We start from the raw sequence: 72,089 nt of genomic DNA, 5'->3' as shown, positions 1-72,089 counted from the left end.
AACCCAAAAACGAGGAAAACTAGGGTTCGGAAAAATCCCCCATCCGGAAGTCCGGTTGCCCAACCGGAATTCCGGTTCTGGGAAAATCTGAACCCCCATCCGGAATTCCGGATGCTCAACCGGAATTCCGGTTCCTCGCAGGCAGCAACCAAAAATCCCCATATCTTGACCAATTCGAACCCAAATGGTCCCAAACTTTCCAGACCTCCTACATAGGTCCCAAATGACCATTTCAAGGCCTCAAACCTACCCAGAAACCTCACAAGCAAATTTCACCATTGAAGACCAAGCTTTGAGTTCAAGAACTCAAACTTGGTTAAACTCACTAGCATGCACCCTAGCCTAGTTAATTCTACTTAACTAAGCATATAATCACCTCAGAAAATATACAGAAACACCCAGCAACTTCACAGCAACAAAACATGGCATTTTCTCACAAAATCACATATTTTCACATATAAACCTCTAGCATGTTCAACCTAGTAATCAAGCATCAAAAACAACCCTAAACTAACATGCTTAAACACAAAATGATCATCAGATTACAGCAGCAACAACAACATAAAAATCCAACATGCAATTCACATTTTCATACATTTTCTTCAAGAATTTAAAGAGGGAAAGGGACATGAACCAACCTAGCTTGCAATAGACCTTAAAGGATGAAGAATAACCAGCCAAAATCAAAGGAAAAACACCCTCTCCAAGCTGCTCAAGGCTGGCCGAAAATGGAAGAGAAAGAAAGAGAGAGTTTGAAACTTTTTTGGAATTTTTCTAAGTGTTATAAAATGAAAGAAAAGTCATTTAATACCATCTTAATAAAACCATTTCAGCCAAAAGATTAATTAGAAATAAACATTTAATTCCATTTAAAAATCACATAAGACAAAATATCATTGGGGCAAAAAGACCATTTTGCCCCTCCATACTAAAACCACATAATAACCACTAAAGGGGTATTTTTGGGACATTCTAAATTCCCGGCCATTCCCGACATTCCAAATGTCTAAACCCGTCCCCAAAATACTAACATACTAAGTTGTGATTTCTACTGAGCCAAACGCCGCGTTCCAAAATACCGGACACCGGAAATGCGAAATATAAAAACTGCTGATAACATACACATGCATATCTGAATTCCATAATAAATTATTTAAATAGCTATAAATAATTTCCTGATTAACATAAATAACTGCTAATTTCCAAATTAACTAAGCGGGCTTTACAACTATCCCCCCCTTAAAAGGATTTCGTCCCCGAAATCTAACCTGAATAACTCTGGATATTGAGCTCGCATATCTGATTCTAGCTCCCAGGTGGCTTCTTCCACCTTACTGTTTCTCCAGAGAACCTTGACCAACGCTATGGTCTTATTCCGAAGGACTTTATCCTTTCTATCCAGGATCTGCACTGGCTGTTCCTCGTAAGACATATCTGACGGCCGAAGGCTCTCATAACTGAGTATATGAGAGGGGTCTGAAACGTATTTTCTCAACATTGAGACATGAAATACGTTGTGCACTGCTGATAAAGCTGGAGGCAATGCTAACCGATATGCCACTTGACCTATCTTCTCGAGAATCTCGAATGGTCCTGTAAATCTAGGGCATAACTTGCCTCTTTTCCCGAAACGTTTAATCCCCTTCATCGGAGATACTCGCAAAAACACATGGTCCCCTACTCGGAACTCAACATCTCTACGTTTCGGATCTGCGTAACTCTTCTGTCTGTTCTGGGAGGCAAGCATTCTAGCTTTAATCTTTTCTATTGCCTCATTGGTCCGCTGAACTGACTCCGGACCTAAGTATTTCCTCTCCCCTGTCTCATCCCAGTGGATAGGGGATCTGCACTTCCTACCGTACAACAGTTCATAGGGTGCCATTCCTATTGTACTCTGATAACTGTTGTTGTACGAAAACTCTATTAACGGTAGGTATTTATTCCATGAACCCTCAAAGTCCATAACACAGGCTCTCAGCATATCCTCCAATATCTGAATTGTCCTTTCGGACTGACCATCTGTCTGAGGATGAAATGCTGTACTGAATTTTAGCTTCGTTCCCATTGCCCGTTGCAAACTTTGCCAAAATTTGGAGGTGAATTTCGGATCCCTGTCCGAAACTATAGACTTCGGTACCCCGTGAAGTCTCACTATCTCCCTGACGTATAACTCTGCCAACTGATCCACTGTAAACGTCGTTCTGACCGGCAGAAAATGAGCAGATTTCGTAAATCGGTCCACCACTACCCAGATGGAATCATACATACCCGTGGTCCTAGGTAACCCGACCACAAAATCCATAGTAATATCCTCCCATTTCCATTCTGGTAGGGTTAGAGGCCGCAACAACCCGCCGGTCTCTGATGTTCAGCCTTGATCTGCTGACATGTGAGGCATCTCGATACGAATTCTACCAAATTCTTCTTCATACCGTTCCACCAGAAGTACGGTTTCAAGTCTTGGTACATCTTGGTGGTGCCGGGATGTAGAGAATATGGAGTAGAATGAGCCTCCTCAAAGATCTCGTTCCTCAAGTCCACACTGTTCGGGACACAAACCCTGGCTTTATACAAAAGCATCCCACCGTCCGTCATCCGAAAAGTCTTTGGCTTGACCACCAATACCTCATCTCGGGTCTTCACTAACTCCGGATCCGTCGTCCGAGCAACTTTTATTCTTTCTAACGTATCGGATTGCGGCGTTAAGTTGTGTAGCCGACCTACCACGAACTCAATGCGTCGGACTCGACCATATCCTCTGCTAGCCGAGGGGAGATCTGAACCATGCTAGCTACCTGCCCGGGCCCCTTTCTACTCAGGGCATCGGCCACTACATTGGCTTTCCCGGGATGATAGAGGATCTCGCAATCATAATCCTTCACTAATTCCAACCAACGCCTCTGTCTCATGTTCAAATCTTTCTGAGTAAAGAAATACTTGAGACTTTTATGGTCGGTATAGATCTCGCACTTCTCACCATACAAGTAATGCCGCCAAATCTTCAGTGCAAAAACCACCGCGGCCAATTCTAAATCATGAGCTCGGGTATCGCCGTTCATAATCCTTTAACCGACGGGAGGCATAAGCGATAACCCGACGGCTTGCATCAATACGCACCCCAAACCCTGTTTGGATGCGTCACAATAGACCACGAACTTCTCCTTGTCCGAAGGCAAAGCTAGTACCGGAGCAGTAATCAACCTCTGTTTCAGCTCCTGAAAACTAGCTTCGCATTTATCTGTCCAAATAAATCGCTGATTCTTCTTTGTAAGCTCGGTTAGGGGCATAGAAATTTTGGAGAACCCCTCCACGAACCTACGGTAATACCCAGCTAATCCCAAAAAGCTTCTGATCTCTGTCACTGTCTTCGGTCTCGGCCAATCCCTGACGGATTCGATCTTCCCGGGATCCACCTTGATCCCATCTTTACTCACTATGTGCCCTAGGAAGGACACCCGAGACAACCGTAACTCACATTTCTTGAACTTGGCGTAGAGTCTATGTTCTCGAAGTCGTTGCGCACCATCCGAAGATGTAACTCATGCTCCTCTTCTGACTGAGAGTACACGAGGATGTCGTCGATAAACACAATCACACAGATATCGAGGAAATCCTTGAATACTCTATTCATCAGGTCCATGAATGCTGCAGGAGCATTGGTTAGTCCGAATGACATAACCAGAAACTCGTAGTGTCCATACCTAGTGCGGAAAGCCGTCTTTGGAATGTCCTCCTCTCGGATCCTCAACTGATGATAACCCGAACGGAGATCAATCTTAGAAAAGACCGTCTTCCCCTGAAGCTGATCGAACAAGTCATCGATCCTAGGTAATGGATATCTATTCTTCACCGTCAGCTTGTTCAACTCTCTGTAGTCGATGCACATCCTCATAGAGCCATCCTTCTTCTTCACGAACAAAACCGGGGCTCCCCAAGGTGACACACTGGGCCGAATGAACCCTATGTCAAGCAACCCCTGGAGCTGAATCTTTAACTCCTTAAGTTCAGCTGGAGCCATCCTATACGGGGCTTTAGAAACCGGATCCACCCCTGGTGCCAAGTCAATCACGAAGTCAATCTCCCGCTGAGGTGGTAACCCTGGAAGTTCTTCGGGAAAAACGTCCAGAAATTCCCGAACCACACTGATGTCCTCTGGCCGAATGGTGTCTGGCCGAGTGGTGTCCACCACCACGGCCAGAAACCCTAAGCACCCACCGTGCAATAATTCTCTCGCTGACATAGCCGAGATCACCGGGATCCGAGATCCCTGAACCGAACCCACAAACACGAACGGTTCTTCACTTTCCGGTTGGAAGACCACCATCTTCCTCTTACAATCAATGCTCGCCGAATATTTAGATAGGAAATCCATTCCTAAAATAATATCAAATTCGACTAAGCTCATCTCTATCAGATCAGCGCTCAACTCTCTACCATCTATCCTGATCGGCATAGACCTAATCCACCTATTGGAGATAACCAATTCTCCGCCAGGTAACAGGGTTCCAAACCCTGACTCATATCTATCAAAGGGTCTACCCAACTTACTAAAGACTCTGGCCGCCACATAAGAACGTGTAGCCCCAGAATCAAACAACACTGAATAAAGCGAGTCGTTAATAAGAATCTGACCTGTAACAACTGATGGGCTGGCATCTGCATCAGCCTGCGTGATCGCGAATACCCTGGCTGGAGTGGGCATCGCTGGAGCTCTCGGTGCCTCTGGCCGGAGCTGGGGACATTCCCTCTTGAAGTGCCCGGGCATGCCACAATGAAAGCATCCCTGCCCCTTGCACTCTCCCCGATGATGCCTCTTACAGATAGGGCACTCGGGATAGGAGAAGCGAGTCTCATTACCACCGGGACGACTTCCTCTGTTCTGGTTCCCCCGGAACCTCTTGTTCTGACTCGAGCCGCCGGAAGCAGTGGGTGCCCTCTTCCTCTGATCAATGGCCGAACCACTACTCCCCCTGCTATAGCCTGATGCAGGAGGGGTAGGAGCTCCGCCACCAACCGGAGTACTGGCTGAATCTGACATACATCCCACTGCGCCCTCGCCCGCAAGGCCTTCTCCACCATCCGAGCGTAGGTGGTGCCGTCGTCGATGGTAATCATCAGGTCATGCCTGATCTTGGGATTCAACCCGTCCAGATACTTCTCCTTTCTGCTGAAGTCGGTCGGCACAATTCCCGAGGCTAACCTCGCCAACCGGTCAAACTGAGTAGTATACTCAGTGACACTCATGTTCTCCCGCTGGGTCAGGTGAACGAATTCCTTTCTCTTGGCGCTTCTAACCGCCTCATTGTAGTACTTCGCGTTGAAGAGTTCCTGGAACCTCTCCCAAGTCATGGTGGTGACATCGTGAATCTGAGACACCATGTCCCACCATACCAGGGCATCCTCCTGGAACTGAAATGTGGCGCACACCACTCTGTCGTTGCCGGTGACACCCATAAAGTTCGGAATTCCGGTGATCACCGTAAGCCACTGCTCGGCTTTCGACACATCCGGACCTCCCAAGAATACCGGAGGTGCTTGCTTCCGGAACCGCTCATATAAAGGTTCCAATCTGTGGGCCGCCACTACCATCTCGGCCTGGGCAGCAGGGGCAGGTGCCGCTGGAACTACTGGCACTGGAACTGCAGGAGCACCCTGCTGTCTCAACCTCTGAATCTCGAGGTCTTGCTCTTCGATCCGGGCTTGCATCTCCGCAAACCGTAACTCCCACCCGGGCTCCCCGATCGGCCGGGGGAGCTCGGCGCCCCGTGGCGGGTTCTCATCACCCCGACCACGAGCCCCGCCTCGGGACCTCTACCCCGCCCCTAGCAGGTGGGGGAAACCGAGCTCCCTCTCCCTGATTCGACCCCACTGAGTTGCCTCGACTCCTGGTAGTCCGCCTGGCGTCCATCTAGTTAGAACCGCCTGCGAAACCAAGAGTTGGCACATCAGGTCGTATTCAAGGCGAGCTTACTAATGCCGCTTAATTTGGAAATTAGAAATGAAACATGCGCCTATTCTACTATCAGGCTACTAACATGCTTCCTAACAGGCTTTTCTTTTTCATAACTGAATAAAATAAACTACTAAAGCAATAAAGGCTTACTGAACCGTGAACCGAGCTAACTGCTGATGATGATTGTACATGTCGTGACGATCTTCGGAAGACAACCTGGCGGCTCTGATACCAAATTGTAACACCCTAACTAACTTAGGCGTATTACGTGATTTTTAAACGTACTGTGCAGCTCGTTGCTAATCAACGAGGTTTATGGAAAAACGTGATTAATTAAAATTTTGCTTTTTCATTAATCTTATAAACCATTTTGCAAAAAGTCTCGGGATCCCGATTTATAAAAATATTTACAAACGTTTTCACTGTTCAACTTTTACATCAAAATAAAGTCGTCTAACGACAATTACAAAATCTCAGCCGTGCTGTCCCGAGGATCGTACGCTCCAGGCCTAACCGCCCCGACATGTACAATCCCATAAGCTCGCTCACGGTCCATCAAGAATCGCCTTGCCTTTACCTACACATGCAACGTAAACCGTGAGTCGACGTACTCGCAAGAAAAGCATAATAATATCATACATAAAACTGACTGCCGTGTCCAACACGATACTGAGTCCCGCTACTGCCATGTCCAACATGGTACTGAGCACTACTGCCATGTCCAACATGGTACTGAGTTTTGAACGTTCAGGGGACGGTACTATTGACACGTAACAACCTGATCGGTCGAACCGGTCATACTCCGGCTGCTGGTCATACTCCAGCCTGTACCGACGTGTTACTATATCCTCCTGATCGGGCGAACCGGTCATACTCCGGCTGCTGGTCATACTCCAGCCTGTACCGACGGGATACGTCAATAGCACGGAACCACCAACCAAGTGTCAGCCTGATCGGTCAAACCGGTCATACTCCGGCTGCTGGTCATACTCCAGCCTGTACCGACGTGACAGGGTTGGATGGTTCGAAGCCTAATACATATCTAATGTAATCTAACAGGCTTCCTACATGCACGCTAAACATGTAATCTACATATGCATACTGTTATACTAATCTTACCTGGATTCCGATTTCAGGTGTGCCGGTCAACCTGACTAGAACTGAAGCTGAACGGCGGATTACTGGCTCCTAAACCATAAAAATCACAACGCTATAAGTGACACGCTAAATCACTTCCCGGGGACTAAAACTCGAAACTAAAAGTTTCCCTATCGATAAAAAGCATGGCAATACCCCTAAAAACCCAAAAACGAGGAAAACTAGGGTTCGGAAAAATCCCCCATCCGGAAGTCCAGGTTGCCCAACCGAATTCCGGTTCCGGGAAAATACGAACCCCCATCCGAATTCCGGATGCTCAACCGGAATTCCGGTTCCTCGCAGGCAGCAACCAAAAATCCCCATATCTTGACCAATTCGAACCCAAATGGTCCCAAACTTTCCAGACCTCCTACATAGGTCCCAAATGACCATTTCAAGGCCTCAAACCTACCCAGAAACCTCACAAGCAAATTTCACCATTGAAGACCAAGCTTTGAGTTCAAGAACTCAAACTTGGTTAAACTCACTAGCATGCACCCTAGCCTAGTTAATTCTACTTAACTAAGCATATAATCACCTCAGAAAATATACAGAAACACCCAGCAACTTCACAGCAACAAAACATGGCATTTTCTCACAAAATCACATATTTTCACATATAAACCTCTAGCATGTTCAACCTAGTAATCAAGCATCAAAAACAACCCTAAACTAACATGCTTAAACACAAAATGATCATCAGATTACAGCAGCAACAACAACATAAAAATCCAACATGCAATTCACATTTTCATACATTTTCTTCAAGAATTTAAAGAGGGAAAGGGACATGAACCAACCTAGCTTGCAATAGACCTTAAAGGATGAAGAATAACCAGCCAAAATCAAAGGAAAAACACCCTCTCCAAGCTGCTCAAGGCTGGCCGAAAATGGAAGAGAAAGAAAGAGAGAGTTTGAAACTTTTTTGGAATTTTTCTAAGTGTTATAAAATGAAAGAAAAGTCATTTAATACCATCTTAATAAAACCATTTCAGCCAAAAGATTAATTAGAAATAAACATTTAATTCCATTTAAAAATCACATAAGACAAAATATCATTGGGGCAAAAAGACCATTTTGCCCCTCCATACTAAAACCACATAATAACCACTAAAGGGGTATTTTTGGGACATTCTAAATTCCCGGCCATTCCCGACATTCCAAATGTCTAAACCCGTCCCCAAAATACTAACATACTAAGTTGTGATTTCTACTGAGCCAAACGCCGCGTTCCAAAATACCGGACACCGGAAATGCGAAATATAAAAACTGCTGATAACATACACATGCATATCTGAATTCCATAATAAATTATTTAAATAGCTATAAATAATTTCCTGATTAACATAAATAACTGCTAATTTCCAAATTAACTAAGCGGGCTTTACAGTTAGGCCTGGAGAGTACGATCCTCGGGACAGCGAGGCTGATTTTGTAACTGGTCGCTAGGCGAAATTATTTTGTATAAACAGTTAAATCTTTTTGTAAATGATTTTGTAATCGGGATCCCGAGTCTTTTGTAATATTATTTTATAAGTTTAATTAAAAAGCAAAAATTTTAATTAATCACGTTTTCCATAAACCTCGTTGATTAGCAACGAGCTGCACAGCATGTTTAAAAATCACGTAATACGCCTATGTTAGTTAGGGTGTTACATTAGAGATCTGAGTGGAAGGAGCCATTAATATTCTGTTGCACCCACTGTAAGGTTTCTGAAACTTTATATGTGTTTATTTACATTGTTTTAGAAATTCATTTTCAGGATGTTAAAGCAACATACATAGTAGTAAATCTAGATCCTGGTAAAACATATTCCAACAACTAGCCTCAGAGCCATGGTAATGATTTACTTTCATGAAATATGAATGAAAACGATGTTTGTGTTGATTTGGATGGTTTCATGATGGTTTATGTAATTATTTGATGATTGTATGAAAATCGCAATGTATGTTGTAAAAATATTTTTATTTCATTCTGGAAATATTTTTACTTGAAAGTAGACAAAAAATTAATGAATTTAATCTTTTATAGAGCCTAATTTGGATTTTTTATGAATTAGTTATGATATTTTAAATTTGGATGAAAATATCTGAAATTGTTGCACGCTCACGCTCGCGCACGTAAGGGACAGCCGACATTTCCCACACGTCTTCGGACAGCCTCACCAAGGAAACTCAGACACGGGCTGTCTGAAGCCGTGTCACGCGCGCGCAGGGGTATGCAATGCATACCCATGTGCACCAAAATTGTTTTCTTCATATTTTTTGATTCAAAAATCGTTTTTCATTGAAACAAAATTCAAATTTTGTAAAATTTTGTGCGGAATCTAAATTTTGAATTAAAAATCCAAGTATCAGAATAAAATTAATTTTATTAATTTTATTAATTAATTAAAATTAGTTTTAGATATTAGTAGGCTTTGAAATTTGAAATTTGATTTTTCACAAAAATAGCCTTATGGTTAATTTTGAAATTTTAGATTATTTATTTATTTTAACTATAAGGTCAGATAGTACAATTTTTTTTTATTAAATTTGAATGATCTTATTTTGATATTAAAATATTATTTTATAAAATAATCTTATTTAAATTTCAAAATTTGCTAACCATATTTTTTTTTAATTTTTTTTATTTTTGAATTATATTTTATTAGTTAAAATTATAAGATTTGATAAATGTTAGTTTTAACATTTTACTTATTAGATATTTTTTACTTAAATTAATTTTGGCAAAAAATAACATGAAATTTGAAAATTGGTTAGTTTAGGTTTGAATAGAAATTTTAAGGTTTCTAACCATAAAATTTTTCAAACTTATTTTATTTTATTTTTATAATAAAATTAGTAATATCCTAACCATGAAATGTCTTATTTTTAAAATTGTTTATTTTATAATATTTAATTTATTAAATTATAAGATTAAGAATATAATATTAGGAATATCTAAATTTTAAAATTCAAGATATTATATTATATTATCTTATTAGAAATTTAAATAAACTTGAAATTTAAAAAATTGGTTAGATATTTGAATTTAAGTTAGAATTTAGGATATTTAGGAGATTTGTTAGGTTTTTGATTTTTTTCAAATATTCTCTAACAACATAAATTTTAAATTCTAGTTAAGATTTTTTTTAAAAAAAATTTTAAATTTTAAAATAGAGATATCTTAGCCTACTTTCCAGATTATCTGTTACTTGTTCTAGTTTGTATTGTTTGATTATTTAATTATTTATTCATTTTTTTACAAACCTATTATTTATTTGATCTAAATTGCTATGATTAACTTGTTGACAGATCCAACGATCTGATCTTAATCATAGTTTAGCTGTCAATAGATCTTACAAATAATTTGTAACAGGTAAATTTTGCAATTTCTTTCATCTGTGTAAACCTAGTAACATGATAGGACCCATCCAAATCATTTGACCTCTGAGCCTATATGTTTGCTTTTGGACTTAGATGCATATAGGAAGCCCATTTAAGTTTTTTTAATTAAATAGACTAGGTTGCTAAAATAAAATTTCACTTAGGTAATTTTATTTAGGCCCAATTAGAATTGGGCTTATTCAATTAATAACAATTATTTATCTCAAGGTTAAATTCCTCTGCTTTGGGCTTTGTGTGAGAGTTAGGGGGCCTTTGTAGTGGGTACGACATACTGAACCCAGTCCTCCCTCACATGAACCACCCCAATTGTGAAGGCCCATTTACCTTATTTAAATAACTGTATTAGGTTAATTATATTAGTCTAACCTAATTAAAATTGAATTTTCAACATAATTAACTTTAAAATTTATGAAATTTATTTTTCATTGAATATTTTAAAGTTAATTTTAGAAAAACACTTAGTTAATGAGATATATTCTAGATAGTTATTTCTAGTAACTAATTAAATTTTCTAATATTTAATTAGGAAAATATTTTAAGTTGAAAATTAATTAATTTTAGACAAACTTAATTTAGAATATTGTTTTCCTAGTATTAAATTAGAATTAATAATTAAGTTTATTTTATACTTGATTATTTAATTCTTATATTTAATACATTTAATTAAATTGAAAATTAAATATTTAAGTTGATTTCATTCTTGATACTTAATTATTATTATTTTCAGAATATTTAATTAAATAGAAAATTATTTTTAAGTTGGAAATTTTAATTTCAGAACAACTTAAATTTGAATAATTTTCAAAATATATTTTATTTTATTTTATTAATCATTTTATACATAAATTCGAAATTGCATTTTTATAATGCAGAAAATTTTGATTTTTTTTTTGAAAAATAGATTAAAGTTGAAAATTAATTTTTTAATTAATTTTAGACCAACTTAAATCAATAAATTATATATTTAATGATTAATTAAAATAAATGGACTAAAATATATTATAATTTGAAAATAAAGTAATTAGTTAGTGAAAGTCCAGATAGTTATTGTCTGTTTGCTTGAAGTATTTTTGTTGTTATATTTAATTAAATAAAAAATTAATATTTAAGTTGATTTTAGTCATGATACTTAAATATTTGATAATTTTCTTAATATTTAATTAAATAAGAAAATTATATTTGTGTTGAAAATTAATTTTTTAATTAATTTTGGACCAACATAAATTAGAAAATTTTTCAGAATTTATTTTATTTTATTTTATAGCATTTTCGAAAATTGTATTTATTTTAAATACATTAATTTTCGAATTATGCAATATATTTATAGAAAATTAAATTTGTGTTGATTTTTTTTTTTAATTAATTTTGGATCAACTTAAATTGAATACTTTTTCGAAATATTTATTGGAAATTATTACTAAGATGGAAAATAATTTAATTTATTTTTAGATCAATCTATGTATAATTTTATAAATATTAAATTAAAATTTATATTTAGAATTTTATTCTAAATTGGAAATTTTAATTAATTAAATATTTAAAAATAAATAGATTAAAATAAATATATTAGAAGAAAATACACTTTAAATAATGAGCTTTATTACTACGATATTCGATCTCCATTGTTGGTTCTACATAGTTCTTATTTTAGTGAGTAATCCTCCCTAATGGAGGAACGTTCATTTGCAATTTAACGCCGAAGAATCTCGAAAGATAAGTATTATTTGTAAGTGTTTTATTTTTAGTATGGATCACCCTAATGGTGGCGACTATTAGTAAGACTTACAAAAGTATGAAATAATGGTAGAAGCTCATAAGATAGAATGACCTTGACTCTCGCCTAAACGGGACAACACTGGATTCTCATCGTGATCGAATAAAAAGTTACTAGAATGTTTATCATTTTAGATGTGTTGACAACTCTATTCAATGGATGGTATCTTTGACTCTCGCTTAAACGGGACACTGATATCAGTTTGTTGAAAACTTGGAAATTATTTAGGATTGTATGTTTTAGTATTTTCGCTTGTCATTCCTACTTGCTAAGTGCTAATAATTTTTGAATTTGATTTTGTGTTGAATCTTACTTGATTTCCATTTATTGTTATTTGCAGTATCCAACATGACAATGACCAACCCCATGGTGTCACTGTTGACTGATAATAAGTTGAATGGATCTAACTTTATCAAATGGAGAGAGAACATTCACATTCCTCTCATTGATGAAAAGGCCCTGTTTGTGTTGATTGAAGTGGCTCCTGAGCAACCTGGTTAGAATGCAACCGAGGCAGTAAAGGAGAAGTTCGAGCGTCGACAGAATGCCAACAACAAAGCTCGATACTTCATGCTGTCTAGCATGGTTGACACCTTGAAGACAAGGTTTGCTAACACTCTCACGGCTGCAGAAATCATGAACCAGTTAATTGAACTATTCGAGATGGCATCAATTCAAGCTCGCTTTGAGGCCACTAAGAATTTCATCAACGCACGAATGAAACCTCATCAGAGCGTGCGTGATCACCTTCTCCAGATGACTAGTTACTTCCAGGAAGCTGAGAATCATGGGGCTGTTATAGATCAGACAACTCAAGTGAGTTTGATCTTAAATAGTCTGACTCTAGCTTTTCTGCCCTTCACTTCAAACTATGTCATGAACAAGTTGGAGCTTGACTTTCACGAGTTAATCAACATCCTTTAGACATTTGAATATTTGATTGGAGGACCACAGAAAGGAGGATCTAAAGCTCCTGGTTCTAACAATGTTAATGGGGCGGCTAAGGTTGAGGCAAACATTACCTCTACTTCCAAACCCAACAACAAGAAGAAGTGGAAGAATAGCAAGAAGCTTGTTCAAGGTGTGAAAACTGTTGGAAATATTTTACCAGGATCTTAGATTTACTAACAAGTATGTTGTTTAACATCCTAAATATGAGCTTCTAAAACGATAAGAAATAAACACATATGAAGTATAAGAAACCTTACAGTGGTTGCAGCGGAATATAATGTCTCCTTCCACTCAGATCTCTGACCCTTGTATCCTTTCTGTTGCAGAGTATAACCAAGATCTGAGCCCGAATGTCATTCTCTTGATTCTGGATTCTTCACAATCTTTTACACTATGATTGAGATACCACTTGATGTGTGTGGGCACTCACTCACTCACTATAGGGTTCGGTTTTCAGAAGAGAGGAAGAGAGAGAAGGTGGCGGCTAGGTATAGGAAGAAGGCTTTGAATTTTTCTCTGAAGGAATGAGTGTTGGAATTTATTTTACCAGGATCTTAGATCTACTCACAAGTATGTTGTTTAACACCCTAAATATGAACTTTCTAAAACGATAATTAAACACATATAAAGTAAAGAAAACCTTACATTGGTTGCAGCGGAATAATGTCTCCTTCCACTCAGATCTCTAACCCTTGTATCCTTTCTGTCGCAGAGTATTATCAAGATCTGAGCCCAAATGTCCTTCTCTTTGTGTGTGATCCTTCACAGTCTTCCAATCTATGATTGAGGTACCACTTGCTGTGTGTGGGCACTACTCTATCACTTAGGTTTCGAAATTGTGAAGAGGAAAAGAGAGAGATATAGGGTCGGCTATAGAGAGAGAAGTGGAAGGCTCAATTTTTCTGAAAAAGGCAATTTTCTGACAGAAGGCTTGAAAAACTTCTTAAACTTGTTATTTGACTGAGCCATCACTTTCTATTAATTGGAAAAAGCTCACCAAGTGGCCGGCCACAGGTGTTACTGGGCCTCACTTGGATTTTGCAGTTTTCACAATTTTTATTTCTATTTTCTCAAAAATGCCAATTTTCCAATTCTAACCATTTGAATGCCAAAACTAATTATTTAATAACTAAAATAGATTATTAAATAATATTGTCATTTAATTTAATTATTAATTAGACATATAGAGTCTCTTAATTAATAAATAAACCTAGAATCTCTTTTCTTTACAATTTCACCCCTGCTTAGTGAAAATTCATAAATTAGACATAGTCTAACTTTAGAATTATAATTGATTAATTACAAATCAATTATTGAGTCTTACAAGAAGTATAGACTCAACTAGAATGGGGACCATGGATCTATATGCTGAGCTTCCAATAAGTGAACCGAATTTACTAAGTAAATCCCTACTTATTAATTCCTCGTTGAATCCACTCTTAGAACTTAGAATTGCACTCACAGACTTATATAGATCATATTATATGTTTCACGATATAGATATGTTATCTCATTTAACCATTGTTATAATCTTATTGTGATCAAAGATCCTCTATATAGATGATTTCACTACAAGAAAATAAGTTTTCAGCGACTAGATTTTTTGTGACCAAATCAACTTAGTCACTAATAGTTAGAATTTGCGACTAATTTTTAGTCGCAAATATTTTTAGTCATGAGACAATGTTTAATTAGAACTAAAAAAATCAGTGACCAATTTTTTAGTCACTGTTTGTTATATTTAGTGACTAAAATAGTATTTAGTCACTAAAACTGTGGCACCAAATTATAATAGAGGGGAGACTAATAATTTAGTCACTAAAAATTTGAAATTTGTGACGAAATAGTTACTCAGTAAAAGTTAATGATCTTTTACAACTAAAATATAAAACTTAAAATAATTTATTTTTACAATTATTGATAATTTATATGTACCAAGTAATCATTTAGTTACCTTAAAACATAAGATTAATTATTACTATATTGAATATATATTAACTACTAATTTAATCTTTAAAAAAATGTGATTAACATAAATTATATATTTTTTTAAAAAAATATATATATTAGTATATTTATTTATTTGGTTGTACTTTTTGTTAACTTTTATTAATAATTTTTAATAATAAGGTTTTTTAAGTAGCAAATCAAAACTAATACTAAAATTTAGTTGAAATGAGTTGACAGCGTAGTATTGAATTATGTTTTACCTATTACATTTGCTCATATATGTATGGACAATATATAAAAATTAATTTTTTTTTCTCGGATATATTAATATTAGTTTGATATATTATTTTTAATATAATGAAAATATTTTCATTAAAATATTAAACAATATACAAAGATAATAAATAATATAACTATTTTTTTTTTTAGAAAAATATAATTATTCATTACTTAAAAACAAACCTGGTACACCATATTTATTTTTTAAACATTTTATTTTTAACGGTAAATCCCAAATTTTTCCCTTTGTATTTTCAATTTCCCTCTCTACCAAATCCTCACCCCTAAATTTCACAGAGAAATCACCTTTCCCCGAATTCTATCGCATAATGTGCCTTCTATCTCATAATTAGCACTCTCTCTCTCGTCTTCTTCCCCAAATCAACCTCTCTCTTAGCTTTCTCTCACAACCTCAGCTCACCGACTCTCCCTATCCTCAACCAGACTCAACCCAACCCTAACCTCTGCTTCACACCCAACGACGACGGTGGCCCAACCCCTTCTCTTGGTGAGACCCAGAGCCCCCTCTCACCCTCTCTCCTCAGTTTTTTCTCCAATCTCTCTGTTTGATCAATGCAGCCACCTAATCGGTCGTCGAAGGCCAAGCCTGCCCCTCTCATTCAGGTATACATTAATTTTTATCGCTATTGTATTGTCTATGGCTGTTATAATCGTTGTGGCAGGGCCGAATTATTTATTTCTGTATATATCTTTAAGGTTTGTAAGTATCTATTTGGTCTTAGCTTATAATTTATTTTATTGTTATTTTTATTTAAAATGAAAATTGTTAATAAATCTTGTGGTAACATCAGAGAATGAAATCAAATTTATCAATTTAGAAAAAATAAAATTAGTTTACTATTGTTTTGGCATATATCTTTTCGGGTGGTATTATCTGAAGAGTAATTTACTCTTTTAACTGAATAATTAAAGAAAATTTTACTTTGTCAGTTTGACAGTCATTTTCTTTAAATATGTGCATTGACATTTCAAACATTCCATTCAAGTGTTTCTATTTTCTTTGAAGATGGGTGATAAGATTTTGTTTTCAGTAATGAAAGGAAATTTAGATTTGGTTTTTGTGTGTATGTACTTAGTAGTTGCGGTCACGTTAAGCGAATCTATGATTATTTGATAGTTCTTATTCAATTACAGTTGCTTTGATTGTGAATAAATTTGTATCTTTGCCTCCTATTCCAACAACTTGTACTCCCTAGAATTCAGATTATTATGCTTTTACGTTATGTAAAACGTTTGATATTTTGATTCATTTCTTTGAAAAAAAGTAAAAGATTTGTTCCTTTTGGCCACAGTTGTTTTATTTGAAAAAGGAAAAGACATTATATATTGTGGCGTTAAAATTTCCTAAGTTTGTTCATGAGAAGATGATGTTTTGGCCATCACTTTCCTGTTACCTATTATCGTTTTAGGTTTGTAGTTCTGTTGTGTTATAAATTAAAAATTCAAAATTGTGACATTGTCTTTACTCGCTACTCTTTACTAAATTGTGAGTGTTTTATATTTGCATGTTTTATGCTAATGGTTTTTGTTGTAATTTCATTGACATTGGAACTACTGAACATTTACATACCTTGCTTTGAAGTCTTACTAAACCTAGATTATCTGTTTCAAAATTTCTAATTGCTGAGGTAATTTGCTCTCAACCTATGATTACCCTTTTCTCCATTTTCTAATTTAATATAGTGGACTTGAACAATATGGTGCATATGTTAGATTTTGAAATTTGGTATAAGGATCTCGTTTCTTATCCTCTTTGCCCAGTGGTATTGCTTTTATTGTGATATTCAACATATGCTGCTGCAACCTCAGCTCTCGCCACTCTCTTCCAGGTATAAACGTATCAAGATGCTTCAAAGCTTTTATTCTTTATTGGCTTACTGTATTTATAATTTCATGGGCACAATTTCCCTGTTTGGTCTTGATTTGTTGCTATTTTCCTTTACAGGTGTATTCTGCACAACTTTGCAGGAAATATTGAGATGTATGGGATTTTAGATGCAATAGCTTCTAGATCTATTGATGCTCGCACAAGTGAAAACTCAACCATGGCAAGTCTTTTTATAATTGATCGGCTTTTCTTTCATACCACAAGGTTGCGATCCACATCATTGTCATTACCCATTATACCTTTCCGAGAGATATAATTAATCTGAATTTTCTAAAATAGATGTGGTATTAAAATCTCTATGAACATTACTTGAGTAGATGCTTGCTACCATATTTAAATAATTTTTGTTCTCGAATCTTTTCTTTTGAATTATGTGATATGAATCATGTATTTGGTTCATACTCTCTTTTAGGTTGGTGTTGGAATGTCAATGGAAGGCATAGAGCAGAATCCTATTGTTTACGATCTCATGTCTGAAATGGCTTTCCTACACAAGATAGTTGATGTCAAGGTAATCTCAAGTTCTATTATTTATTTTTATTAATATTTTGATAGTTAGAATGAAAACACAAATAGAGTTTTTAGACCAGAAACATATTAATTCATCCAAGAAAGCTGTTCTAGCTGAATCTACATTGTTCATTAATTCTACATGGATCAGACCATTGTTTTTGACAGTTTTCCATAATATACATACGGAGTCATACCCGTAAATAAATTTACTTTTTATTTATTTAGTGTACAATGTTCTTAGCTTAGAACATTGCAAAATTATATTGCTTTTAAGCTTGGATTTTTGCATTTTCTCATAGTTACAACTCACACCTTTGCTAGGAAATTATGACATAGTACAACAGCCAAAGAATGTTAGTGACTTGGCAAGGAAAAATGTTCATTTCTACATGTTTATTGATGAAGAGACAGAAACTTATTTGAAAATTTTCAGTGTCTTAGAAAGTGGTAATCGGATTGGATTGTGGAGAATATTGTAGTTCATAATATTCCATACAATGATTCAAGACGTAATGGAAAGGTTAGTCATTGTTGGAGTTTCCTTTTGAATATTTGAAGAGTACTAATCAAAGTTCAATATCGATCCCTTCCGATGTATACTCCATACATCCGATACTGGTAAACTTTGCCAATGTCCTGGAAATGACATAACACTTTTCCAAGGTGTAAGAATACCTATCACTGATTATACCATGTCAGTCTAAATCCAGTGTTCTGACAAATCAGGGAATAAACTTTTGAACATATAATTAAGATTATATTCCACTGTGCCGACAACACTATAATCTTTAACAAATTCATATGTTCTGGACTTAAAAAGAATTCATACATTATATACATATAATTATGAAATAAATCATGTGAACCATGCAACATAAAATGTTATTTCTGATCTTTATTAATAAGTAAATCTGATTATATTGAAATGAGTTTTATTTAGGGCACAAAACCCAACACTATGTACGGTCAATTTGGGTCATTGTTGCAGCAACAACCTGTGTATGGTTAAATGGGAGGATCTCCACAACAACCTATATATGGTCAGTTTTTCAGTGCGGAGAGTCAGCAACAACAGCAACAACCTATTTTGGTTCGCCCGCAGGCTCGACAATTTGTGGAGATCTTACCTACACCGCAGACTGGACAACTTTATTACCCTACCTCGCCGGCTGAATCCCCTGATAATCTTGATGGTTCAAGGCTTAGCTCGAATGCAGATGAATTTTTAGAGTATACTGATTTGAACAATGATAGTTAAGCTTTATAATTATGTCAATTTTTATGTTTTAAAGTTTATTTAAAGATAATTTCCTAATTTTATTTAAGATAATATACTTTATATTCACTACAAGAAAATACATTTTCAGCGATTAGATTTTTTGTGACCAAATCAACTTAGTCACTAATAGTTAGATTTTGTGACTAATTTTTAGTCGTAAATAATTTTAGTCACGAGACAATGTTTATTTGGAACCAAAAAAATCAATGACCAATTTTTTAGTCACTGTTTGTTATATTTAGTGACTAAAATAGTATTTAGTCACTAAAACTGTTGCGCCAAATTATAATAGTGGCGAGACTAATAATTTTTGGTGACTAAAATTATTTAGTCATTAAAAATTTAAAATTTGTGACGAAATAGTTAGTCAGTAAAAGTTAATGATATTTTACAACTAAAATATTAGTCTTAAAATATTTTATTTTTACAATTATTAATAATTTATATGTACCAAGTAATTATTTAGTTTCCTTAAAATATAAGATTAATTATTACTATATTAAATATACATTAACTACTAATTTAATCCTTAAAAAAATATGATTAACATAAATTATATTTTTTTAAAAAAAAATATATATAGTTATTGAATTAGTAGCAAATATATAGTTAAAAAAATTATTTTTACTAACAAAATATCATAACAAATAGTGAATTTTACTACTAAAATTTTGTTGCAAAATAAATTAATTTGATTTATGATTTTTAAGTTGAATTTATTTTTAATATTTAATTTTAGTTACTACAACAACAATCCTGGCCCCTCATCAAACTTAACATCCTGTAAATCACAACACTATTATTAATATTATTATTACAATTCTCTTAGCATCCAGATCACTTGAAAAGAACAGAACCTTTTTCTGTTTCAGTCAAGTTAGGTTACAATAATAATACTTTGTTAATGTTACAATTTATTAATGATAACACTTTGATCCATATCAGCCTTGTTTCCTACCAAGATCTTTTTGACATTATCTGAAGCATGTTGTTCGATGTTGCGAATCCAATTCGTAGATATATTTAAACTTACCGTAATATCTATTCAATTCAATATCACCTGTTGATCCTAGATCAAATGACCTTAATCCTGATATGGTTAGGTTCGATCTCAAGAGTATTATACATGTTCTTTAATTTGTTAGTTAAGCCTACTTTTTGGTCAGGGTGATACGTACATTTTGGGAACATGATGGTATAATTGAGTGGGAGCACTACCATAAATATGGAATCTATAACTTCTATAGGAATTTAGAAGTGAAACGATGATATCCTTCAAGCTTGGCTAAACAGAGATAAATGGTGGAGATCTCATTTCACTTTTCTGAAATATCATTTATACGGAGCCAAGTGTTTTAAGGATAAAATACATTGAAGGTGTAACGGTAACTTAGTGCCTTTTCAATGTAGATCATCTATTAGAGGGTCATTGATCACATTAGGGTTATAACAATGGATAACTAATGACGTGTCTATATCATGGAACATATAGAGCGTTCTATATGACTGAGAGTGCAATTCTATGTTCTAAGTGTGGATTCAACAAGGAATTAATAAGTTAGAGAATTTACTTGGTAAATTCAGTTCGACTTATTGGAAGCTCGGTTATATAGAACCATGGTCCCCATACTAGTTGAGACCATACTGCTTGTAAGACTCAGTTAATTGATTTTAATTAATCAATTATAATTCTAAAGTTAGACTATGTCTACTTTATGAATTTTCACTAAGCCAGGGTAAAACAGTAAATAGAGAGTTTAAAGGGTATATTTATTAATTGAGAAACTTTGATTAGTTTTTATTAATAAATAAAATAAATGATAATATATTATTTAATAATTAATTATAGTTATTAAATAATTAGATTTGACATTTATGTGGTTGAATGAGAAAATTGGCAATTTTGGAGAATGGGAAACTAGGAATGATAAAATAGGAAAGTTACAAAAGTGAGAGGCTTGTTTCCTTATTCCATGGCCGGCCACTATGCTTCCTATTTTCTCATTTTATTTTTCATTTTTAAATGCCAAGTAATTCAACCTTAACCCTATGTGGTATTCTATAAATAGAAGGTAAAGGCTTCAGGTTTTACACACAATTGCATCTCATTCTTTTCAGAGTGAATTCCTGAGCCACCACTTTCCTCTCTCTTTTCTTCTCTTTAATATTTCAAAATCCTTGAGTGAATGAGTAGTGCCCACACACATCAAGTGGTACCTCAATTATAGTATGTAAGACTATGGAAAATCAACCATCAAAGAAGGAGAGAAAGAGATCCAGATTCAGATCTTGATTATGCTCTGCTACAGAAAGGAATCAAGGGCTAGAGATCTGAATGGAAGGAGTCATTATATTCCGCTGCACCCAATGTAAGGTTTTCTTAAACTCTTATGTGTTTATTTTCATTGTTTTAGAATTCATATTAGGATGTTAATAAAACATACTTGGTAGTAAATCTAGATCCTGGTAAAAAATTTCCAACACATAGGGTATTGTTGTTGGGATGAGCCTCCAATATTGCCAACCATAGGTTGTGTCTGAGATCCTCCAGCGGCATCCGAAAAAAATATAGGAGGAGATTGTGAGGGAAGCCCGAACATGTAATGCAACTGAGGCTATTGTGAAGAGCCAGCAGACATGTTGGGAGAATTTTGTTGTTGTTGTTGTTGAAAAAGCTAAGGCAGCTGAGGCGATCATGGTTGTTGTTGTTGTTGTTGTTGTTGTTGTTGTTGTTGTGGCATTGACGTTGGCGGGTCGGCTGAACTGGACGCGCTACCTTGCGGTTGTGATGGTAGAAATTTTTGTAAAAAATTGTCAAACCGCGGGTCATGCAGAGACGCGTCATTGGAGGTGCAGACTGATCAATCTTATCACGCATTTTTAACATAAACTCGGCGAAGACTCCCATATCTTCCAGAGTAATGGATGAAGTCGGTACTTGTGATTGAGCTCGATTTTGAGTACTAAAACTTGTTTCCGAGCTGCCTTTCTATTTATAACCTAGTCCTCTTAGATAGTCTGATCGGCTCCCAAGAACTTTATTCATAGCTTTTAATTGCTTTTATTTGCTAGCAGACCCATCGCTGGAATCATCTTCTGTATCCGTCATGCTAGCAACATCTTCAAGCATTTTCTCCTGATCAAATAAAATATTAGAAATACAATACCAACATCATGCATTAGTTGTAAAAAAAATATTAAAAAACATATTGAAACTTACATGTAGTTCTTTGCATGTCTTGCTAATCCAAGTGTCTCCTGTTCCTTTTCTGAGGTGGCCTCTCTTCCAAGTATGAATTGCGTAGTCTTCAGGGACATCCTGTTTAAAAATAGAGTTAGTTTGTGTTTAATAAAAGAAATTGCTAATAGAAAGTTGATAATTTTACTTACATATTCATTACGAGATGTTGCCATCGACCTCGAGCCTTGCGTTGACAAATACTGCATTTCCCCTCTATTTTTCTTGTTTTGATTTGAATGCGCAATGAATTTTGGGCTCAAAAATAAGTCAATGATTTGCTTCCGACTCTCTGTAGTGCAGTGATCAGGTACAACTTCGATAACACTTGCCAAATCATTTGGATCCCCAGAATAATGTTCCTGAAACCACGTGTGCCTGATATTCTTTCTCTCAGAATATCTTCTCTTCATCTCATGATAAAGAGTTCTCATCACTCTTTCAGGCTCAGGATGGCCATCAATATCGTACAAATACTACAAACAAATAGTATTTGTTAAAAAATTATGTATTAATTGAAATTAAATATTTGAAACATTAAACTTGTTAATGTGTTTTACCTTCATTTTTTCTACAATTTGGTCTTTAAAGTGTTGAGGGATTTTATTAAAATTCAAGTAGTGTCCTGGCAACGTAATTGTGACCTCAACACCCATTTGACGTACAAAAGCTTGATTTTCCTTACCAACCACTTTGCCTGTCACGGCATCAAGTTTTAGTGGTAATGGTTTTTCTGCATCCCGCCTTCTTTGCTCAACATCCAAGTTGGTAGCAAGGCCACGTCCCCTTCTTCTTGGCGGTGGAGCCGTCTGACAAGTCGGCGGTACCCTACTAGGGTCCGGTGGATTGGTACCACCCCCGTCTCCACCATGATAAGTGGATACATCAGCTGACATTACTTTTTTTTGAAAAAAAAATATTTCATTTATAAGTAATAGTAACAATAATTTAAAATTAATAAAGTTAACTTGAAATAAGAAATATTAACTTGAAATTAATAATTGTATGTATTACAAAATAAAGTGATTGAAAATTAATCATCCATATCACTATCATTATTAACTAAATGATCATTCACATCATCTTCACACAAGTCAACTAAAATTTCTTCGTCAGATTCTTCAGTAGCATCTTCGTCGTCCATGTTGCGGTCATCTTCGTTGACATGCAAACTTGGTTCAGTGCCAATGTCCATCGGAGGTTGATTAGGTAGCAAAATTAACTCCCCAAGATCAATTGTTAACACAAAATTGGATGAGTTCGTGTCGTGTACCAAATCAGTTTCGACATTAGCATCATCATCCACGATGTCCCAAATTTGTCAGTGATTTACATTCTCAACTATTTTCCAATTTTTCCCTCTCAATAAATCATCGAGATGAAACACTTGCTTTACTTGACTAGCAAGTATGTATGGGTCATCTTTATACCATACACCACTGACATTAATACTAGTGATAAGGTTCTCGACGATTTTTTTCTTCCGTCTTGGATTTGTATTGTACCACTTGCACTTAAATAATGTGAGAGAGTAAACACTAGTGAAGGTTAACTTTAGCACTTCAGTGAGTGTGCCGTAATAATTAAAACCTTCTGTTCCTGCCACAAACACTCCATTATTTTGTGTGCTCCTCTTCTCATCTCGTTTGGTAGCCATAAATCGAACTCCATTCACAATACAACCTTCATTGTAAGTACCTAAGTGATCAGACCCGGATGCTAAAGCTAGTAACTCTTTGCCATTCTCTAATGATCCAGACTTCTACAAGTCATATATCTATAAAAATAAGTACCTCATTAGAAATGGCAAACACCACTTAAGATAATAAACGTTTACTACACATATATATTCACCTTCTTGTGAAACTACAGACGAAAATGTTTTTTGTGTGGAACATTATGATCTCCATTCAGGTAATTTTGTCGGATCACTTCCAAGTGTTTACTGTAAAATAATATAGATTTGAATTGATTGATTGAAATTTAAGGTGAAAAAAAAAAGAAAAATTAATAAAGAAAAAAACTTACTCTAAGTAAGCTTGAATTTCAGGTGAATTGTTGAATGTATACCACTCTACTTGTTCACGAGATGCGCGATCAAGTGGCCGGAGATTGCCTTTTGTAATGGGTCGACATTGAGATTGAAACACAGAAAGCTTTCGTGGGACAACCTCATCTTCATTACGATCAAGATGGTTAAACCTTGTTTCAACCCCCTTAAAATACATTGAACAAAATGTCAAAGCCTCATCAATAACTTAACTTTCTGCTATCGACCCTTCAGGACGTGCTTTATTTCCTACGTAGTTCTTCAATTTTTTCATGTACCTTTCGAATGGATACATCCACTTCATAAAAACAGGTCCACCCAAAATTGCTTCTTCAGGCAAATGAAGGACCAAATGAATCATTATGTCAAAAAATGCAGGAGGAAATATGGACTCCATTTTACACAAGATTAAAATAAGATCTTGTTGAGCAACCTCCATGTCTTTAACATGTATAGTCCTTCGACAAATTTGCCTGAAAAAGTTGCACAATTCAGAGATGGTGGTCGATATAGCGTTCGGGAGAAACTTGCGAACACCAACAGACAGTAATCGTTGCATTATTACATAGGAGTCGTGTGATTTCAATCCGATGACATTTGTTAAATTTTCATTTACTTTTTTTTCAAATTCGAACAAAAGCCATCGGGAAATTTCACATCCTTAATAAATTTACAAAATTGGATCCTGTCATCAGGTTTAAGCACGTAAGGTGCATGAGGTTTCAATAGCTTCCCCCTCTCATCTTCATAAATCCACAACGATTCTCTGACTCCTAACTTCTTTAAATCGTGTCTTGCATTGGTAGTGTCCTTGGATTTCTCGTTGTCCAAGATTGTGCCCAATAAACTATCACAAACATTCTTCTGAACATGCATGACATCAATATTGTGTTTAAGAATATTTGAACACCAATAGTCAAGCTCATAGAAGATGCTTTTTTTCCGCCAATTATGATTTTCTGCAACTCGCCTACGCTTCCCTCTCTACCAAATCCTCACCCCTAAATTTCACAGAGAAATCACCTTTCCCCGAATTCTATCGCATAATGTGCCTTCTATCTCATAATTAGCACTCTCTCTCTCGTCTTCTTCCCCAAATCAACCTCTCTCTTAGCTTTCTCTCACAACCTCAGCTCACCGACTCTCCCTATCCTCAACCAGACTCAACCCAACCCTAACCTCTGCTTCACACCCAACGACGACGGTGGCCCAACCCCTTCTCTTGGTGAGACCCAGAGCCCCCTCTCACCCTCTCTCCTCAGTTTTTTCTCCAATCTCTCTGTTTGATCAATGCAGCCACCTAATCGGTCGTCGAAGGCCAAGCCTGCCCCTCTCATTCAGGTATACATTAATTTTTATCGCTATTGTATTGTCTATGGCTGTTATAATCGTTGTGGTGGCCGAATTATTTATTTCTGTATATATCTTTAAGGTTTGTAAGTATCTATTTGGTCTTAGCTTATAATTTATTTTATTGTTATTTTTATTTAAAATGAAAATTGTTAATAAATCTTGTGGTAACATCAGAGAATGAAATCAAATTTATCAATTCAGAAAAAATAAAATTAGTTTACTATTGTTTTGGCATATATCTTTTCGGGTGGTATTATTTGAAGAGTAATTTACTCTTTTAACTGAATAATTAAAGAAAAATTTACTTTGTCAGTTTGACAGTCATTTTCTTTAAATATGTGCATTGACATTTCAAACATTCCATTCAAGTGTTTCTATTTTCTTTGAAGATGGGTGATAAGATTTTGTTTTCAGTAATGAAAGGAAATTTAGATTTGGTTTTTGTGTGTATGTACTTAGTAGTTGCGGTCACGTTAAGCGAATCTATGATTATTTGATAGTTTTTATTCAATTACAGTTGCTTTGATTGTGAATAAATTTGTATCTTTGCCTCCTATTCCAACAACTTGTACTCCCTAGAATTCAGATTATTATGCTTTTACGTTATGTAAAACGTTTGATATTTTGATTCATTTCTTTGAAACAAAAGTAAAAGATTTGTTCCTTTTGGCCACAGTTGTTTTATTTGAAAAAGGAAAAGACATTATATATTGTGGCGTTAAAATTTCCTAAGTTTGTTCATGAGAAGATGATGTTTTGGCCATCACTTTCCTGTTACCTATTATCGTTTTAGGTTTGTAGTTCTGTTGTGTTATAAATTCAAAATTCAAAATTGTGACATTGTCTTTACTCGCTACTCTTTACTAAATTGTGAGTGTTTTATATTTGCATATTTTATGCTAGTGGTTTTTGTTGTAATTTCATTGACATTGGAACTACTGAACATTTACATACCTTGCTTTGAAGTCTTACTAAACCTAGATTATCTGTTTCAAAATTTCTAATTGCTGAGGTAATTTGCTCTCAACCTATGATTACCCTTTTCTCCATTTTCTAATTTAATATAGTGGACTTGAACAATATGGTGCATATGTTAGATTTTGAAATTTGGTATAAGGATCTCGTTTCTTATCCTCTTTGCCCAGTGGTATTGCTTTTATTGTGATATTCCACATATGCTGCTGCAACCTCAGCTCTCGCCACTCTCTTCCAGGTATAAACGTATCAAGATGCTTCAAAGCTTTTATTCTTTATTGGCTTACTGTATTTATAATTTCATGGGCACAATTTCCCTGTTTGGTCTTGATTTGTTGCTATTTTCCTTTACAGGTGTATTCTGCACAACTTTGCAGGAAATATTGAGATGTATGGGATTTTAGATGCAATAGCTTCTAGATCTATTGATGCTCGCACAAGTGAAAACTCAACCATGGCAAGTCTTTTTATAATTGATCGGCTTTTCTTTCATACCACAAGGTTGCAGTCACATCATTGTCATTAGCCATTATACCTTTCCGAGAGATATAATTAATCTGAATTTTCTAAAATAGATGTGGTATTAAAATCTCTATGAACATTACTTGAGTAGATGCTTGCTACCATATTTAAATAATTTTTGTTCTCGAATCTTTTCTTTTGAATTATGTGATATGAATCATGTATTTGGTCCATACTCTCTTTTAGGTTGGTGTTGGAATGTCAATGGAAGGCATAGAGCAGAATCCTATTATTTACGATCTCATGTCTGAAATGGCTTTCCTACACAAGATAGTTGATGTCAAGGTAATCTCAAGTTCTATTATTTATTTTTATTAATATTTTGATAGTTAGAATGAAAACACAAATAGAGTTTTTAGACCAGAAACATATTAATTCATCCAAGAAAGCTGTTCTAGCTGAATCTACATTGTTCATTAATTCTACATGGATCAGACCATTGTTTTTGAAAGTTTTCCATAATATACATACAGAGTCATACCCGTAAATAAATTTACTTTTTATTTATTTAGTGTACAATGTTCTTAGCTTAGAACATTGCAAAATTATATTGCTTTTAAGCTTGGATTTTTGCATTTTCTCATAGTTACAACTCACACCTTTGCTAGGAAATTATGACATAGTACAACAGCCAAAGAATGTTAGTGACTTGGCAAGGAAAAATGTTCATTTCTACATGTTTATTGATGAAGAGACAGAAACTTATTTGAAAATTTTCAGTGTCTTAGAAAGTGGTAATCGGATTGGATTGTGGAGAATATTGTAGTTCATAATATTCCATACAATGATTCAAGACGTAATGGAAAGGTTAGTCATTGTTGGAGTTTCCTTTTGAATATTTGAAGAGTACTAATCAAAGTTCAATATCGATCCCTTCCGATGTATACTCCATACATCCGATACTGGTAAACTTTGCCAATGTCCTGGAAATGACATAACACTTTTCCAAGGTGTAAGAATACCTATCACTGATTATACCATGTCAGTCTAAATCCAGTGTTCTGACAAATCAGGGAATAAACTTTTGAACATATAATTAAGATTATATTCCACTGTGCCGACAACACTATAATCTTTAACAAATTCATATGTTCTGGACTTAAAAAGAATTCATACATTATATACATATAATTATGAAATAAATCATGTGAACCATGCAACATAAAATGTTATTTCTGATCTTTATTAATAAGTAAATCTGATTATATTGAAATGAGTTTTATTTAGGGCACAAAACCCAACACTATGTACGGTCAATTTGGGTCATTGTTGCAGCAACAACCTGTGTATGGTTAAATGGGAGGATCTCCACAACAACCTATATATGGTCAGTTTTTCAGTGCGGAGAGTCAGCAACAACAGCAACAACCTATTTTGGTTCGCCCGCAGGCTCGACAATTTGTGGAGATCTTACCTACACCGCAGACTGGACAACTTTATTACCCTACCTCGCCGGCTGAATCCCCTGATAATCTTGATGGTTCAAGGCTTAGCTCGAATGCAGATGAATTTTTAGAGTATACTGATTTGAACAATGATAGTTAAGCTTTTTTAATTATGTCAATTTTTATGTTTTAAAGTTTATTTAAAGATAATTTCCTAATTTTATTTAAGATAATATACTTTATATTCACTACAAGAAAATACATTTTCAGCAATTAGATTTTTTGTGACCAAATCAACTTAGTCACTAATAGTTAGATTTTGTGACTAATTTTTAGTCGTAAATAATTTTAGTCACGAGACAATGTTTATTTGGAACCAAAAAAATCAATGACCAATTTTTTAGTCACTGTTTGTTATATTTAGTGACTAAAATAGTATTTAGTCACTAAAACTGTTGCGCCAAATTATAATAGTGGCGAGACTAATAATTTTTGGTGACTAAAATTATTTAGTCATTAAAAATTTAAAATTTGTGACGAAATAGTTAGTCAGTAAAAGTTAATGATATTTTACAACTAAAATATTAGTCTTAAAATATTTTATTTTTACAATTATTAATAATTTATATGTACCAAGTAATTATTTAGTTTCCTTAAAATATAAGATTAATTATTACTATATTAAATATACATTAACTACTAATTTAATCCTTAAAAAAATATGATTAACATAAATTATATTTTTTTTAAAAAAAATATATATAGTTATTGAATTAGTAGCAAATATATAGTTAAAAAAATTATTTTTACTAACAAAATATCATAACAAATAGTGAATTTTACTACTAAAATTTTGTTGCAAAATAAATTAATTTGATTTATGATTTTTAAGTTGAATTTATTTTTAATATTTAATTTTAGTTACTACAACAACAATCCTGGCCCCTCATCAAACTTAACATCCTGTAAATCACAACACTATTATTAATATTATTATTACAATTCTCTTAGCATCCAGATCACTTGAAAAGAACAGAACCTTTTTCTGTTTCAGTCAAGTTAGGTTACAATAATAATACTTTGTTAATGTTACAATTTATTAATGATAACACTTTCATCCATATCAGCCTTGTTTCCTACCAGGATCTTTTTGACATTATCTGAAGCATGTTGTTCGATGTTGCGAATCCAATTCGTAGATATATTTAAACTTACCGTAATATCTATTCAATTCAATATCACCTGTTGATCCTAGATCAAATGACCTTAATCCTGATATGGTTAGGTTCGATCTCAAGAGTATTATACATGTTCTTTAATTTGTTAGTTAAGCCTACTTTTTGGTCAGGGTGATACGTACATTTTGGGAACATGATGGTATAATTGAGTGGGAGCACTACCATAAATATGGAATCTATAACTTCTATAGGAATTTAGAAGTGAAACGATGATATCTTTCAAGCTTGGCTAAACAGAGATAAATGGTGGAGATCTCATTTCACTTTTCTGAAATATCATTTATACGGAGCCAAGTGTTTTAAGGATAAAATACATTGAAGGTGTAACGGTAACTTAGTGCCTTTTCAATGTAGATCATCTATTAGAGGGTCATTGATCACATTAGGGTTATAACAATGGATAACTAATGACGTGTCTATATCATGGAACATATAGAGCGTTCTATATGACTGAGAGTGCAATTCTAAGTTCTAAGTGTGGATTCAACAAGGAATTAATAAGTTAGAGAATTTACTTGGTAAATTCAGTTCGACTTATTGGAAGCTCGGTTATATAGAACCATGGTCCCCATACTAGTTGAGACCATACTGCTTGTAAGACTCAGTTAATTGATTTTAATTAATCAATTATAATTCTAAAGTTAGACTATGTCTACTTTATGAATTTTCACTAAGCCAGGGTAAAACAGTAAATAGAGAGTTTAAAGGGTATATTTATTAATTGAGAAACTTTGATTAGTTTTTATTAATAAATAAAATAAATGATAATATATTATTTAATAATTAATTATAGTTATTAAATAATTAGATTTGACATTTATGTGGTTGAATGAGAAAATTGGCAATTTTGGAGAATGGGAAACTAGGAATGATAAAATAGGAAAGTTACAAAAGTGAGAGGCTTGTTTCCTTATTCCATGGCCGGCCACTATGCTTCCTATTTTCTCATTTTATTTTTCATTTTTAAATGCCAAGTAATTCAACCTTAACCCTATGTGGTATTCTATAAATAGAAGGTAAAGGCTTCAGGTTTTACACACAATTGCATCTCATTCTTTTCAGAGTGAATTCCTGAGCCACCACTTTCCTCTCTCTTTTCTTCTCTTTAATATTTCAAAATCCTTGAGTGAATGAGTAGTGCCCACACACATCAAGTGGTACCTCAATTATAGTATGTAAGACTATGGAAAATCAACCATCAAAGAAGGAGAGAAAGAGATCCAGATTCAGATCTTGATTATGCTCTGCTACAGAAAGGAATCAAGGGCTAGAGATCTGAATGGAAGGAGTCATTATATTCCGCTGCACCCAATGTAAGGTTTTCTTAAACTCTTATGTGTTTATTTTCATTGTTTTAGAATTCATATTAGGATGTTAATAAAACATACTTGGTAGTAAATCTAGATCCTGGTAAAAAATTTCCAACACATAGGGTATTGTTGTTGGGATGAGCCTCCAATATTGCCAACCATAGGTTGTGTCTGAGATCCTCCAGCGGCATCCGAAAAAAATATAGGAGGAGACTGTGAGGGAAGCCCGAACATGTAATGCAACTGAGGCTATTGTGAAGAGCCAGCAGACATGTTGGGAGAATTTTGTTGTTGTTGTTGTTGAAAAAGCTAAGGCAGCTGAGGCGATCATGGTTGTTGTTGTTGTTGTTGTTGTTGTTGTTGTTGTTGTTGTTGTGGCATTGACGTTGGAGGGTGGGCTGAACTGGACGCGCTACCTTGCGGTTGTGATGGTAGAAATTTTTGTAAAAAATTGTCAAACCGCGGGTCATGCAGAGACGCGTCATTGGAGGTGCAGACTGATCAATCTTATCACGCATTTTTAACATAAACTCGGTGAAGACTCCCATATCTTCCAGAGTAATGGATGAAGTCGGTACTTGTGATTGAGCTCGATTTTGAGTACTAAAACTTGGTTCCGAGCTGCCTTTCTATTTATAACCTAGTCCTCTTAGATAGTCTGATCGGCTCCCAAGAACTTTATTCATAGCTTTTAATTGCTTTTATTTGCTAGCAGACCCATCGCTGGAATCATCTTCTGTATCCGTCATGCTAGCAACATCTTCAAGCATTTTCTCCTGATCAAATAAAATATTAGAAATACAATACCAACATCATGCATTAGTTGTAAAAAAAATATTAAAAAACATATTGAAACTTACATGTAGTTCTTTGCATGTCTTGCTAATCCAAGTGTCTCCTGTTCCTTTTCTGAGGTGGCCTCTCTTCCAAGTATGAATTGCGTAGTCTTCAGGGACATCCTGTTTAAAAATAGAGTTAGTTTGTGTTTAATAAAAGAAATTGCTAATAGAAAGTTGATAATTTTACTTACATATTCATTACGAGATGTTGCCATCGACCTCGAGCCTTGCGTTGACAAATACTGCATTTCCCCTCTATTTTTCTTGTTTTGATTTGAATGCGCAATGAATTTTGGGCTCAAAAATAAGTCAATGATTTGCTTCCGACTCTCTGTAGTGCAGTGATCAGGTACAACTTCGATAACACTTGCCAAATCATTTGGATCCCCAGAATAATGTTCCTGAAACCACGTGTGCCTGATATTCTTTCTCTCAGAATATCTTCTCTTCATCTCATGATAAAGAGTTCTCATCACTCTTTCAGGCTCAGGATGGCCATCAATATCGTACAAATACTACAAACAAATAGTATTTGTTAAAAAATTATGTATTAATTGAAATTAAATATTTGAAACATTAAACTTGTTAATGTGTTTTACCTTCATTTTTTCTACAATTTGGTCTTTAAAGTGTTGAGGGATTTTATTAAAATTCAAGTAGTGTCCTGGCAACGTAATTGTGACCTCAACACCCATTTGACGTACAAAAGCTTGATTTTCCTTACCAACCACTTTGCCTGTCACGGCATCAAGTTTTAGTGGTAATGGTTTTTCTGCATCCCGCCTTCTTTGCTCAACATCCAAGTTGGTAGCAAGGCCACGTCCCCTTCTTCTTGGCGGTGGAGCCGTCTGACAAGTCGGCGGTACCCTACTAGGGTCCGGTGGATCGGTACCACCCCCGTCTCCACCATGATAAGTGGATACATCAGCTGACATTACTTTTTTTTTGAAAAAAAATATTTCATTTATAAGTAATAGTAACAATAATTTAAAATTAATAAAGTTAACTTGAAATAAGAAATATTAACTTGAAATTAATAATTGTATGTATTACAAAATAAAGTGATTGAAAATTAATCATCCATATCACTATCATTATTAACTAAATGATCATTCACATCATCTTCACACAAGTCAACTAAAATTTCTTCGTCAGATTCTTCAGTAGCATCTTCGTCGTCCATGTTGCGGTCATCTTCGTTGACATGCAAACTTGGTTCAGTGCCAATGTCCATCGGAGGTTGATTAGGTAGCAAAATTAACTCCCCAAGATCAATTGTTAACACAAAATTGGATGAGTTCGTGTCGTGTACCAAATCAGTTTCGACATTAGCATCATCATCCACGATGTCCCAAATTTGTCAGTGATTTACATTCTCAACTATTTTCCAATTTTTCCCTCTCAATAAATCATCGAGATGAAACACTTGCTTTACTTGACTAGCAAGTATGTATGGGTCATCTTTATACCATACACCACTGACATTAATACTAGTGATAAGGTTCTCGACGATTTTTTTCTTCCGTCTTGGATTTGTATTGTACCACTTGCACTTAAATAATGTGAGAGAGTAAACACTAGTGAAGGTTAACTTTAGCACTTCAGTGAGTGTGCCGTAATAATTAAAACCTTCTGTTCCTGCCACAAACACTCCATTATTTTGTGTGCTCCTCTTCTCATCTCGTTTGGTAGCCATAAATCGAACTCCATTCACAATACAACCTTCATTGTAAGTACCTAAGTGATCAGACCCGGATGCTAAAGCTAGTAACTCTTTGCCATTCTCTAATGATCCAGACTTCTACAAGTCATATATCTATAAAAATAAGTACCTCATTAGAAATGGCAAACACCACTTAAGATAATAAACGTTTACTACACATATATATTCACCTTCTTGTGAAACTACAGACGAAAATGTTTTTTGTGTGGAACATTATGATCTCCATTCAGGTAATTTTGTCGGATCACTTCCAAGTGTTTACTGTAAAATAATATAGATTTGAATTGATTGATTGAAATTTAAGGTGAAAAAAAAAGAAAAATTAATAAAGAAAAAAACTTACTCTAAGTAAGCTTGAATTTCAGGTGAATTGTTGAATGTATACCACTCTACTTGTTCACGAGATGCGCGATCAAGTGGCCGGAGATTGCCTTTTGTAATGGGTCGACATTGAGATTGAAACACAGAAAGCTTTCGTGGGACAACCTCATCTTCATTACGATCAAGATGGTTAAACCTTGTTTCAACCCCCTTAAAATACATTGAACAAAATGTCAAAGCCTCATCAATAACTTAACTTTCTGCTATCGACCCTTCAGGACGTGCTTTATTTCCTACGTAGTTCTTCAATTTTTTCATGTACCTTTCGAATGGATACATCCACTTCATAAAAACAGGTCCACCCAAAATTGCTTCTTCAGGCAAATGAAGGACCAAATGAATCATTATGTCAAAAAATGCAGGAGGAAATATGGACTCCATTTTACACAAGATTAAAATAAGATCTTGTTGAGCAACCTCCATGTCTTTAACATGTATAGTCCTTCGACAAATTTCCCTGAAAAAGTTGCACAATTCAGAGATGGTGGTCGATATAGCGTTCGGGAGAAACTTGCGAACACCAACAGACAGTAATCGTTGCATTATTACATAGCAGTCGTGTGATTTCAATCCGATGACATTTGTTAAATTTTCATTTACTTTTTTTTCAAATTCGAACAAAAGCCATCGGGAAATTTCACATCCATAATAAATTTACAAAATTGGATCCTGTCATCAGGTTTAAGCACGTAAGGTGCATGAGGTTTCAATAGCTTCCCCCTCTCATCTTCATAAATCCACAACGATTCTCTGACTCCTAACTTCTTTAAATCGTGTCTTGCATTGGTAGTGTCCTTGGATTTCTCGTTGTCCAAGATTGTGCCCAATAAACTATCACAAACATTCTTCTGAACATGCATGACATCAATATTGTGTTTAAGAATATTTGAACACCAATAGTCAAGCTCATAGAAGATGCTTTTTTTCCGCCAATTATGATTTTCTGCAACTCGCCTACGCTTCCCTCTCTACCAAATCCTCACCCCTAAATTTCACAGAGAAATCACCTTTCCCCGAATTCTATCGCATAATGTGCCTTCTATCTCATAATTAGCACTCTCTCTCTCGTCTTCTTCCCCAAATCAACCTCTCTCTTAGCTTTCTCTCACAACCTCAGCTCACCGACTCTCCCTATCCTCAACCAGACTCAACCCAACCCTAACCTCTGCTTCACACCCAACGACGACGGTGGCCCAACCCCTTCTCTTGGTGAGACCCAGAGCCCCCTCTCACCCTCTCTCCTCAGTTTTTTCTCCAATCTCTCTGTTTGATCAATGCAGCCACCTAATCGGTCGTCGAAGGCCAAGCCTGCCCCTCTCATTCAGGTATACATTAATTTTTATCGCTATTGTATTGTCTATGGCTGTTATAATCGTTGTGGCAGGGCCGAATTATTTATTTCTGTATATATCTTTAAGGTTTGTAAGTATCTATTTGGTCTTAGCTTATAATTTATTTTATTGTTATTTTTATTTAAAATGAAAATTGTTAATAAATCTTGTGGTAACATCAGAGAATGAAATCAAATTTATCAATTCAGAAAAAATAAAATTAGTTTATTATTGTTTTGGCATATATCTTTTCGGGTGGTATTATTTGAAGAGTAATTTACTCTTTTAACTGAATAATTAAAGAAAAATTTACTTTGTCAGTTTGACAGTCATTTTCTTTAAATATGTGCATTGACATTTCAAACATTCCATTCAAGTGTTTCTATTTTCTTTGAAGATGGGTGATAAGATTTTGTTTTCAGTAATGAAAGGAAATTTAGATTTGGTTTTTGTGTGTATGTACTTAGTAGTTGCGGTCACGTTAAGCGAATCTATGATTATTTGATAGTTTTTATTCAATTACAGTTGCTTTGATTGTGAATAAATTTGTATCTTTGCCTCCTATTCCAACAACTTGTACTCCCTAGAATTCAGATTATTATGCTTTTACGTTATGTAAAACGTTTGATATTTTGATTCATTTCTTTGAAACAAAAGTAAAAGATTTGTTCCTTTTGGCCACAGTTGTTTTATTTGAAAAAGGAAAAGACATTATATATTGTGGCGTTAAAATTTCCTAAGTTTGTTCATGAGAAGATGATGTTTTGGCCATCACTTTCCTGTTACCTATTATCGTTTTAGGTTTGTAGTTCTGTTGTGTTATAAATTCAAAATTCAAAATTGTGACATTGTCTTTACTCGCTACTCTTTACTAAATTGTGAGTGTTTTATATTTGCATATTTTATGCTAGTGGTTTTTGTTGTAATTTCATTGACATTGGAACTACTGAACATTTACATACCTTGCTTTGAAGTCTTACTAAACCTAGATTATCTGTTTCAAAATTTCTAATTGCTGAGGTAATTTGCTCTCAACCTATGATTACCCTTTTCTCCATTTTCTAATTTAATATAGTGGACTTGAACAATATGGTGCATATGTTAGATTTTGAAATTTGGTATAAGGATCTCGTTTCTTATCCTCTTTGCCCAGTGGTATTGCTTTTATTGTGATATTCAACATATGCTGCTGCAACCTCAGCTCTCGCCACTCTCTTCCAGGTATAAACGTATCAAGATGCTTCAAAGCTTTTATTCTTTATTGGCTTACTGTATTTATAATTTCATGGGCACAATTTCCCTGTTTGGTCTTGATTTGTTGCTATTTTCCTTTACAGGTGTATTCTGCACAACTTTGCAGGAAATATTGAGATGTATGGGATTTTAGATGCAATAGCTTCTAGATCTATTGATGCTCGCACAAGTGAAAACTCAACCATGGCAAGTCTTTTTATAATTGATCGGCTTTTCTTTCATACCACAAGGTTGCAGTCACATCATTGTCATTACCCATTATACCTTTCCGAGAGATATAATTAATCTGAATTTTCTAAAATAGATGTGGTATTAAAATCTCTATGAACATTACTTGAGTAGATGCTTGCTACCATATTTAAATAATTTTTGTTCTCGAATCTTTTCTTTTGAATTATGTGATATGAATCATGTATTTGGTCCATACTCTCTTTTAGGTTGGTGTTGGAATGTCAATGGAAGGCATAGAGCAGAATCCTATTGTTTACGATCTCATGTCTGAAATGGCTTTCCTACACAAGATAGTTGATGTCAAGGTAATCTCAAGTTCTATTATTTATTTTTATTAATATTTTGATAGTTAGAATGAAAACACAAATAGAGTTTTTAGACCAGAAACATATTAATTCATCCAAGAAAGCTGTTCTAGCTGAATCTACATTGTTCATTAATTCTACATGGATCAGACCATTGTTTTTGACAGTTTTCCATAATATACATACGGAGTCATACCCGTAAATAAATTTACTTTTTATTTATTTAGTGTACAATGTTCTTAGCTTAGAACATTGCAAAATTATATTGCTTTTAAGCTTGGATTTTTGCATTTTCTCATAGTTACAACTCACACCTTTGCTAGGAAATTATGACATAGTACAACAGCCAAAGAATGTTAGTGACTTGGCAAGGAAAAATGTTCATTTCTACATGTTTATTGATGAAGAGACAGAAACTTATTTGAAAATTTTCAGTGTCTTAGAAAGTGGTAATCGGATTGGATTGTGGAGAATATTGTAGTTCATAATATTCCATACAATGATTCAAGACGTAATGGAAAGGTTAGTCATTGTTGGAGTTTCCTTTTGAATATTTGAAGAGTACTAATCAAAGTTCAATATCGGTCTCTTCCGATGTATACTCCATACATCCGATACTGGTAAACTTTGCCAATGTCCTGGAAATGACATAACACTTTTCCAAGGTGTAAGAATACCTATCACTGATTATACCATGTCAGTCTAAATCCAGTGTTCTGACAAATCAGGGAATAAACTTTTGAACATATAATTAAGATTATATTCCACTGTGCCGACAACACTATAATCTTTAACAAATTCATATGTTCTGGACTTAAAAAGAATTCATACATTATATACATATAATTATGAAATAAATCATGTGAACCATGCAACATAAAATGTTATTTCTGATCTTTATTAATAAGTAAATCTGATTATATTGAAATGAGTTTTATTTAGGGCACAAAACCCAACACTATGTACGGTCAATTTGGGTCATTGTTGCAGCAACAACCTGTGTATGGTTAAATGGGAGGATCTCCACAACAACCTATATATGGTCAGTTTTTCAGTGCGGAGAGTCAGCAACAACAGCAACAACCTATTTTGGTTCGCCCGCAGGCTCGACAATTTGTGGAGATCTTACCTACACCGCAGACTGGACAACTTTATTACCCTACCTCGCCGGCTGAATCCCCTGATAATCTTGATGGTTCAAGGCTTAGCTCGAATGCAGATGAATTTTTAGAGTATACTGATTTGAACAATGATAGTTAAGCTTTTTTAATTATGTCAATTTTTATGTTTTAAAGTTTATTTAAAGATAATTTCCTAATTTTATTTAAGATAATATACTTTATATTCACTACAAGAAAATACATTTTCAGCGATTAGATTTTTTGTGACCAAATCAACTTAGTCACTAATAGTTAGATTTTGTGACTAATTTTTAGTCGTAAATAATTTTAGTCACGAGACAATGTTTATTTGGAACCAAAAAAATCAATGACCAATTTTTTAGTCACTGTTTGTTATATTTAGTGACTAAAATAGTATTTAGTCACTAAAACTGTTGCGCCAAATTATAATAGTGGCGAGACTAATAATTTTTGGTGACTAAAATTATTTAGTCATTAAAAATTTAAAATTTGTGACGAAATAGTTAGTCAGTAAAAGTTAATGATATTTTACAACTAAAATATTAGTCTTAAAATATTTTATTTTTACAATTATTAATAATTTATATGTACCAAGTAATTATTTAGTTTCCTTAAAATATAAGATTAATTATTACTATATTAAATATACATTAACTACTAATTTAATCCTTAAAAAAATATGATTAACATAAATTATATTTTTTTTTTAAAAAAATATATATAGTTATTGAATTAGTAGCAAATATATAGTTAAAAAAATTATTTTTACTAACAAAATATCATAACAAATAGTGAATTTTACTACTAAAATTTTGTTGCAAAATAAATTAATTTGATTTATGATTTTTAAGTTGAATTTATTTTTAATATTTAATTTTAGTTACTACAACAACAATCCTGGCCCCTCATCAAACTTAACATCCTGTAAATCACAACACTATTATTAATATTATTATTACAATTCTCTTAGCATCAAGATCACTTGAAAAGAACAGAACCTTTTTCTGTTTCAGTCAAGTTAGGTTACAATAATAATACTTTGTTAATGTTACAATTTATTAATGATAACACTTTCATCCATATCAGCCTTGTTTCCTACCAGGATCTTTTTGACATTATCTGAAGCATGTTGTTCGATGTTGCGAATCCAATTCGTAATATCTGAATTAGTTAAAAGGCAGTGTTAGTGCAAAAACCATACAAGAAACAACAGGCTAATTAACAATAATTTATAAATATTAACTTTAACTTATCTGAAAAATAAAACACGTATAGTAACAAACTAGCAAAAAACTACGTGCGAGGCACGTATACTAAATTTTATGTTAGGTATTTTTTATTTTGATTGTAGCACAACTACAATAAGTGTAATGAACAAAAGAATTGAAACCAATCCTACAATAACAGATAGTAATTCCAATATATTAATTAACCAATTACATATATAGTGGCAGGAAATAAGAGAATTATGAATATCTATCCCAAGAAAAAAGTCATGCATCATGATTGGATCTCATACTGTTATAAAAACTGGCTCATGCATGAAACTATCTTTCGAAATAATTCGGTAAGTTATGTATGGAGGAGTGTGCGCATAGCAAAATGTAAACATCTCTCCTGCATTAGGAACTTGGTAATGAGCAAAGAGAAGACTTTCCAACTAAAAATTATATTTTATGAAAGTTTCCTCACCTGTAAATGGATCAACATTTAGATAAGCTGTGAATGAATGTGTCAAACCTTGTCACATTTTCATAAGTATATTTAAGGAAAGGTAATTTTCCAAGAACAGAGATAATGACATACACTCATTTTTCTTTACGTGACAAATTAGAATATCATTGTCCAAATAAATTATAAATCATTTCATACAGTAACGTTAGCTAGTGACTCCATTTCAACATACCCCACGTTAATAATATGGACAATAGGTGACATACTGGCATAAACCTATAATACTAAAACATAAGTCCGTTAGATTAAAGATAAGTCCTGGAGAAAAATCCTCAAATTACTAAAAGATATGTGAACAAAAGGAATTTACTAAACGCAACAAAAAGTATGCAAAAGTTGAGCCATGTAAAATGAAAAATCAAAATTCCGTTACCAATAATTTTGTCCTAATTCCCAGAAACCATAAATCTAATGTATAAAACAAAAGGCATTTTAAAATTATGAAGAGCAAAAACACCAATTATACATAAAGTACAAATGATATACAACTTACCAGATAACGTTGATCTGAGGAAAGAGATGTATCGGTAATAGTCCATCACAAACCTATGACAACACTGTTTTTCTGCACTTTCCAGCCTTTGTCCACATTGTATACTCTAATATTACTTCTCTGAAATTTGCAAATGAATATTCTTTCAGAATGGTAGGTAGGACTTGAAAATTTTCCTAAAGGAATGAAAATTTTAAACTTCCAACATCAAGTTCTCAATAATGGAATCTGAACCCATCAAATAAATTTGAACCAAAACCAAAAGAATATGAACATAAATAAAAAATTCCTAATTCAGACTATAAATACTCGAATCAGAACCTAATTTCTTGACATATCAAAACAATAAAATAATAATGACAAATTAAATCCAAAATCCATTTCAAAGATTAAATGTGAAAGTTAAGCAGAGATTTTTTTTTTTTCAAACTTTCCAAACCCTATAGATTAAAAAAAATACAACAGAATTATACCTGCAACAACAAAAATTCTTCCTCAAGCTACTCTTATTATGCTATTCTCATTTTTCATTTTCAAATCTGAGAATGAAAAAAAGAGAAAAAAAATCAGAGAGAGAGGGAGAATAAATCAATAAATGAAAGAGGAAAAAAATAATTGGTTGAAAGGAAATGATCCATACTCATCAGCAAGTGCCTTGGCCCTTAGCGGTGGGCACAACCTACAAATTAGGAGGTAATATGATCAAATAATGACAGAAAAAAGTCAAAATAAACTTTAAGCCAGAATTCAAGTCGCAATGAAAAGTAGCATACCCTTCTACTTTCATCCATATCAGCCTTGTTTCCTACCAGGATCTTTTTGACATTATCTGAAGCATGCTGTTCGATGTTGCGAATCCAATTCGTAATATCTGAATTAGTTAAAAGGCAGTGTTAGTGCAAAAACCATACAAGAAACAAGAGGCTAATTAACAATAATTTATAAATATTAACTTTAACTTATCTGAAAAATAAAACACGTATAGTAACAAACATTAAGTGAAAGATTTAAAATAAAATAAAGATATTAATTTAAATTTAAATTCATAACAGATTGCACTAATCTAGGGTAAAAAAAGCATTTATTTAACAAAAATTTGAAATAAATATTTCAAAATTTAAAATTTAAATTTTGATTTTTTAACAGTACTGTATCTTTATATCTTTATATATACTATATATACACAAATTATCTTCAATTAATTTTTTTTCTTTACTTTGTTCGCTTTCACTTTAATTTTTCTTAACGCAAACAAATCTTAATTGGCCTGAACAAATCTGAAGAGCAAATCAGGGTCATATTTGTTAAGGTATGAGTTAAATTAAATTTATGATGGCTTTACAATCTTGTATTGACTGGTTGTTAATTAAAAACTCTTCAGGTGTTTCAACTGGTTAGGGATTTGAAAGAAGATAGAAGGAGTCGGTACATCCAACCAGGTTTGAAAAAATTTCTATCCTATTTCACTAAAACAATATGCATTGTAACTAACTAGGAAATATATTAACATGGATTAATCATCTTCGTTTTTGGATGCATATAGTTGTTTTTTCTTTGGCTATCAACAGAGACAAACAAAAATACAACTTCAAACCTAAGAAAGAATTAGATATCCAACTACTTAGAACAAGGCATTTAATAGTCGTATCACCAGCCAACCAAACTAAAAAGTATATAAACCCTCAAAACATTAGTAAAATTACACATACACAGTAAACCTTAGAAATATTACACACAGGCATAACAGAGAGATATAGGTGCACGATTTCAGATTTTAAATAAGCTTTTCTAGAGAGATTTGAAGCCTCTTGCTTCCTTCCATTTATCATATGTTAATTTGTCAAACATGCATTGGAATCAACAAATGAAAATCTTTCTTAGTCCAATTTCAAAAAGCTCAACGAGGAAAAGAAAAAAGCACTAAGAGCATGGAAACAGAGATTTAATGAAAATAAAAACAAAATAGTTGTAACCTAGGTGAGTTATATCTAAAGCTATATTCACACATCATAACACCTAAAAGAAGTAATGATAGGTTTATCAAAACTAATAAACTATTTAAATTTCCTCTAACCTCAATATCTATAAGAATATAAAATAAACTAATAAACTACTCTTAACTGGTAGCAAGAAACCTAGAATCTACATCAGGAGCAACAAAACTCACATCACTCTACATCAAGGGCGAAGTTGCGAAGATTTGGAGATGGAAGAAACTGATCAAAACAATTGCAATGAAAGGAGCCCTCAGACAAGTTACGGGGAGAAGATGAGTTCTGGAGATCCCAAAATCGCCTAAAAGAAATACACCAACAAAATTAAATAGCTGTGTAGCAAATTTGTGGATTGGGTTTGAGATTTAAGGGCTTCAACAAAGAAAATGGGTTTATGGGGTTGGGTTCGCATGCGTTGTCCATCTCTGTGGTATTGCATTGGGCGAAGCGAAGTTCAAAGAATGGGTTTCGAGATTTTGGGGTTCTCCCAGTTCTTTGGGTGGTTTTGTTGATGTCGACGGAATCTTAGACAGAGGTGTAGACGAATAGCATGGGAACCAGAGGGAAGAGGGATAAATCGAGAGAAAGGATTGTAACATAAGAATTCAATAGAGGCAAGAACAAAATAATAATAAAAAAAAAAACTAACTCAAACCCACTTATTCTAATAAAAAAAATTATAGATGAAACAAAGTAGAAGATAAGTATCGCTAGAGATTAAACTTAAAATGGTAGTCAGAAGAAAATGGAAGAATACGTGTCAATTTCCTAATTTTTTATAAGGGATTTAGTGTGAAAATACAATTAAATTTACGAAGCAGCTGAGATAGGGGCTTTAAAGTAAATTAAGCTGAGGGGAATAAGAGACTTATTACTTATAAGAAACTATTTAAACAAAATAATAATAATGAGACTAGAAATATGATAATTAAATATATTTTTTTAAAAAAAAATAAAAATTTCTCTAAATACTATTTTTTTTAATTTTATTTCATTGAATACTATATGGGTTTCTATGTAAATAAAATTATACCATCTTTGGGCCCACTCATGTTTTCATAAATTAGAATTTTATATAAAAAATTATAATAATTTTAGTTTTACTCCTATAAAATTAATTTTTTGTATTAATTTTAATGTATTATATTGGGTACCTTTATATTTGTTAAAAAATAGTGTTAAATTTTCATTTATATTTTTATTTATATGAGCAATATTTTTTAAAAATTAATAAATAAAATTATTTTTCTTTCAATTTATTTCTTTGTTCACAAAGTATTCTACCTTATTATATCTTAATAATCAATTTGACATTATACTTATTAGTTAGGTTTATAAATTTTTATTATTTATCTAACAACAATAAACCATCGATAAAATTCTATTTTGAAAACATAAACAATTCGAAAACTTAAAATATTATCATAAAATTATCATTGTATGTTATATATTTAAGAGTACTTATATTTACACATGTTTAATAATTATTAATGTTTAATAATTATTATTTTTATTGTGTAGAAATAATAATGGATAAAAGTTGGATATGGTCTAATAACAAATTATCAGAAGAATATACCAACGGGGTTAGTACTTTTATTAACCTCGCACGTAGTCACTTGAATGATGAGAATAAAACTCCTTGTCCTTGTACCGATTGTGTGAACTTCTACTATCACGAATTAGAAACAGTAGAGCGACACTTATGGGTCAATGGTTTTTCTAAATCTTATACAAACTGGGTATATCACGGCGAGGACGAAACTGCTTCAAGCTTCAATATTGATGATTTAGAGTCAGACATAAATGAAGACAACGAAGATTCTGAGGAGGAGGATGATGAAATGTTTGACGTTATTGAAGATTTTACTGGAGGAGTAAATTTTGAAACTAATCAAAATGATGAAATTGGAGGGGAGGAAACTTATTACAATGAACCTACAAATTTTAAAGAATTATTTGACGAAGTAGAGAAAGAATTATATCCAGGGTGTTCACAATTTTCTTCTTTAACATTTTTGGTGAAAATGATGCATATCAAGGTGCTTAATAAAATGAGTGACAAATGTTTCGATATGATACTTGAATTACTTTGTCAAGCTTTTCCGACTGATCATAAGCTGCCAAAGTCTCATTACGAAGCTAAGCGAATGTTACGCACTCTTGGATTGGGTTATGAGACAATTCATGTATGTAAAAATGATTGTACTCTATTTTGGAAAGAATATAAAGATGCTACAGAATGCCCTACTTGTGGATTTTCAAGGTACAAACATAAAGGAAAGAAGAAAAAGAATGTACCGGTGAAAAAAATGCATTACTTTCCAATTACTCCACGTCTACAAAGACTTTTTATGTCACGACATACGTCAGATGAAATGAGGTGGCACAAAGAAAAGCGTGTAAATACTGAAGGTGTACTTAGACATCCTGCAGATGGAGAAGCTTGGAAAGAATTCGATAAACAATTTCCAGAATTTGCAAAAGACCCCAGAAATGTCAGATTGGGACTTGCAACCGATGGATTTAATCCATTTGGAAACATGAGCACAAGCTATAGCATATGGCCTGTTGTATTAGTGCCTTATAACATGCCCCCCTGGAAATGTATGAAAGAAAATAATTTCATAATGGCATTATTAACTCCTCGTCCCAACTCTCCAGGTAAAGACATTGATGTTTACTTACGACCCCTAATTGATGAGCTAAAACAATTATGGGAGGAAGGGGTAACAACATATGATGTATCAAATAAAAAAGAATTTATAATGCGTGCTGCAATATTGTGGACGATAAATGATTTTCCAGCTTATGGTACAATATCTGGATGGAGCACAAAAGGTTACAAGGCATGTCCTGTTTGTAATGTGGATGCTTTGTCGTTTCCCATATTAAGTAAAATTAGTTATATGGGGCATCGTCGTTTTTTGCCATTAGATCATCCATGGCGAAAAGATAAACGCTACGATGGTAAAATTGAAAGTCGTCCTCCTCCTAAAATATTATCAGAGGAAGATATCTTAAAACAATTGGAAACAGTTGATCAGTTCATTCTAGGAAAAATACCTAAAGACGATAATGTAAAATTGTTAGAAGAAGTCGTGCAAAGGAGAAAAAGATTAAAGGTTGATGTGAATGGTGGAAAAACCCAAAAGAATAAACCTATTTGGAGTCGAAAATGTATTTTTTGGGAGTTAGAATACTGGTCAAAATTAAAGTTGAGACACAATTTAGATGTGATGCATATTGAAAAGAATATTTGTGAAAGTATCTACGGTACAATGTTATGCATAGATAAGAAGTCAAAGGATACTGAAAAGGCCAGACTTGACTTACAAAGGATGAACCTACGCAAAGAATTACACTTGAAGAAACAAGGAGATAAATGGTTTAAACCACAAGCATGTTACACATTGCCATTAGTTGACCGGAGAAAATTTTGTACGTGGTTAGGGTCGGTCAAATTTCCAGATGGGTATGCCGCAAACATTTCAAGGAATGTCAATATAAGTGAAGGTAAAATTATTGGCTTAAAAAGTCACGATTGCCATGTCTTGCTGCAAAGATTATTACCAGTTGGGTTGCGACCATATGTGAAAAAGGATGTGATACTTGCCATTTCCGAGCTCTCATTATTTTTTCGAAAGTTGTGCGCAAAAACATTATACGTTGAAGACTTGGATTCACTAGAGAAAGGAATTGTAAAGTGCTTATGTAAACTTGAATCCATTTTTCCTCCAGCGTTTTTTGATGTCATGATCCACTTAGCAGTGCACTTACCTTCAGAGGCAAAGTTAGGTGGTCCGGTACATACAAGATGGATGTATCCTATTGAAAGGTAAAATACTAATTATTTTTTAAAATAAAATTTTATCTATCTTATTTTAAAAATTAAGAATATTTTTCTAATGATGAATTTTAATTTTTTAGGTTCTTAGGTTCTCTAAAAAATTTAGTTAAGAATAGAGCACGATCAGAAGGTTCAATTGCTGTAGGATATGTTGGTAAGGAGGCCTTAACTTTTTGTTCGATGTATCTTCACGGGATTGAAACAAAATTCAATCGTCCAGAGCGTAATTGGGATCTCAGTGAGGTACAAAATGAATCAACGTTGTCTGTTTTTGATCAACCTACAAGGTTATTTGGTGGAAGGGAATTTCGCAATTTAGAACCTAATGAGTATAACAAGCTGTAAAGCCCGCTTAGTTAATTTGGAAATTAGCAGTTATTTATGTTAATCAGGAAATTATTTATAGCTATTTAAATAATTTATTATGGATATTTATGGAATTCAGATATGCATGAGTATGTTATCAGCAGTTTTTATATTTCGCATTTCCGGTGTCCGGTATTTTGGAACGCGGCGTTTGGCTCAGTAGAGATCACAACTTAGTATGTTAGTATTTTGGGGACGGGTTTTAGACATTGGGAATGTCGGGAATGGCCGGGAATTTAGAATGTCCCAAAAATACCCCTTTAGTGGTTATTATGTGGTTTTAGTATGGAGGGGCAAAATGGTCTTTTTGCCCCAATGATATTTTGTCTTATGTGATTTTTTTAAATGGAATTAAATGTTTATTTCTAATTAATCTTTTGGCTGAAATGGTTTTATTAAGATGGTATTAAATGACTTTTCTTTCATTTTATAACACTTAGAAAAATTCCAAAAAAGTTTCAAACTCTCTCTTTCTTTCTCTTTCACTTTCGGCCAGCCTTGAGCAGCTAGGAGAAGGTGTTTTTCCTTTGATTTTGGCTGGTTATTCTTCATCCTTTAAGGTCTATTGCAAGCTAGGTTGGTTCATGCCTCTTTCCCTCTTTAAATTCTTGAAGAAAATGTATGAAAATGTGAATTGCATGTTGGATTTTTATGTTGTTGTTGCTGCTGTAATCTGTTGATTATTTTGTGTTTAAGCATGTTAGTTTAGGGTTGTTTTTAATGCTTGATTACTAGGTTGAACATGCTAGAGGTTTATATGTGAAAATTATGAAATTTTGAGTGAAAATGCATGTTTTGTTTCTGTATAATTGCTGGGTGTTCTTGTTAGTTTGCAGAGGGTTTTTCTTGCTTAGTTAAGTAGAATTAACTAGGCTAGGGTGCATGCTAGTGGGTTTAACCAAGTTTGAGTTCTTGAACTCAAAGCTTGGTCTTCAATGGTGAAATTTGCTTGTGAGGTTTCTGGGTAGGTTTGAGGCCTTGGAAATGTTTGTTAGGACCTATGTAGGAGGTCTGGAAAGTTTGGGATCAATTGGGGATAAATTGGTCGAGATTTGGGAATTTTTGGTTCTTGCTCGCGAGGAACCGGAATTCCGGTTGAGCATCCGGAATTCCGGATGGGGTTCAGGATTTTCCCAGAACCGGAATTCCGGTTGGGCAACCGGACTTCCGGATGGGGGATTTTTCAGAACCCTAGTTTTCCTCGTTTTTGGGTTTTTAGGGGTATTGCCATGCTTTTTATCGATAGGGAAACTTTTAGTTTCGAGTTTTAGTCCCCGGGAAGTGATTTAGCGTGTCACTTATAGCGTTGTGGTTTTTATGGTTTAGGAGCCAGTAATCCGCCGTTCAGCTTCAGTTCCAGTCAGTTGGCAAGACACCCGAAATCGGAATCCGTGTAAGATTAGTATAACAAAGATGCATATGTAGATTACATGTTTAGCGTGCATGTAGGAAGCCTCGTTAGATTACATTAGATATGTATTTAGGCTTCGAACCACCCAACCCCGTCACGTCGGTACAGCCGGAGTATGACCAAGGCCGAGTATGACCGGTTCGACCGATCAGCCGACACTTGGTTGGTGGTTCCGTGCTATTGACGTATCCCGTCGGGACAGCCGGAGTATGACCAAGGCGGAGTATGACCGGTTCGCCCGATCAGGGGAGGATATAGTAACACGTCGGTACAGCCGGAGTATGACCAAGAATGAGTATGACCGGTTCGACCGATCGGGTTGTTACGTGTCAATAGTACCGTCCCCCGAACGTTCAAAACTCGCACCATGTTGGACATGGCAAGAGTGCTCGCACCATGTTGGACATGGCAGTAGCGGGACTCAGTATCGTGTTGGACACGGCAGTCAGTTTTATGTATGGTGTTATTATGCTTTTCTTGCTGAGTCTGTCGACTCACAGTTTACGTTGCATGTGTAGGTAAAGGCAAGGCAGTTGCTGATGGACCGTGAGCGAGCTTATGGGGTTGTACATGTCGGGGCGGTTAGGCCTGGAGCGTACGATCCTCGGGACAGCACGGCTGAGATTTTGTAAATGTCGTTAGACGACTTATTTTGATGTAAAAGTTGAACAGTTAAAAAGTTTGTAAATATTTTTATAAATCGGGATCCCGAGACTTTTTGATAAAATGGTTTATAAGATTAATGAAAAAGCAAAATTTTAATTAATCACGTTTTTCCATAAACCTCGTTGATTAGCAACGAGCTGCACAGTACGTTTAAAAATCACGTAATACGCCTAAATTAGTTAGGGTGTTACAATTTGGTATCGTAGCCGCTGTGTTGTCTTCCGAAGATCGTCACGACATGTACAATCATCATCAGCAGTTAGCTCGGTTCACGGTTCAGTAAGCCTTTATTGCTTTAGTAGTTTATTTTATTCAGTTATGAAAAAAAGAAAAGCCTGTTAGGAAGCATGTTAGTAGCCTGATAGTAGAATAGGCGCATGTTTCATTTCTAATTTCCAAATTAAGCGGCATTAGTAAGCTCGCCTTGAATACGACCTGATATGCCAACTCTTGGTTTCGCAGGCGGTTCTAACTAGATGGACGCCAGGCGGACTACCAGGAGTCGAGGCAACTCAGTGGGGTCGAATCAGGGAGAGGGAGCTCGGTTTCCCCCACCTGCTAGGGGCCGAGGTAGAGGTCCCCGAGGCAGGGCTCGTGGTCGGGGTGATGAGAACCCGCCACAGGCTGCCTGTGCTCCCCCCCCGATCGGGGAGCCCCGAATCGGGAATTGCGGTTTGCGGAGATGCAAGCCGGATCGAAGAGCAAGACCTCGAGATTCCGAGGTTGAGACAGCCAGGTGCTCCCGCAGCCGGTGCAAGCGTAGTTCCGGTGGCACCGCCCTCGCCGCCTGTGCCGAGATGGTAGTGGCGACCCACGATTGGAACCTTTATATGAGCGGTTCGGAAGCAAGCACCTCCGTATTCCCGGGAGGTCCGGATGTGTCGAAAGCCGAGCAAAGGGCTTACGGTGATCACGAGAATTTTGAACTTTATGGGTGTCACCGCAACGACGCAGTGGTGTGCGCCACCTTTCAGTTCCAGGAGGATGCCCTGGTATGGTGGGACATGGTGTCTCAGATTCACGATGTCACCACCATGACTTGGGAGAGGTTCCAGGAACTTTTCAACGCGAAGTACTACAACGAGGCGGTTAGAAGCGCCAAGAGAAAGGAATTCGTTCACCTGACCCAGCGGGAGAACATGAGTGTCACTGAGTATACTACTCAGTTTGACCGGTTGGCGAGGTTAGCCTCGGGAATTGTGCCGACCGACTTCAGCCGGAAGGAGAAGTATTTGGACGGGTTGAATCCCAAGATCAGGCATGACCTGATGATTACCACTGACGACAGCACCACCTACGCTCAGATGGTGGAGAAGGCACTGCGAGCTGAGGGCGCAGTGGGGTGTATGTCAGATTTAGCCAGTACTCCGGTCGGTGGCGGAGCTCCTACCCCTCCTGCATCAGGCTTTAGCAGGGGGAGTAGTGGTTCGGCCATTGATCAGAGGAAGAGGGCACCCACTGCTTCCGGCGGCTCGAGTCAGAACAAGAGGTTCCGGGGAACCGAACGCAGGAGTCGTCCTGGTGGTAATGAGACTCGCTTCTCCTATCCCGAGTGCCCTATCTGCAAGAGGCATCATCGGGGAGAGTGCAAGGGGCAGGGATGCTTTCATTGTGGCATGCCCGGGCACTTCAAGAGGGAATGTCCCCGGCCTCCGCCGGAGGCACCGAGAGCTCCGGCGATGCCCACTCCGGCCCGGGGTATTCGCGATCACGCAGCCGATGCGGATGCCGCCATCGGTTGTTACAGTCGATTCTTATTAACGACTCGTTTTATTCAGTGCTGTTTGATTCTGGGGCTACACGTTCTTATGTGGCGGCCAGAGTCTTTAGTAAGTTGGGTAGACCCTTTGATAGATATGAGTCAGGGTTTGGAACCCTGTTACCTGGCGGAGAATTGGTTATCTCCAATAGGTGGATTAGGTCTATGCCGATCAGGATAGATGGTAGAGAGTTAAGCGCTGATCTGATAGAGATGAGCTTAGTCGAATTCGATATTATTTTAGGAATGGATTTCCTATCTAAATATTCGGCGAGCATTGATTGCAAGAGGAAGATGGTGGTCTTCCAACCGGAAAGTGAAGAACCGTTCGTATTTGTGGGTTTGGTTCAGGGATCTCGGATCCCGGTGATCTCGGCTATGTCAGCGAGAGAATTATTGCACGGTGGGTGCTTAGGGTTTACGGCCGTGGTGGTGGACACCACTCGGCCGTACACCATTCGGCCGTAGGACATCGGTGTGGTTCGGGAATTTACGGACGTTTTTCCCGAAGAACTTCCGTGGTTACCACCTCAACGGGAGATTGACTTCGTGATTGACTTGGCACTGTGGGTGGATCCGGTTTCTAAAGCCCCGTATAGGATGGCTCCTGAACTTAAGGAGTTAAAGATTCAGCTCCGGGGTTGCTTGACATAGGGTTTATTCGGCCCAAAGTGTGTCACCTTGGGGAGCCCCGGCTTTGTTCGTGAAGAAGAAGGATGGATCTATGAGGATGTGCATCGACTACGAGAGTTGAACAACCGACGGTGAAGAATAAATATCCATTACCTAGGATCGATGACTTGTTCGATCAGCTTCAGGGGAAGACGGTCTTTTCTAAGATTGATCTCCGTTCGGGTTATCATCAGTTGAGGATCCGAGAGGAGGACATTCCAAAGACGGCTTTCCGCACTAGGTATGGACACTACGAGTTCCTGGTTATGTCATTCGGACTAACCAATGCTCCTGCAGCATTCATGGACCTGATGAATAGAGTATTCAAGGATTTCCTCGATATCTGTGTGATCGTGTTTATCGACGACATCCTCGTGTACTCTCAGTCAGAAGAGGAGCATGAGTTACATCTCCAGATGGTACTGCAACGACTTCGAGAACATAGACTCTACGCCAAGTTCAAGAAATGTGAGTTCTGGTTGTCTCAAGTGTCCTTCCTAGGGCACATAGTGAGTAAAGATGGGATCAAGGTGGATCCCGGGAAGATCGAATCCGTCAGGGATTGGCCGAGACCGAAGACAAGGATGAGATCGAAGCTTCTTGGGGTTAGCTGGGTACTACCGTAGGTTCGTGGAGGGGTTCTCCAAAATTTCAATGCCCCTAACCGAGCTTACAAAGAAGAATCAGCGATTTATCTGGTCAGATAAATGCGAAGCTAGTTTTCAGGAGCTGAAACAGAGGTTGATTACTGCTCCGGTACTAGCTTTGCCTTCGGACAAGGAGAAGTTCGTGGTTTATTGTGACGCATCCAAACAGGGTTTGGGGTGCGTATTGATGCAAGCCGATCGGGTTATCGCTTACGCCTCCCGTCAGTTAAAGGATTATGAACAGCGATACCCGACTCATGATTTAGAATTGGCCGCAGTGGTTTTTGCATTGAAGATTTGGCGGCATTACTTGTATGGTGAGAAGTGCGAGATCTACACCGACCATAAGAGTCTCAAGTATTTCTTTACTCAGAAAGATTTGAACATGAGACAAAGGCGTTGGTTGGAGCTAGTGAAGGATTATGATTGTGAGATCCTTTACCATCCCGGGAAAGCCAATGTAGTGGCCGATGCCCTGAGCAGAAAGGGTCCCGGGCAAGTGGCTAGCATGGTTCAGATCTCACCTCGCCTAGCGAGAGGATATGGTCAGGTCCAGCATTGAGTTTGTGGTAGGTCAGCTACACAACTTAACGCTGCAATCTGATCTGTTAGAAAGAATAAAAGTTGCTCAGACGACAGATCCGGAGTTAGTGAAGATCCGAGATGAGGTATTGGCTGGTCAAGCCAAGGACTTTTCAGTGTCAGATAGTGGGATGCTTTTATATAAAGCCAGGGTTTGTGTCCCGAACAGTGTGGACTTGAGAAACGAGATCTTCGAGGAGGCTCATTCTACTCCATATTCTCTACATCCCGGCACCACCAAGATGTACCAAGATTTGAAACCGTACTTCTGGTGGAGCGGTATGAAGAAGAATTTGGTAGAATTCGTTTCGAGATGCCTCACGTGTCAGCAGATCAAGGCTGAACATCAGAGACCAGCAGGGTTGTTGCAGCCTCTAACCCTACCAGAGTGGAAATGGGAGGACATTACGATGGATTTTGTGGTCGGGTTACCTAGGACCACGGGTATGTATGACTCCATCTGGGTAGTGGTGGATCGATTTACGAAATCGCTCATTTTCTCACGGTTAGAACAACGTTTACGGTGGATCGATTGGCGAGTTATACGTCGGGGAGATAGTGAGACTTCACGGGTACCGAAGTCTATAGTTTCGGACAGGGATCCGAAATTCACCTCCAAATTTTGGCAAAGTTTGCAACGGGCAATGGGTACAAAGCTAAAATTCAGTACAGCATTCCATCCTCAGACAGATGGTCAGTCCGAAAGGACAATTCAGATATTAGAGGACATGTTGAGAGCCTGTGTTATGGACTTTGAGGGTTCATGGAATAAATACCTACCGTTAGTAGAGTTCTCATATAACAACAGTTATCAGAGTACGATAGGGATGGCACCCTATGAACTGTTGTACGGTAGGAAGTGCAGATCCCCTATCCACTGGGATGAGACAGGGGAGAGGAAATACCTAGGTCCGGAGTCAGTTCAGCGGACCAATGAGGCAATAGAGAAGATTAAAGCTAGAATGCTTGCCTCCCAGAGCGCACGAAGAGTTACGCAGATCCGAAACGTAGGGATGTTGAGTTCCGAGTAGGGGACCATGTGTTTTTGCGAGTATCTCCGATGAAGGGGATTAAACGTTTCGGGAAAAGAGGCAAGTTATGCCCTAGATTTACAGGACCTTTCGAGATTCTCGAGAAGATAGGTCAAGTGGCATATCGGTTAGCATTGCCTCCAGCTTTATCAGCAGTGCACAACGTATTTCATGTCTCAATGTTGAGAAAATACGTTTCAGACCCCTCTCATATACTCAGTTATGAGAGCCTTCACTTCGGTCGGATATGTCTTATGAGGAACGGAGTGCGGATCCCGGATAGAAAGGATAAAGTCCTTCGGAATAAGACCATAGCATTGGTCAAGGTTCTGCGGAGAAACAAGAAGGTGGAAGAAGCCACTGGGAGCTAGAATCAGATATGCGAGCTCAATATCCAGAGTTATTCAGGTTAGATTTCGGGGACGAAATCCTTTTAAGGGGGGGATAGTTGTAAAGCCCGCTTAGTTAATTTGGAAATTAGCAGTTATTTATGTTAATCAGGAAATTATTTATAGCTATTTAAATAATTTATTATGGATATTTATGGAATTCAGATATGCATGAGTATGTTATCAGCAGTTTTTATATTTCGCATTTCCGGTGTCCGGTATTTTGGAACGCGGCGTTTGGCTCAGTAGAGATCACAACTTAGTATGTTAGTATTTTGGGGACGGGTTTTAGACATTGGGAATGTCGGGAATGGCCGGGAATTTAGAATGTCCCAAAAATACCCCTTTAGTGGTTATTATGTGGTTTTAGTATGGAGGGGCAAAATGGTCTTTTTGCCCCAATGATATTTTGTCTTATGTGATTTTTTTAAATGGAATTAAATGTTTATTTCTAATTAATCTTTTGGCTGAAATGGTTTTATTAAGATGGTATTAAATGACTTTTCTTTCATTTTATAACACTTAGAAAAATTCCAAAAAAGTTTCAAACTCTCTCTTTCTTTCTCTTTCACTTTCGGCCAGCCTTGAGCAGCTAGGAGAAGGTGTTTTTCCTTTGATTTTGGCTGGTTATTCTTCATCCTTTAAGGTCTATTGCAAGCTAGGTTGGTTCATGCCTCTTTCCCTCTTTAAATTCTTGAAGAAAATGTATGAAAATGTGAATTGCATGTTGGATTTTTATGTTGTTGTTGCTGCTGTAATCTGTTGATTATTTTGTGTTTAAGCATGTTAGTTTAGGGTTGTTTTTAATGCTTGATTACTAGGTTGAACATGCTAGAGGTTTATATGTGAAAATTATGAAATTTTGAGTGAAAATGCATGTTTTGTTTCTGTATAATTGCTGGGTGTTCTTGTTAGTTTGCAGAGGGTTTTTCTTGCTTAGTTAAGTAGAATTAACTAGGCTAGGGTGCATGCTAGTGGGTTTAACCAAGTTTGAGTTCTTGAACTCAAAGCTTGGTCTTCAATGGTGAAATTTGCTTGTGAGGTTTCTGGGTAGGTTTGAGGCCTTGGAAATGTTTGTTAGGACCTATGTAGGAGGTCTGGAAAGTTTGGGATCAATTGGGGATAAATTGGTCGAGATTTGGGAATTTTTGGTTGCTGCCTGCGAGGAACCGGAATTCCGGTTGAGCATCCGGAATTCCGGATGGGGTTCAGGATTTTCCCAGAACCGGAATTCCGGTTGGGCAACCGGACTTCCGGATGGGGGATTTTTCAGAACCCTAGTTTTCCTCGTTTTTGGGTTTTTAGGGGTATTGCCATGCTTTTTATCGATAGGGAAACTTTTAGTTTCGAGTTTTAGTCCCCGGGAAGTGATTTAGCGTGTCACTTATAGCGTTGTGGTTTTTATGGTTTAGGAGCCGCAATCCGCCGTTCGCCTTCGGGCCTAAAGTTGACCGCACACCCGAAATCGGAATCCGTGTAAGATTAGTATAACAGTATGCATATGTAGATTACATGTTTAGCGTGCATGTAGGAAGCCGGTTAGATTACATTAGATATGTATTTAGGCTTCGAACCACCCAACCCCGTCACGTCGGTACAGCCGGAGTATGACCAAGAATGGAGTATGACCGGCTCGACCGATCAGCCGACACTTGGTTGGTGGTTCCGTGCTATTGACGTATCCCGTCGGGACAGCCGGAGTATGACCAAGGCGGAGTATGACCGGTTCGCCCGATCGGGAGGATATAGTAACACGTCAGTACAGCCGGAGTATGACCAAGCTCGGAGTATGACCGGTTCGACCGATCAGGTTGTTACGTGTCAATAGTACCGTCCCCTGAACGTTCAAAACTCAGTACCATGTTGGACATGGCAGTAGTGCTCAGTACCATGTTGGACATGGCAGTAGCGGGACTCAGTATCGTGTTGGACACGGCAGTCAGTTTTATGTATGGTGTTATTATGCTTTTCTTGCTGAGTCTGTCGACTCACAGTTTACGTTGCATGTGTAGGTAAAGGCAAGGCAGTTGCTGATGGACCGTGAGCGAGCTTATGGGGTTGTACATGTCGGGGCGGTTAGGCCTGGAGCGTACGATCCTCGGGACAGCACGGCTGAGATTTTGTAAATGTCGTTAGACGACTTATTTTGATGTAAAAGTTGAACAGTTAAAAAGTTTGTAAATATTTTTATAAATCGGGATCCCGAGACTTTTTGATAAAATGGTTTATAAGATTAATGAAAAAGCAAAATTTTAATTAATCACGTTTTTCCATAAACCTCGTTGATTAGCAACGAGCTGCACAGTACGTTTAAAAATCACGTAATACGCCTAAATTAGTTAGGGTGTTACACAAGCTGCACTGGTACATTTTAAATAATTGTCCGGAGTTACAACCTTACATCGAGTAAGATTTATAATTATCGTATAAATTTTAGTTTTTATACATTTTGCACAAATATTTATATCATCTTTTTCTTATTAAATAGCGAGCACAAAGCTTTATTACAATCTAAAGGCGTAGTAGACATCATTCGAACTCAAGAGTTGGAATTTTCATTTTGGTTCAAAGAAAAAGTAAGTATTTTTTTTACAACTGCGTTAAGTATAGCTTCTACTTAAAGCTAATAGTTATAATACTTTTACAGATAAATGAAAAATCTAAATTATCTCCTCATCAAATTACAAAATCAGTCTTAGCTCTTGCAAGTATGCCAGATCATCGAATCTTCTCGTATAATGGATGTATAGTTAATGGCGTGCGCTATCATACTGAAATTTGGGACGTCGGACGAACCACTCAAAATTACGGTGTTTGGGTTGAAGGTGAACATGGTGGCAGTACGTGTGACTTTTATGGTGTCATAACAGATATTTTAGAAGTATCATATATATATGATCATAAAGTGGTACTTTTTCAATGCGACTGGTATGATACTGATACCAAAAAGAAAAGAACACACCAAGAATACCATATCACAAGTATAAATGTCAGCTCAAAATGGTATAAGGAAGAACCTTATATTCTTGCCGACCAAGCAAATCAGGTATTATATTTGGAAGATGATAAGTTTGGTTCGAAATGGAGAGTGGTTGATAAGGTGAATCAACGCCACTTATGGGACGTTCCAGAAGTAATACTTGAAAGTGTAGATGCAGAAGAAGATGGTTCCAATAGTTATACAGAAGCTTATCAAGAAGAGAGATCAAATGATATTGACATAACATTTGATGAGTCAAACGTCGAAATTCCTCTTAACCATCCAAATGCAGAATTGATAGAAATTAACTCATCACATATTAATTTTGAAATAATTAATTGTGATCAAATTTTGAATGAAAGTAATGTAAGGGAAAGCAATGATGATATATCAGATTCCGAGACTGATATAGGGGATATTGATAAGAAATTACAACATTCTGAATGTTCATCTACAGATGAAAGTGATGACAGTTTATAAGTAATTTTATATTATTGCATAGTGTTTTTTTATATTAATTTTTATTTATTTAATTTAGTACCACTTCAAATTTATTAGTTATTTGGAATTTTATAGGAACATGGGACCGAAAAAAAAAGCAATTGATATCCCTAATAAAACTCGATCAACGCGAAATATTTCAGAACAATCATCTGAGATTCCCATTACTACTCCGTCTTTACCAGTTTCAAGAGTTAATTATTCCACTACAACACAACCAACAGAGAGTACTCAAAATGAACAAGAGGATTTAGAATCTACTGGTATGCTTTTTTTATATAATTATTATTATTAATTAATTTGTAAATTAATAAATTTGTATTAATATATCTTTATCAAATATTTCTCTGAGACATTTTGTATTTATTTTTATAGCCCCAACCAAGAAAAGAACTCGTGGCCAAAATAGAAGTAAAGGCACAAGTAAAGTAGTTGCGGATACAAAAAGTAAGTTGCCAGTAACAGCTAGAAAGGGAGAACTTCACCCGGTAGGAGACAATGCTTCAAAATTAGCATCAGAAATTGGTTTTATAGTAAGAAATCATGCACCTCTTAAATATAAAGGGTGGAAGAATGTCCCACCAGAGGATAAGGCACTTATTCATACTCGTATTAAGGTTACTTAACTTATTCAAAAATAATTTTTTTTCTACATAATTCTTTTTATTATTTCTTTTACATAACATTTATCTTTCAATAAATATTGTAATTATTTTAATCTATTTATGTAGGACAAATTCAAAATTGATCCGAAGGAAGAAAGACACATGCATGACATCATTGAACGACATTGTTCAAATCGTTACAAAAATTATAGAAACCAACTTCATGCTCATTATAAAGATGTTGTCAAAAAAGGAAAGGATCCACTGGCTAATCGACCTTTAAATCATAGAATGACGGACCAAGATTGGCACTGGCTGTGTGACAATATCTTTGGTAATCCTAACTGGCAGGTATAATTTATACTTTCTATATGTTTATTAATGATATAGTATTAACATCATATGATGTCATTTATTTTTACTTTATTTAGAAACGTTCGGTTGTGGCAGCTAAAAATAAAGCTAAAGTACCATATAATCATCGAGGCGGATCAAAATCTTTTATTCAACATCGAACAAAAGGAGTAAGAGTATTTACAGAAGAATAATAATGTTTTTTTTTTTAAAAAAAAAAAAGTTATACTAACAATTTTTTTGTTAAATAGTCTTTAGTTAATGATGTTGGAGAAATTGAGCTATTTAGGAACACCCACTGGAATGCAGAAAATGGTTGGTGTAATGAGGAAGCAAGAACACGATATGTATGTCTTAACTTGTTATATTCTTTCAAAATAAATTGTTTAATTTTCCTCTAAAATTATTTGTTTTAAAAATACAGGATCGAATGGTTGAGTTAAGACGACAACGTCAAGAGAATAATGAGGAAATAATGGAAGATGAAATCCGTGCTGAGGTTTTGGGTAGTGAAAGATGTGGTCATATACCTGGATTAGGACCTGCCCTTAACAAAAAAAACTCAAACCACCAAGTTGAAAAAGTAATTGAAGATCGTGTTGCAAACATGCGAGAAGAAATGCGTAATGAGATACGACATGAGGTGCGAGATGAGATTCTTCAAGAGGTAAGAAATGAACGCCAAGATTTTTCACAACAACTCAAAGATATTATGAACATACCCAACAATCATCCTATTTTTGGCATCCAACAACCACCGCCTCCACCACCACCACCTCCACCATCTCCACCATCGTTTGGACCACCTCGTATTGATACTACCTCTGTTCCATCACCACCACCTGCTGCTAGGGACTGTTCTTCTCCACAATCACCAACAACCGCCAGGGCATCTGGTCCACCAGCACCGTCTCCGGTTACTTCGGATAAGATATTTTTCACTTGAGTTTTAAAACAATTATAATTCTACTTAGTGACTTGTCATATCTCACTTACTTAATTTTCATATTATAATACAAGCTTGTTTATTGTTTGGTTTGCAAATAAAGACAATTGAGTGCAGTTTGCACGTGATTGATCCTAACATCAAAGGAAATGGCCTAGTTGCATTTGGGTATCTCAAATTAGAAAAATCGGATGAGAAAGGTGAGATCACGGTACATGGAGAAAAGAAGAAGCATTGTGACTTTAAACGTGTCTTCATAGAAAAGGTTGTTGAAGAAAATGCCGATCTGCCATGCCCTCTAAAGCAAGAAGGCTTCTTCAAAGTGGGTTCAGCTGTGAAACATTTCGTCTTCTGGCCGAAGAAACTAATAAATATGCCTTCAGCTTGTTCACTCCAGGTAAACTATAATTAGCCTTAATGTTGAAAAATCTTAATTTTTCACATTAAAGTGTTTCTTTTTTTTTTTTGGTTGTAGGTGAAAGGAAAGATGAAAGCTACCCAAGATCCTCTGGCTTCGCCTACTCAGCCACTGATACACTTGAAGAGGCCAGAGATGTTTCATGAATCACACTACACTCCACCTGAAAAGACATTGTTGTTGACGACACTTTTAGGGATTGTTCAGAAATGGCATCAGAAGAAAACAGTACAACATGAGCTTAAACAAGAATTGTTCGGACCTGGCCATGAGTGTTGGATCGACAAGGAAGATGTCATAGATGTGTGCGAGCTGAGATGGATCGGAACTAATGTCATGACTATTTGGTGCAGGTATAGTGGTTAATATTTAAGTTAATAATTATATTTGTAAATTTTTACTAATAAAATTTTATGATTCAGTTATTTGCAGGAACATTCACTTAATATCAGTGGTTTGAATAATACATATGCATTTTTAAATCCTGCTTTAGTATCCTCAATATCTTATAAAGATCCCAATAGACGTACACTGAATCTCATTGAGCGGTTGAAGGAAATACAACCCGATCAATGGTTGATTTGTCCCTGGAATCATGCGTAAGTAGATTTATAATTTAATATATGTAAATATAGATCGATCAGGGGGTTCACTAAACTTTTTTAATTATGTGCAGTAGTCAACACTGGGTAGTGATAATCATCCAGGCTGCTACTCAGTCAATGGCATTCATTGACCCAAAGAATAAGCCAATTGAAAATGAAATTAGAAATTGTGTCACAACGTAAGTCATCATTTTTTTTTCTTTAATTTAACTTTTCTTACTAATTCTTTCACTAATTAACTTCTCTTTGGTGTAGTGCTTTGGAAACCTACATGACCCAGCAAAAATATACGAAAAAGGGCTGAGATAAAGATCAGGCAGTACAGGTGTCGAGGACAACCGGACGATCAACAGTGTGGATATTACTGCATGAAGATTATCAAAAGCATTATGACTCAGTAAAATCCTGCAACTTTTTTGAAGGATAAGGTATTTAGACATACATGATTCATTTGATAAAGTTTTTATTTAAAATAAATTCAATGTTATCTATCTCTGGTTGTACAGTTCAAAGATGACAAGCCTTACAACAACCAGGAGATAAACGAAATACGAGATGAATGGGCCGATTTTGTGAAGTCTTATATATTAATGGAATGAGTGCACAGTTCTTTATACGTGTAGGGTATATAATTTTATATGACCGCTACTTTTGGTTGTACTTAGTTTTTGTTATGGCGATCAGAATACAATTTTTATGATCGTTACTTTTAGTTATATTAGATTTACTTTATAGTTATATTAATTTTTTGTAGCAGTGAGTACTACAATAAATTTTTATTTATTATTATATTTATTTAGCTGTATTTTTTTTTTAACTTTTATTAATAATTTTTAATAATAAGGTTTTTTAAGTATGAATCAAACTTAATAATAAAATTTATTAGTTCAAATGAGTTGACAACGTGGCATTGAATTATATATTTTATCTATTATATTTGCTTATATACGGATGGACAATTTATAAATATTAATTTTTTTTTTCTGGATATATTAATGTTAGTTTGATATATTATTTTTAATATAATATGAAAATATTTTTATTAAAATATTAACCAATGTATAAAGATAACAAATAATTATATTATTTGTTTTTTTAAAACATATATTTATTTATTATTAAAAACAAACTGCTACTAAATAAATTACCTAAAATATTTTTTTTTTTGGAGGTAAACTCCAAATTTTCCCTCTATATTTTCAATTGCCTTACAGTTACCATACTCTCTCGTCTTCTTCCCCAAATTAAACTGTCTCAGCTTTCTCTAACCTCATCAGCTCAGCTCACCGTCTCAACAGCTTCCCGGGCGCACCCAGTAAACCGAAAATGTAATAACACTCACTCTCTTCTCTTCTTTTTCCTTTGTACGTTGGCAAACGTTTTCTTCTACTAAATTCAACTCGACAGTGAACAAGAGGACGTGGTTATGGAGGTGGCCGAGGAAATGGTGGTCGTGGTGATTTCAATGGTAGGTCGGACTTTGGAAACAGGAATGGGAACCGAGGAGGAGTGGCAAACCGTGGAGGGGATGGCTATCAGAGAGCTGAGAACGGTGGACGCATGACTGCAGCAAGTGCAAAACCTGCAACAGTTCGGGCGCCACTGCCACCACCTGCGCTTACCGTTGGGAACTAAGCTTAGAGTGGTTGATTTTGTTTCGAAGATCACTGATTTGTAAGTCTTTGGATAGAATTTAGAGGGTTGTGTCCAATTTTTCGTGGATACATGATATTTTTATAGGATGATGTTCTGCTAACCTTTTTTTTTCCTTTTTTCTTTTTACCTTATTCTTCTTATATCAGTGGTTTTGAATTGTATGGTCATTGAAATTTCGCCTAGTATTTTAGTGAATAGTGATCGATTAAATCAACAGGTATTATTTATGTACAGCTTACAGAAGAGTTCATAGATTGTTATGATGTTTTCTGTTGAAACATTCATACCAGTTTATCAGTTGGGTATTGATTCATGTTAATGTTTTCTTAAAACTGAAAAATAATATTCTTCTTCAGAATGTCAAAGCTGTTTTTGATACTGCCATTAAGGTTGTTCTTCAACCTCAAAGAAGGAAGGAGATGGTTCGGAAGAAAAGGCATCGACGGTCTGGTTGCTCGATTGCGTGAGTACTTCCATTCATAAGCTCCTTGATATGTTTCTTTGTTGCCCAAAATGTATTGCTGTCTGGGATTAGATTTAGTTAGTATTTGCTCATTATTTATTTATTTATTTATTTTTATAGATTTAATGACACAAAGTATTGTATTTGCTCATTATTGATAAGCTTATTTAGAAGCTAAAATTTCAACAGAAGATATTAGAGAGAAGTAATAAAAGTAAGTGATGATAACATTAAAATTCTAAACACCCCATGTGAAATTGAACTAGTGAATGTTTTGCTGTTTCCTTCAATTTAGTACCCTAATCAGATAGAAATAAAGTACATTGTTAGTAACATGGGGACTTGGGTTGAGAGTATATTGATGAAATTTGAAATTAAAAAATAACTTTATAAATAAAATGGCAAATAAAGATGCTTCTCTGTTTGGTAATACTGCTTTCTTGTCTTCTTGGCTTGAGCCAAGCTCTAAATTAATATAATGGGGGGACCTCAATTGACCTGAAAATAGTCTTGGGAGAGTACTTGGAATGGCATCAGAATTGTCTTGTCAATTCCAAGCATGTGAATACTGTCAGTGTGAGAAGAAGTAAAAAGAGAAAATTAGATGAAAATTAAATTATGTGATAGAATAATACTTTTCTAGTCAACCTTCATATCAGATCAACCTTTTAATCTGAGCTTTTTTGATAAGATAAAACTTTTTTTACTTTCAAAATTATCATTCACCTGAAGACTATATACTACTAACTGCTTTTTTTCAGGCTCATCTGGGGTTATATTTGTGTTGTAGAGTGTAGTAGTATAAGTTCATTATGTTAAATGTTCTTGTTCTTCTTCTCTTAACTGCAGGACCCTAGTATGTGGAGGCTGTGAGGCTTAGCACAGATTAAAAGGCCAGAGTAGATGATTCTTCACTCACTTTTGGAATGGAATATTGGTTTGTAGTTTTTAAGGGGTTGCTCAACAAGCAAGGGCTGAATTCTGATTATTATTACTGGATAGCTAATGATGTTCTTTTTGAGTGTATTATAATATAGTTTTGACATAGTTTACACACCAGACAGAAAGTAATGAAGGGAATTGTTCATTCTCTTATCTTTTCTACTGGGTAAATTATGTCTCAACACATAATATGTTTTTTCTGCCAAAGTAGTACCACTACTATTCTCTCTATCTCTCCTCTGTGTATCCCAATATATCTTGTATTTTTCTTAGTATGCCTTTTGAGCCTAATGGAAATTTGTTGCTTGGGTTGCTCAAAACCAGTGAAGGACGCCTCGTCTAGTGTTAAACCCTCCATGCCAGCGGCGGCTACGAGTAGTTCATATAGGTAAAAAACTAGCTTACTTATATATGAATTGATCTTGCTTCTCTCTTCATATAGTGGTCCAAAGTAGCTGCTTGTGTCTGGAAGAACATGATATCCTTAGTTGGATTGATTTTGGGAGTTGGGTATATACTCGTGCTAAATTAAAATGAGGTAATTGCTCTTGACAGGTTTTATTTTCTCTCTTATTGTGAGAGAATTCTCTTGGCACAGTTAAGCTTATATTGTGACAGGTTTTACTTTTTTTATTTAATTGTTCTTTATCACTGATTTTCATGGAATTTGTATATGATTCTCTGCATTAACTCCGGGTAATCAGAGATCAATTTTTAAACAAATATAATACATTTTAAAATAAAAATAAAGTAGAGAAACAGCATATGATTTGGTCAAATATTTAGAGGATTTTATATGATTAATTATAAAAAAATTCGGCATTAGACATGGCATATTCGTAGAAAGTTATCACACATTGGTTATCATGGTATTAGCTTTATAATTATGTATGTATTGCTTTTGATTGTTAGAAATTGAAGCATTGCCATTAACTTAGCTCCATTGTTAAGGGTTGTGTGTAATTGTATATCCTAACAGGTATTGGCTTTCAGAAGACCCTTTCTTCATAAGGTTTTAGACTATGAAGATGAATTCTTTGCTTTGTTGATGCTTGTTCTTGAGACTCATAGCTTACGGACTACAGGTTAATCTATATTTTCGTTCCGATTATATATATTTTCTTTTTCCTATTTATTTGCTGCAAAATGTTCAATTGTTCAATGTTGAATTATTTTTGAAATCGGAGTTGTAATTTTGTTTTGGATTGCCTACAAAGTTATAAGAAAATGAGTTATTCTCACTGTTTTGATGAATATGCACATAGGGTATTGTTGTGGGGCTTCATAATTTGGATGGTGTAATTCCTATAATAAGAGAATCTTCAAGCAATGCAGTTGCAACATCTGGTCTAAAAAATGGTAAGCTTTCCATGCTCTTACATTTCATATAAATAAGTTGGGTAAATCAATTTAAGAGAATTAAGACAAGTAATACAAATATTAATAAATCCTAATAAAAATACTGACTCTAATTATGTAGTTTTAGTACAGTTGTTATATTGTTGTCTCTTCCATTAGACCATTTGTGTTTGTCACATTGGTCATGTTTTAAAATATGATAAGTCATACAAGATGGAACAGTAACATAGTGTTTGGGGACATTGATCAATTTCATCAACTCTTTCTATTAGCAGGCTAAGGCAGCTGAAACTGTGTCAGAAAATAGGAAAAACTAGATCTTAAATGTTTGTGAATTGAGATTGAAATGAAAGAAATAGTTTGGAGTTACGATGAACTTGTGAAGATTCTTCAGGTGATAGCATCAAGGCAATTGTAAGTTTGTTTTTCAATTATTTTCATATTTGCTGGCACTAAAAAATGAGTGGCATGGGAGAACTTTTAAGGCAAATAAGCTATAAGAGCAGTATGACTAGCTAGCCATGAGGCATACTCCTATTGCAAATAACACTAATTTTACATCTAAATTAAAACACCATCATTAGCTAACAAATGAGAGGCTGGCTATGTTAAGTTAGGAGTAATGTATTGAATTTTTCAATCTAGGACAAAAGAAATAATTTAGTAATGGAGCTCAACAGTGGTGGTGATATCACAGGAGCTATTAATGAATGTAGTTTTAGCCATCAAAACAGTTCCTTTACCTCATATTACTCCTTCAAGTAATTATAGCATATCAGATGTTGCAGGAATGCAATTACTGTGAGTTGCACTATTTTTCAAAAACAACCAAATCTGCCAACATAAAACATAGTTGAACTTAAGCTCAGCTTTAATTGAGAACTCATTTATTGCATAACCACAAAGAATGATTTTTTTTTTCTTTCAAAAGGTGAGATTTATAGTACTGTTATATTATGTTTAACTTCTCTCATTGCAAGATAATGCAGAGTGGAACTTTTACTGTTGTAGATCTCTTTCTGTTGCAAGATAATCAAAGAAAGTTTTTTGGTATATCTAATTTCATTTATTTTTATAAAATTTCTTTTTACCCAGCTTGCCTTATATCAATAACTCGCTTTATTAATAATTCAATCAAAATAAATACAATTACCCTCAAGAATAAAATGTTTGTTATGCTTAACATATTTAATTTGATCTGAATCTGTCTTAATTCTGCCCTCCTTCATCAGGTTTCTATACTTTCATATTGGGCTTCCACTTACATATGGGACTTCATCAGCTTCTTATTTCCTTTCTCTTTTGCAATTGGTCTTTTTAGTATATTTGGTATGTCTTATCTTTAAATAATATTTTATAGAGAAAAGTTGTTGATTTTGAACTACTAAATCATTGTTAAAAAATTAGATCACTTTGCAATTCAAAATGCATAAAACAAATATCAATTTAATTTTTTTTTATTTTAATGTATTTTGATAAGCATACAAACTATTTATTGAGAAATCTGTTACTTAAAAGTGTTATGTATTGTTTTTTTTTTAATTCTCATGAATGCTCTTTTTTCTTGTGTCTACATCTGCAGTGTTTTAGATAAATATATAGATGCATGTATTTTTTAAGCAATGCATTATTGTCCAGAATAGAATAAGCCTGTTCAATTTCACTTTTACTTACATTAAAATTGATTGTCTGTAGGTCTGGATCAGTTTATCGGAAGGGATTATTTCTTGCAAACAGTCATCATGTTTTTGGGATATGGTTTAGCTGTTGCATCGTCAACATATTGCCTTTCTTTCTTCTTTTCAGACCATACTATGGCTCAGGTGAGAAATGTTTTTATCCTTATCGATGTCCGGACAATCATAATTTCTGCTTACGCTTTCAAGCTTATAAAAATATTTTATTCTCTGCAGAATGTAGTTCTCTTGATCAACTTTTTCTCTGGACTCATTCTTATGGTCATATCTTTCATTATGGGGCTTATTAAGTCAACTGTTAGTGCAAATTCTTTTCTCAAGGTGAGTTTCTATTAGCCAACTGGAGAAGTGTTTCTTCAGACATTACTATCAAAGTAAATGACTAAGGTTTGGATTGTGCATAAATTTTTAACCTTCCTGTTCATTGAAAAAGCAGGAGTGAAAGTCTAATATCAACTATTTTATTTTTGATTAAGAAATGGGGAATATGTATTAAAATCAAGCTGAAAAATACTCTCTTTCAGTACCTGTATGAAACTGTGCTGCTGTGAAAACTGTTAAATTAGCATATTTTACACTACAAGAGGAATGAACCTCATTAAATTAGCATATTTTTGTGATTCAGTACTATGCACTGTAGGACATTATTAATTAATTATCATTCTCAACTTGTGTACTCTACTCTTGCAGAATTTCTTCCGACTATCTCCAGGGTTTTGCTATGCTGATGGGCTTGCATCACTAGCTCTTCTGCGTCAAGGGATGAAAGATAAATCTAGTGATGCAGCTTTTGATTGGAATGTAACTGGTGCCTCTATATTCTATCTTGGTGTTGAGGTTTATATCTTCTCATTTTTTTTTTAAAAAAAAATTGTTTTGGATATCTTGCCATTTATAATTTTTTAAGTTAGAATTGAGTACGAATTCCTTAGAAATATGATATGATCTGACATGGCTTTTGCACTTGTCACAGCATTTGTTACTTCCTGTTGACACTTGGGCTTGAACTCTTGCCTTCCTACAAGGAATGGTGGAGTATAAAAAGTTTCCGACGTGATGGTTATCCTCATTTAGAACCACTTTTGGGATCCTCTGCAGAAAAGGTTGCTCTTGACTTCGATGAAGACACAGATGTGCCAATGGAAAGAAACAGAGTACTTTCAGGTTCCGTTGAGAATGCTATCATTTACTTGCGTAATCTTTCACAGATCATGCCTATAGATGCTCAAAGAATGCTTTAAGAGTTTGAGGGGTGTGTGCTTTTAGCTTTTGAGTTGGAGCTAGATCATTTTTTTTATGTTTGTTTGCCTAATTTAGTGTTAGTTTTTTTTTTGTTCAGTTAGTTTGGTTTGTATTGGGGTAACTTTTTTCTGTTTTCCATGTTGGCAACTCTGATTCATGGAGTTTGTTGTTATAGTTCATAGACAATACAATTCAAGCAAGGACTATGTAATTGAATTTTTTATGATTGCTATTGTAATTTTTATGTAATGAATAAATGTGTTCAATATTATTTAAATAAAGCTTTTTGAATAATTTGTTTTTATTATATAATTTAAATGAATATATTTTAAATTAAAAAATAATAATAATTAGTTTTTATGACTAATTATTAGTCATTAAATAATTAATTTATGTAATTTTTTATTTATTAAATTATTTAGTCACAAAATATTAGCTTTTTCGTGACTAAATTTTAGTTGTTAAAGTTTACTTTTTTAGTTGTTGAAAGTGAATATTGGTATTTATGTGACCAATACATCAATCTTACTGTGACTAACTTTAATATATTTTGTAACTAAATTTTAGTCATAGAAAATAACATTATTTGTGACTAAATATATTAGTCACTAAATCTCTTCTACGACCGACATTCAGCGACTAAATAGTGACTGAAAATAATTAGTCACAAAATTTTGGGTGACTAATTAATGAGTTTTAATGACCAAAAAACTAGTCGGGGAAAATGAGTTTTTTTGTAGTGTTTACATCGAGATGGGATAATTTTACCCTTTTAACCCCTCAATGTATTTGGCCCCTTAAAACACTTAGCTACCTGTAAATGATGTTTTAGTGATCTAAGAAATAGTCACTTAAACAAGAGCTCATCCATTTACTTCTATTTAGCTAAGCTCGAAGGGAATCATCACTTGACTTCTATACACCAGTAGTAGATATAGATTCCATATTTATGTTCAGCACACCCACTCAATCATACTATCATGTTCCCAAAATATACGTATCACAGTGACCCAAAAGTAGGCTTAACTAATAAATAAAAGAACATGAATATCACTCCTGAGTTGAGCCTAAGCTTATCAGGATTTAGATTCCTTTAATCTTAAGATCAACTACTGATATTGATTTGGAAAGATACAATGGTAAGTGTATAATATCTTAACTAAGTTCAATATCGGTCCAGTATACTCCATACATTCGAAACTAGTATACTTTACCAATGTCCTGGAAAGAACATAACACTTACTCGAAGTGTAAGTACACATCATCGCTGATTATCACATCAGTGTAAAGCCAAAACACTAATGAAATAGGGACTTAGTCTTTTGAATCATATAATCACAATCACATTCCACTGTGTTGACAATACTGTAATTGTGAATAAATATATGATCTGGACTTAACAGATTTTGTGCATAAACAAATTAAACATATTAAACCATAAGCATGAAAAATTCATGCAAACATAAATCACTTCAAATTTCTTATATTGATAACTAATCAGATTGTAGTGGGTTTTATTTAGGGCACAAAACCCAACAAACTCCCACTTGCACTAACATAAAACAAACTGTGCAATTTAATCAATCTGTTGTCTTGATCTTCAGATCAAGTGTAGTATATTTGAATCCACCCAAACTTCTGGAAACAAGTTCATAAAAACATTATGAAACATCCTTTACTATATGCTTTACTCATCAAGTGATACTAAAATCCTTACTGTTTTAAAGTAAATCTAATTAAACAGAAGACATATCTCTCATATTTTAAAATTTGAATTGAGATAATACAGTGTAGAATTTTCTTCAGTAAAATAACTTTATGGTAATTTCGAATTTACAAAGTTATAAATCTTCTCTGGTAGAGCTTGAATTATTACAGAATAACTCCTCCACCCACAGAGTAACCACCATCTCAAAATCTTGAATGAGTTGGGGTAGACATAAGGATAACTAATATACAGTTCCTTAATATCTAACATATATATCACTTTCATAAATCTTTCTTGAATATCTTCTAATATTCCTTATTTGATAACATCTCAGACAGCTCCCACTCAATAGCAGATGTCTGGTTAAATAATACTTTTAACCTCTTATTGTTTGGAGAGATATCTAGTTGTGACTTATTGTATTAGTCTGAAAATATAAGTTTCTTTTAAGACTAAATCATCAACCTAGCAGACTAGTATTTGAAGTGAAAAATACTTACTAGAGATTAAGTAATCAAATTAAGATACCATAAAATGTTATGAGAATTAAGAATCTTGGCTTAAGTCATTGGAATAGACTATGCTAGAATTCTTTTATCTTATTCTCATAATTCTGATAAGTTATTTCTATCCACATGAATGGTTAGATTTGCTTTTCAGTAGTGTTCTTAAGTTCCTATCACAAGTGTAAACCTAATGAAGATGGGTAAAGAATTTTAAAATTCTCCCACTCAATTAAGGTAGTGTGATACATTATCAAAGAACTTTATTGGTATCATTATTTACTACAACAGTAAAACTAAACTGGAACATATAATCAAGATCAAGGATTTATACTGATAATAGCTAATTCATTATATTACTTCCATGTTTAAAGAAAATATGTGTTACATAGGATACTGTGGATTAAAATCCACCCCTAAGTATATAGAGATTATGATCCACCCCTAAAGGTTATAAAGATCATGATTCTCTAAGTGTTATAGAGATTATGTGGAGTTGAATACAATCCAGAGTTCATTAGATATAAAAGATCGTTGAACTGCATAGTTTTCTTAACTTTTCTCCACCCCTATCAGATCAAAAGATCCTTTTATTAAACAAATTCTTAATAATTGTATTAGAATTAACAATTATTTATAAACATAGAAATAATTTCTAGTGTTTATGTAATATAACTCTATGAAGAGTTGTAAATATTATAGAATTTGTATCAATAATAAAAACACTTACACATACAAACATATAAATTTAATTTGGTAATTGTGGTTTAAGATAAAGTAAATGAAGCTCAATCTCATAAATTGCAATTTATTGTAATAGAAAATAAAATATTATTAATAAAAAAAATATATTGCAACAATATGAGAAAAACAGGGAATAAAAATCCCAAACTAAATTTCGAAATCCAAATTGTTTTTTTTAAACTAAAACAATTAATTCAAAAAATAAATAAATGAGCTTCATCTTCATCTTGGACGATCTTTACCCTTGTCTAGCTTTCCGATCCAACTCACTAAGATAGCATCTGAGTTCAAGTAGCTTGGCCTATAATAAGAAGAAGAAACAAATAAACAAAGTTAGTCCAGAATCAAAAATCCAATTGGATAATAATTCACTAAAACTCATCAAGTTTATAGAAAGAAATACCTTGTTTCTTTGTAAGAAGTTTAGGACATTGGGGTTTCCATTGGCCTTTCTCATTGCAGTAGAAACACTTTCCTTTTAGTGCTTCACCAGTAGCAGCAGCCTTTTTGTTTTGAGCTGTTTTCACAGCTTTGGTTCGCTTCTTGGTGTTTTTCCACTTCTTCTTAGATTTGGGTCTTGAAGTAGAGGCTACATGTGCCTCAGGTTTGACCGTCCCATTACCATTTCCAGAATTGTGAGGTTTACCCCCTTTCTTCTTGGGTCCTCCAATCAAATTTTCATATGTCTGAAGGTCATTAACTAACTCATGAAAGTCTACGTCCTTTTTGTTCATGACATAATTTGATGTATAGGGCAGAAAAGCTGGAGTCAGATTATTCAAGATAAGGCTTACTTGAGTAGTGTGATCCATTTCAGCACCATGATCCTGGGCTTCTTGGAAATAACTTGCCATTAGGAGAACATGATCACGCACATTCTGATGGGGTTCCATTCGTGCATTGATGTACTTCTTAGTCGCGTCAAAGCGAGATTGAATAGATGCCATACCGAATAGCTCAGTTAACTTCGTCATAACTTCTGCAGCCGTTTCGGTTTTTGCAAACCGTGTTTTAAGGGTGTCAACCATGCTGGAAAGCATGAAGTATCGAGCTTTATTATTAGCATTCTGCCAACGCTCGTACTTCTCTTTAACAGCTTTGGTTGCATTGTCACCCGGCTGATCAGGAGACGGCTCAGTTAACACAAACACGGCACTTTCTCCTATGAGAGCAATATTAATGTTCTCATTCCATTTTGGAAAGTTAGATCCATTTAGCTTATTTTCAGTCAAGAGTGATAACATGGGATTCGACATGGTTATACAGGATACTACAAAATAATAAATAGAAATCAATAATGGTTTAACACAAAATCCAATTCAGAAATTATAAGCACATAGCAAGTAGGAATGATAAGAGA

At 35.0% G+C, this 72,089-nt stretch overlaps 1 protein-coding gene and 2 long non-coding RNA genes across 10 annotated transcripts; 2 read left to right on the top strand and 1 right to left on the bottom strand.

The window, feature by feature from the left end:
* Positions 1–39,332: 39,332 nt before the first annotated feature.
* Positions 39,333–41,567, bottom strand: LOC115711589 (uncharacterized). 2 transcript variants are annotated; one of them, XR_009688628.1, is made up of 5 exons: positions 41,413–41,567; positions 41,280–41,318; positions 41,113–41,178; positions 40,640–40,759; positions 39,333–39,573 (listed from the first exon to the last, which is right to left on the bottom strand). It is a non-coding gene; the product is annotated as an uncharacterized LOC115711589 (long non-coding RNA). The 2 variants fall into 2 exon arrangements; XR_004010551.2 differs by lacking the exons at positions 41,280–41,318; positions 41,413–41,567 and having other exon boundaries at positions 41,113–41,250.
* Positions 41,568–44,162: 2,595 nt separating this feature from the next.
* LOC115710789 (uncharacterized) lies at positions 44,163–57,466 on the top strand. Its single transcript, XM_061118111.1, has 3 exons — positions 44,163–46,471; positions 46,564–46,726; positions 56,654–57,466. Exons 1-3 carry the CDS (start codon positions 44,163–44,165, stop codon positions 57,464–57,466), a joined length of 3,285 nt encoding a protein of 1,094 aa, XP_060974094.1.
* A 4,156-nt stretch (positions 57,467–61,622) lies between these two features.
* LOC115725744 (uncharacterized) lies at positions 61,623–68,045 on the top strand. Of its 7 annotated transcripts, none has more exons than XR_009688395.1 (11): positions 61,623–62,089; positions 62,428–62,534; positions 63,384–64,014; positions 64,456–64,835; positions 65,108–65,249; positions 65,825–65,885; positions 66,068–66,164; positions 66,531–66,658; positions 66,749–66,853; positions 67,223–67,369; positions 67,506–68,045. It is a non-coding gene; the product is annotated as an uncharacterized LOC115725744 (long non-coding RNA). The 7 variants fall into 7 exon arrangements; XR_009688399.1 differs by lacking the exon at positions 65,825–65,885 and having other exon boundaries at positions 61,802–62,089; positions 63,384–63,864; positions 64,456–64,561; positions 64,742–64,835; XR_009688397.1 differs by lacking the exon at positions 65,825–65,885 and having other exon boundaries at positions 61,802–62,089; positions 64,456–64,561; positions 64,742–64,835; positions 65,111–65,249.
* The last annotated feature ends 4,044 nt before the right edge of the window (positions 68,046–72,089 follow it).

The sequence above is a fragment of the Cannabis sativa genome, chromosome 6, assembly GCF_029168945.1.
Source record: "Cannabis sativa cultivar Pink pepper isolate KNU-18-1 chromosome 6, ASM2916894v1, whole genome shotgun sequence".
NCBI lineage: Eukaryota > Viridiplantae > Streptophyta > Magnoliopsida > Rosales > Cannabaceae > Cannabis > Cannabis sativa.
Note: the sequence above shows the minus strand (reverse complement) of the source record. Positions and strands in the feature narration are given on the sequence as shown.

What these genes read in the sequence shown, in the direction of transcription:
- LOC115710789 (XM_061118111.1), top strand. Translation starts at nt 44,163, where the DNA reads ATGGATAAAAGTTGGATATGGTCTAATAACAAATTATCAGAAGAATAT. An exon ending in TGGATGTATCCTATTGAAAG is followed by an intron (nt 46,472 to 46,563) that starts GTAAAATACTAA and finishes TTAATTTTTTAG; the next exon opens with GTTCTTAGGTTCTCTAAAAA. An exon ending in GTAATTGGGATCTCAGTGAG is followed by an intron (nt 46,727 to 56,653) that starts GTACAAAATGAA and finishes ATACTTTTACAG; the next exon opens with ATAAATGAAAAATCTAAATT.